This window comes from Bufo bufo, chromosome 10 (genome assembly GCF_905171765.1).
Source record: "Bufo bufo chromosome 10, aBufBuf1.1, whole genome shotgun sequence".
In the NCBI taxonomy this organism is placed as follows: domain Eukaryota; kingdom Metazoa; phylum Chordata; class Amphibia; order Anura; family Bufonidae; genus Bufo; species Bufo bufo.
The window spans coordinates 145,788,630-145,860,718 of NC_053398.1; the positions used below are offsets into that span (position 1 = coordinate 145,788,630).

The following is a 72,089-nucleotide window of genomic DNA, read 5'->3' on the forward strand; positions in this document are numbered from 1 at the left end:
TTCCATGTTTGTCATATTTTATTTGTTCTTGTATCAATGACTTTATTTCTTTTGATATGGATATATGCATATTATTTTTCAAAAATGTAAAGAAATGTTTTCATTTATTCATTTGGAGTGATGTAACTCCACAGGTTATATTTTTGAAATACCTTTAAAATAAAAAAGTTTACATATAACACACTACTTGGATGATTTCCTATTTGTGTCCCTGGGCAATACAAACCAATGCCTCCTTAACACATTCCGCTTCTTTATGTCTAAGTTCGGTGTGCCCCTATCGGAAGAGAAAACTTGCGGCCCCGCTACTACTATTACATTCCTAGGTATTGAAATTGATACTATCTCCATGGTTTTTCGCCTCCCTCAGGATAAATTACAAAAACTAGTCAGGTTAATTCAAGGTTTCGGCTCAACTAAATCAGCCACGTTGCGACAAATGCAGTCCCTGTTAGGACTACTAGTTTTTGCGTGCAGAAATATGCCCATGGGTCGAGTTTTTTTCCCGCTCGTTTATCCCTGTCTACCCGCGGTGTCGCCAAACCAGATCACCACATCCGCTTGACAAAACAAATGAAAGTGGATTTGCAGGTGTGGAATACATTTTTGGATTCATATAACGGCCACACGCGTTATTAAGGCCCCGAAATATCAACGCCTGATTTGGCATTATTCACTGATGCAGCTGGTTCTACCAGTTTTAGGGCAGTATTTGGCAGCGAGTGGTGCTCCGCTCCTTGGCCGGATGATTGGCGTTCCTCTGGTTTCTGCTCCAATATTATACTCCTCAAAGCAGTAAGCTTATGGGGACACAAATTCGCAAATCAGCGGGTATGTTTTTGGACAGATAACATGGCAGTGGTTTTTAGCATAAATAAGCTAACCTCTTCATCCCCTCCTGTACTTGCTTTACTGCAGCATTTAGTTCTCCGCTGTTTAGAGCTAAACATCTGGTTCCGTGCTCGCCATGTCCCAGGCGTACATAATTCGGCCGCCGATGCACTTTCTCCTTTCCACTGGCAGGGGTTCCGGAGTATCTTGCCGGGAGCAATCAAGGAAGGCCTTCCCTGTCCGCCGCAGCTATGGGACTTGCTGATGAACGTCTGATGTCACTGTTGAGGGCGTCAGTTACGCCATCGACTTAGTCAGGACATGGTAAGGCATGGGCTGAATGGTGTGCGCGGGCGAGTGTCACGGATGATCTTGCCGGGAGCAATCAAGGAAGGCCTTCCCTGTCCGCCGCAGCTATGGGACTTGCTGATGAACGTCTGATGTCACTGTTGAGGGCGTCAGTTACGCCATCGACTTAGTCAGGACATGGTAAGGCATGGGCTGAATGGTGTGCGCGGGCGAGTGTCACGGATGATGTTGCATATAGCTGGAAGTTATGGATAAACATCCGACTGGCTTGATCCCAAACTAAGTAGCATAAAGGTGACCCCTATAAAACCCTAAGAGCTCACCCTGACTGCTAAGCACATACAAGGGTCTCAGAGGTAAATGATTGCATGCCCTCGTACCTAGACTGTGTGACACCTGAAAACCCTATAATAGTGAGGGGACACGACCACCGTCTCCCTGCACTAAATACGGAGGGAGTCAGGGTCACCTAGAATCAAGCCAGCAAGCAAACACAATACATGAAAGGACTTATCTGAACAAGCAGTAACAGAAGTCTCCAGCAGTGCACACTTCAATCCAGGAAGTAGTATAAACCGCAAAGTGAGGCAGTATGGGAGGGAATATAAAGGGAGGCAATTAGTGTAAATAGGTGACAGCTGGGAGAAGGAAAGGAGATGACAAAGTGAAACCAAAACAAAGAACATCATGCAAGAGGTAGAGAAGAACATCTGCCAGACCTTCTCAGAGAGCTGGCGGTGACAGCGAGGAGTACTACCATAGGGACTTTGCCGGCGGTTAGTTTACAGGTGACGATCTGGTATCTATTACAGCTAAGAGATAAAGGGGTTTCTGCTGTGGCTGCACAGCGTAGGCTAGCAGGAGTGAGTTTTTACCTCAAGCTGCGGGGCTGGCCGGACGTTACAAAACATTTCTTAATCTGCCAAGCTATTAACGGCTGGCGCTAAGAGCACACGCGCCGCGAGCGCAGGCGCCCAGTATCTTACTCCCTTTGCAATGTATTGCCCGCCGTTTGCGCTTCTGCTTATGAAACCTTACTGTTCAAGGCCGCGTTCTGCTTAGCATTTTTTGCTGCACTCCGAATCGGTGAACTAGTTAGCACATCTCGCTCCCGTTTAGGCGCAGGCGATGTTTTCATCACTGAGTCTTCCTTTAGGTTTAGGGTACTCATTCGTCGCTCCAAGACGGATGTAATGGCGCATGGTTCCTTTACATAAGGTGGAGGGCCCTATATGCCCGCATGCGGTGGTTTCAATGTGGATGCGCACGCGCGCCCAAGGCCCAGCTTTCCTGCTACACACTGACAGCAGCCCACTACGAGTTAACGAGTTTTCAATTTAAAGCAATTGTCCACCGCTGTCTATTGGCGTTAGATCTCCCAGTGTCTTGAGTTTGGCACACATTCTTTCCGAATAGGCGCGGCTACAGAAGCAGCAAGGGCCGGGTTGCCGGAATCAGGAGTACAACGTATTGGCAGATGGAGGTCTGCGCGTTTTGCCTCCTATATCCGCCCGCACTTATTGATTTCATTTAATTCTCAGATTTCAGCCAGCGCACCATCTGCTTCATTGGACACTCTTATATTTTCTGGGCAGGACAAAGCGCTGAATACAGGCCTGGCGGCCGTAGCCTCGGGTTCAGGAATGTTCAGGTTGTTTGGCGAGGTCTCCGGGGGCTGCGCTGGTCACAGGTCCTTCCAGAGGCTGTCCAGTTCAGTAGGACAGTTCGCTCTCCTATTATATTGGTCATTCATGCGGGAAGGGGGGGCAATGACCTCTGCCTATTAAAAATTGCGGAGCTCATTACCCTCATCAGAGCAAATTTAGAACGTATCCCCGCTTTCTTTCATGAAGTGGTTAATGTGTGGTCGGAAATTATCCCCAAAGTCATGTGGCAAGGAGCTAGGGATTTGCAGGCAATAGAACGCGCGAGGAGAGCGGTCAGTACCAGGATTTTACAATTTCTTGGATCCAGGGCGGGGGAGGCATCGCCAGCTGGAAGGGGACAACATACGCCTAATGAGGCCGGATGGTGTACATCTGAATGATATCGGCCTAGATATATTTTTGTCAGGTTTACAGGATAGTGTAGCGCAAGCGTTATTCTTGCTGTGTGGGGGTCGGAGCACTGTGTAGCAGTACACGGGCTCCTCAGCAGAGGTCGGGGCAAATTAAAGGAGATGGAGAAGAAGGCGGACTTGCCCACGGAGGGATTCCGTGGGGCATACTGCTTCACCTTTACCACTGGAGAGCTGGACTGTGTTCTATCTAGCTGCCTGTGCACTGCCTGCCCTGTTATTAAACTCGAGAAGAGTGATTTGTGTCCGAAAACACACGATAGGGTACCTCTTTGGCGCACAGGGACGACCACAGTTTCAGGTTTTTAGGTATAAATACTATTTATTGTTCAGTTGATAACGCGTTTCGGAGTTTATAACTCCTTTTTTCAAGTCTAAAGTGAAACAACAAAGAAAAAGAGGGGAAGAATTGCCGAAGCTAAAAGAAATAACAAAAAATCCACAGAAAGGGCCCCCACACGGTTGGGGGGAGGATATATATATATAAAAAAATAAATAAAAATTTCATACATATGTGCGCATAAAATTCAGTTATAGTGAATAAATCAATTGATTAAAATTACAGCATATAAAAATATATATATATGTATAAAAAGTATATTACACGTTGAATTTAATATATTCAATTTTTTTATATATATATACACTCACCTAAAGAATTATTAGGAACACCTGTTCTATTTCTCATTGATGCAATTATCTAGTCAACCAATCACATGGCAGTTGCTTCGATGCATTTAGGGGGGTGCTCCTGGTCAAGACAATCTCCTGAACTCCAAACTGAATGTCAGAATGGGAGAGAAAGGTGATTTAAGCAATTTTGAGCGTGGCATGGTTGTTGGTGCCAGACGGGCCGATATGAGTATTTCACAATCTGCTCAGTTACTGGGATTTTCACGCACAACCATTTCTAGGGTTTACAAAGAATGGTGTGAAAAGGGAAAAACATCCAGTATGCGGCTGTCCTGTGGGTGAAAATGCCTTGTGGATGCTGGAGGTCAGAGGAGAATGGGCCGACTGATTCAAGCTGATAGAAGAGCAACGTTGGCTGAAATAACCACTCGTTACAACCGAGGTCTGCAGCAAAGCATTTGTGAAGCCACAACACGCACAACCTTGAGGCGGAGGGGCTACAACAGCAGAAGACCCCACCGGGTACCACTCATCTCCACTACAAATAAGAAAAAGAGGCTACAATTTGCACGAGCTCACCAAAATTGGGCTGTTGAAGACTGGAAAAATGTTGCCTGGTCTGATGAGTCTCGATTTCTGTTGAGACATTCAAATGGTAGAGTCTGAATTTGGCGTAAACAGAATGAGAACATGTATCCATCCTCTGATGGCTACTTCCAGCAGGATAATGCACCACGTCACAAAGCTCCAATCATTTCACATTGGTTTCTTGAACATGACAATGAGTTCACTGCACTAAAATGGCCCCACAGTCACCAGATCTCAACCCAATAGAGCATCTTTGGGATGTGGTGGAACGGGAGCTTCGTGCCCTGGATGTGCATCCCTCAAATCTCCATCACCTGCAAGATGCTATCCTATCAATATGGGCCAACATTTCTAAAGAATGCTATCAGCACCTTGTGGAATCAATGCCACGTAGAATTAAGGCAGTTCTGAAGGCAAAAGGGGGTCCAACACCGTATTAGTATGGGGGCACTAATAATTCTTTAGGTGAGTGTATATCCTCCCCCCAACCGTGTGGGGGCCCTTTCTGTGGATTTTTGGGTTATTTCTTTTAGCTTCGGCAATTCTTCCCCTCTTTTTCTTTGTTGTTTCACTTTAGACTTGAAAAAGGAGTTATAAACTCCGAAACGCGTTGTCAACTGAACAATAAATAGTATTTATACCTAAAAACCTGAAACTGTGGTCGTCCCTGTGCGCCAAAGAGGTACCCTATCGTGTGTTTTCGGACACAAATCACTCTTCTCGCCCTTAACAATCCCTAGGAGTTTTTGGCAACTCCATCCAAAGGGACTGAACGGGTACCGGCAGCACGGACCTCACTCACCCTCCCAACCTATTGTGTGTCTAAACCTGTTGTGCGCTTACACCTGCACAACACCCAAAGGTGAGCACATTCTATCCATCACGTTTATCTGCGTATCATCGCTTACTACCCTATGAGCGCCTCTCCCTTTTCTCTTTTGCCATAATTGCTGTTATTAAAATGGCATTGTGCAACCTGAACATGGGCCAACGAGTGGGGGGGAGGGGGCGATGATCACCCGGAACATGAGGAGAGGTGCTGTGCTATGGAAATACACAATGACATGCTCCAAGTATAGGGAGGGGGATGGGGGAGTTTTGGGGGGACATCCTGATAACTGTGTGGGGCACAGTCTGTTAACTGGGGGTGGGGGGCGCATCCTGATAACTGTGGTGGGAGCATTCAAATAATCGCTGGGGCGACAGACTGATGAGTAACTGCTGAGCTGTGTCCCCCTGTATCTCTGCGTCCCTCTCTGTGTACCCTTTTATTTGTGTATGCTTCTATCTTTGCTTATCCCTATATCTCTGTGTACCCCTGTATCTCTGAATCCCCCGGTATCCTTGTGTACCCCTGTATGTGTCTCTGTCAGACCGGTCTGTAGGTCTTCATGGTGCAGGGGCAGCAGACTGAGTCCTGGCCCCGGCTTCACACCAGATCCCCCGACAGCATGTGTATGAGGACCTGCAGCCAGCAGAAGAGAACATACCCAGTCCCTTTGTTTTTGGGACATAACTTGGGGACAGAGGGGTCTGGAGATACAGACGTGTCTCTGTACGGGGGTCTTGGATTTCTGCCACGGAATACATGTTTTATTTTTCTGGAGTGTGTTTTTGGCCACGCGGTCATACCCTCAGGCTGTTTTCACATTTGTGGCCGCATCGCCTGGTTTTGATGACAAGAATAACTCTGCACGCAAGAGGTGTCGGCGTCTGCGGCATCAGAGACCAGGCGGCAAATACGGACCTTAATTTAATGGCAAATCAGATGATCAGTCTCTGGTACAATGGTGGTTGGCTGCTGTGAGACTACAACTCCCAGCATAGACAGATCTAGCTGTGCAGAACAGCGGCGTCCCTGCTCTCCACATTACACAATTTATAGAGAGTAATGTACAATAACCCCAGCAATTATACTCCAGAGCTGCACCCTCTAATCTGGAGCCTCAGAGCTGAAATCTCACTGCATTCCCTTCTGGTTCAGTGTGATCTTTTCAGCTGGCTCTGTGCCCCCCTGCATTACAGGAATTCAGCCAAGTTGTTAGGAGATTTCTGTTTGCCAGCTTGCTGACTGTTGTGATTTAGTATAAGTAACGTCCATTCATTCTATATATTGGGGTTCAGAAGGTGCTCTGTACCCTCTGTGGGGGCGCATGTGGCTGACACGTAAGATCTCTCCGCAGGGCGGTCTTACAGCTGGCTTTGGTATAGGAGTCAGTGTCCTCATCGTGGACTTCTGGCCAAATGGTTGTTCTCTTAGAAAATAAACATTGGAGGTGAGGGGTGACCCCCCTTACTGCCACACCCGTGGTTTGTGGGGACATATCGGGGCACAGTCCTTCCTCCCGGATGTCGTCTTTGGAGACGTTTACAGCTCTGTGCGCTCTGCCTTTTCCTCCGCCATCTTTTGAGGAAGGTCTTTGGTCCAGAATTCGTACTTTGCTGCCTTCAGTTGCTTGGAAGCTTTCTGCTCCAGGTCAATCTCCAGGAAGTCTTCATCGTGGTCGTACTGTGGCCAGTGGACCAGGCCCGGCCCATTGGGATCACTGTGGAAGAGGAGAAATGGATCAGCATCATCCAGACCAAGGAGAATGTACAGTGATCGATGACTGATGCTCGAGGAGTCTGGGGGTGAACGGACTACAGCATGGGGCGTTGTGCGTCAGGAACAGTGTGGACCCACCACTACAGCCGATACACCACATATAGGATCTGCCCGTCACCCACACACGCCATCTGACACAGCTCCAGTCTCATACCCAGTGCGGGCAAAGTTGGCCCAGTATCTCATGAAGGTCCTGCTCAGATCCTCCTCTTCCTTTGTGAAGGCTCCTGTGAATAAAACCAGAAAGTCAGACCAAACAACGTGGTGGATAAGTGTACAAGACACCGGAGCTGACAACCGCACAGGGCACGGCGTGGAGTCAGAACATTATAATAACAGGCACAATAAAGGGGGAACCGACTCTGTGTCATGACGCCGCGTCATTGTGGAAAATAAGGACAAAACATGGAGGAAAGTACAAACTGCATGAGGGTTCATAATAAAGAAGACCCCCGACCATTCTTCACCTGTGAACAAAATGTCGCCCTTCAAAAATGGACCTCCTATCACAAAGAACAGCTCTTCCCCGTGATCGGCCTTCACAAAGTCCGGCTTAGAGTCTGCAAACAAAGATGGACGGTGCTGGAACTCGTAAAAGTAGGTGGGATGGCCAGAATCTATAATGAGAGAAGGTTAGTGTCACAGGAGCGATGCTCTGCACGGGGCATTAAAAAGGGTGAAATGCCCTGAGACCAGTGTACCAGGGACACAGTATACACGAGGAGGTCATTCTTGTGCCACATACCTCTGTGATACTTGGCCATTCTCAGCGCCGGGATGACAAAGATGAGGTCTCCAACCAGATCTACGAAGCGTTTCCGGATTTCAGCAGGGTCAGTCTCATCTCCGACATACTCGTCTAGCAGGAGACTAATGGCGCCAGAGAATATACCCTGAAATATATGAAGACGTTCTCAGAATGTTACTACAAGTAGTTCCCGATCCTCAATTGAGTCCCCACATGGATAAACTCCAGCCATTGCCCACAGTAGAGCCTCACTCCACTCCGCCAAACCGTCCTCCAATAATTCATATAAAGGGCAATTCTCCAATGGAAATCCAGTCCGTAAGGTACAAAAAGTGCCGTCTTTGTTATCGTCTTCATAGACACATATTCACAGTCTTATCCACAAGTATAATAAGAACGCTGACTTTCCATACCCCATACCCCCGCGGTCACCTACCATAATTGGGAAGTTCTTCAGGATTTCGTGCACCATTCCTTCTCTTATTCCTGTGATGTTCATAGTCTGGGAATGAAAGAAGTAGAACTCTCATCATTGTGGAGATCATTAGGATTATCCAAGGATGTCCTCCTGTGTCATTCTTACCGATGGGAGGTTCCATCCAAACTCCTGGTTGTTGACTCCAGTCATAAATGGCACAGGGTTCACCTCTTTATCAGCCAGAATCTGTTCCACAGGTTTAGGGAAGAACGCCCCATCGATGCTCGCAGGCAGAGGCATGAAGTGCTGGAGGTAGAGAAAAGTGACTGGTGAGCAGTGGACCCCATGAAAGCTACCCATAAGCCTGTGCGCATGTGAGAATACACCCCCAAAGCGGCAGTCAAGGTGTGGGCGGCGATTTGGATCCCTGTGACAAGGATGAACTGCCAGAGCAGAGGACAGGCAGTGTGGTCATGGGGACACTGGAGCAGAGGACAGGCAGTGTGGTCATGGGGACACTGGAGCAGAGGACAGGCATTGTGGTCATGGGGACACTGGAGCAGAAGACAGGCATTGTGGTCATGGGGACACTGGAGCAGAGGACAGGCATTGTGGTCATGGGGACACTGGAGCAGAGGACATGCAGTGTGGTCATGGGGACACTGGAGCAGAGGACAGACAGTGTAGTCATGGGGACACTGGAGCAGAGGATAGGCAGTGTGGTCATGGGGACACTGGAGCAGAGGACAGGCTGTGTGGTCATGGGGACACTGGAGCAGAGGACAGGCAGTGTGGTCATGGGGGCACTGGAGCAGAGGACAGGCAATGTGGTCATGGGGACACTGGAGCAGAGGACAGGCAGTGTGGTCATGGGGACACTGGAGCAGAGGATAGGCAGTGTGGTCATGGGGACACTGGAGCAGAGGACAGGCAGTGTGGTCATGGGGACACTGGAGCAGAGGACAGGCAATGTGGTCATGGGGACACTGGAGCAGAGGATAGACATTGTGGTCATGGGGACACTGGAGCAGAGGACAGGCAATGTGGTCATGGGGACACTGGAGCAGAGGACAGGTAGTGTGGTCATGGGGACACTGGAGCAGAGGACAGGCAGTGTGGTCATGGGGACACTGGAGCAGAGGACAGGCAGTGTGGTCATGGGGACACTGGAGCAGAGGACAGGTCATGGGGACACTGGAGCAGAGGACAGGCAGTGTGGTCATGGGGACACTGGAGCAGAGGACAGGCAGTGTGGTCATGGGGACACTGGAGCAGAGGACAGGTCATGGGGACACTGGAGCAGAGGACAGGCAGTGTGGTCATGGGGACACTGGAGCAGAGGACAGGCAGTGTGGTCATGGGGACATTGGAGCAGAGTACAGGCAATGTGGTCATGGGGACACTAGAGCAGAGGACAGGTAGTGTGGTCATGGGGACACTGGAGCAGAGGACAGGCAGTGTGGTCATGGGGACACTGGAGCAGAGGACAGGCAGTGTGGTCATGGGGACACTGGAGCAGAGGACAGGCATTGTGGTCATGGGGACACTGGAGCAGAGGACAGGCATTGTGGTCATGGGGACACTGGAGCAGAGGACAGGCAGTGTGGTCATGGGGACACTGGAGCAGAGGACAGGCAGTGTGGTCATGGGGACACTGGAGCAGAGGACAGGCAGTGTGGTCAGGGGGACACTGGAGCAGAGGACAGGCAGTGTGGTCATGGGGACACTGGAGCAGAGGACAGGCAGTGTGGTCATGGGGACACTGGAGCAGAGGATAGGCAGTGTGTCGACAGGGGGCTGTGCGATGGCCTCCAGCTCCAGAAGCCTATTAGGCCCTGCCAGAAGCATGATACTCAGCAGTACAGGAGTATCACAGTCTGTTATACCCACGATCAGTAGTCTCTGGTCGGTCTAAAATAAAACATCTAAGAAGTTTTACATAAAAAGTATGTGGATCATGGAGGGGTCTGCTGTGTGACAGACAGTGTACAGACAGGCCATACACCGGCCTCACCTTTCTCCTCATCTGACTGCCCTGATGTCTCCTCATCTGACTGCCCTGATGTCTCCTCATCTGACTGCCCTGATGTCTCCTCATCGCTTTTGTTTCTTGCAGCTACAATCAGGGGATTTAACCCTCACTCCCCCTTTCTGAAGAGATTCTGGTTGCATTAGCTGTAGGGAAGCATTGATACGGTTAAATCCCATTATACCTAAAATAGACAGGTTTGTCATGAGGAGACCCGAGAAGCAGCAGGAAGGTGAACCAAACAACACAGAAGGTTATTTTCTCTATGCAGTGCCGTCCCCTTCTTTCTGATGCCCTAGGCACGTGCCCTTATGTGCCTTGTAAATACCGCCCTGCTGGTCGTACCATAGAAGCTCCGATAGACAGGATCTCTTCCTCAGACTTCACCTTCAGACACGTGTAGAAAAGAAGATGGCTTCGGCAGCATTCCGCAATATCAAAAATACTTTAATCGTACCTCCAGACACAGATGGCAACGAACGTTTCGACTGTGTAACAGTCTTTGTCAAGCCTAATGACACAAAATCTGATAGGCATATATATACCCCCCTCATATAAAATACACACCCCGTTACATCATTAGTGCAGATCACTACACAATAGGATACACATGTTCATACTTTAACTCACAGCTAACGACATGTCCAACGAACTCGTGTAGTTCTCCTCGGCGTTCCCTTATCTGTAATGCGCAGTCGCGTCTCAACCCATCTAAAACCCGGAAGTATCATACGTCGCCATGGCGCCCAGAGGCGCACGTGTCTCTAGCCAATGAGCTGCCAGAGGGCCTCACTGACGTCACAGACTGCGCGTCAACCTCGTAACACTCACCCAAGAGCGCACATCCGTGCGTCGATGGCGTGGGTCACATGAGGTACGCAGCCAGTAACAACATCGCGCAGGTACCGGCGCCATGACAACGAAGACGCCACGATCCACGCTGCTTACTGTGGAGTAAATATGTGCTATCCGTATCCAAAATGAACTGGTTTGTGCAACATATAGACAACACAGATAATAGCCCGATTACAGAGGGACATCAAGCCGGACTGTACATATTCATGATCATAACAGGTATAGGGCAAAAACATATCATAGCAAGTACAGATAGCAATACAAACAGTGTATCCCATGTATACTTCACATATGGATCATCATCATAGCACTTTGACATATAAATTTGGGGACCAATCCCCCGGTGGATGCGCTACATATAGGTTAAAATCATAATGTCCCTATACTAAGAGGACAAAACAATGACACACATCAATCGATGGATGAGACATTGAACTCTAGATTCAAACCAAAGGGTTGAAGGGACCTAAGGGTATGGATCCATTTAAGTTCCTTTTTCCTCAGGATTCCCTTCCTGTCCCCACCCCTTCTCAAATATCCCACGCTATCAATAGCCCGAAATCTCAATTGATTGATAGAATGTTTGCAATCAATGAAGTGTTTGGCAACCGGTTTGTCGAGTGCACCTGTTCTTATTGTACTTTTATGTTTATTAATTCTTTCCCTCAATTCCATCGTAGTCTCACCCACATAGATCAAGCTACATGGGCACTGTATCATGTAAACCACATCTGTGGACTTACATGTATAGTGACCCTTGATTTTGAACCGTTTACCACTATAGGGATGTGTAAAACCGTCGCCTTTCATGATGCCACCACAGTTGCAACAGGAAAGGCAAGGGAAATTACCATTCCTCATTGGTGCTAGTCTTTTCTGTCTTTCGATGTCCTTACCCCCTATATCCGCTTTCACCAATCTATCCCGTAGGTTGGGGCTCCGTTTGTATGCCATCATTGGGGGAACTGAAAATTCAGTGACTGTAGGCAATCCTTTCTGCAGGATCTGCCATTCCTGACGTAGGATGGTGGCTATATTGCCGCTATCACTCCCAAAGATGGATACAAATGGAATTCGGGGGGTCTCATGTTTCTGTGGTTTCTTTACCAAAGTGGAACAACGTTCCATAGATGTAATCCTATGCTTGGTACGGTTAATCAATTTGGTGGGATAACCTCTCTTACTAAACTTATCGCACATCTCATCAACTCTGAATTCAAAGAGGGTGTCATCTGATACGATGCGACGTACTCTAAGTAATTGACTCCACGGAAGGGAGCTTACCATATTCTGAGGGTGACTACTGTCATACATTAACAAGGTGTTCTTGTCTGTAGGTTTTTGGAAGAGATCAGTACAGATCCTTCCATTGAGCACCTGAACTCGGACGTCAAGGAACTGCAGCTCACGGGCAGAATGCATCACGGTGAACTGCAGGTCCCGGACCCCAGAGTTCAGGTGCGCATGGAACTCATCCAACTCAGGCACAGTCCCCGTCCAAATCAAGAAAATGTCGTCGATGTAGCGCCACCAGCACAGGACTCTCTCAAAAAATGTGGAGTGATACACCAGCCGATCCTCCACCTCCGCCATGAAGATGTTTGCGTAGGTGGGGGCCACATTGGACCCCATCGCCACACCCCGCTTTTGCTGGTAGAAGGTGTCCCCGAAGAGAAAATAATTCCTCCTCAGGACCACCTCCAGGAGGGCGAGGATCAGCCGGCGCGCCCCAGGAGAGAGCCCTGTGCCGGCCAGGGCCACATCGACGACATTTAGACCATAAGAGTGATCAATGGATGTATACAGGGATACAACATCAAAACTCACAAGCAAAAACTCCGCCGGCAAATCAAGTGAATTCAGCTTTGTCAAGAAATGGCCAGTATCACTGATATAGGAGGGAGCCGTGGTCGCGTGGATCCGCAACACTTTGTCCAAAAAGATGGATACAGGATTAAAGATGGAACCCCTGCCCGACACTATAGGTCGGCCAGGGGGATCCACAAGACTCTTGTGGATCTTTGGTAATACATATATCACAGGGGTGATCGGATGGCTCACCCGCAGAAAGCTGTTTAGTTCATCGTCAATGACTCCTTGACTAAGAGCCTCATCCAATAACACCCCTATGATATCTGCTATGTCCCACCTCGGATCCTTGCCCAACATCTCATAGACATTAATATCTCCTACCTGTCTTTTGATCTCATCAATATATTTACAGGTGTCCATCACGACCACGGCGCCCCCCTTGTCAGCTGGCTTGATCGTCAATTGCTTGTTGTGTTCCAGTTCAAGAACAGCCCGCCTCTCATCTTGAGATAGGTTGTGTTTGAACTGGTGGGTTCCCTCCACCCTCAATTGCTCGATCCGTTTCCTGACAAAGCTGATGTAGGTTTCAATCACATGGTTGTTTTGCGGTGGAGTAAAGTGACTTTTATTGCGTAAATCGAAGTTTTTGCACATTAAGGTATCAGTGGAAACATCAAGTTGACTAATAGGTACATCAATATTTCTAACTGAAAAAAAAGCCTTCAGTCTCAAGCGTCTAAAGAACTTTTGTAAGTCGAGCTCAAACTCGAACCAGTCCCTTGATGTTGTAGGGCAGAATGTTAGGCCACGGCTTAGCACACTAATTTGTGCTTTGTCAAGCTGGAAGGAAGAGATGTTCACGACCAGGTTCATCATTTCCGCTGTCCGCGTCTCGTTACTCTCCCCTGGATATGGGTGGGGGCCTCTATCGATATTGGGGGAAGGGTTCTTGTTGGATCGGTGGTGTTTCCTACCACCCCTTCTATATCGCCCTCCCCTCTTTTTCTGCTTGGGCCTAAAAAATTAGACGCACCTGATTCGTCAGCGGAATCAGATTCCCCAGTGCTGAAGCCAAATCTGCCTTGATCAAAGCGTTTACCCCGTCTACGCCTATTAAACCTTTGTGGCTGAGATGACTGCCAGTTGTATATTTTGCCAGACTGGTAATCATCTAAGTCTCTATGCCACTTATCTCTCTTGACGTGTTCCACTTCCAACTTATGTCGTGCAATATGTTGTGTGGTCTTGTCTTTGTATACTGTAAAATCCTCAGCACTCATGAGGTCCTGGATCTGGACTTCCAACTCGGCTGTGGTTTTCCTCAGGTTGTCAACCTCTTTCTGCAAAAAGTCTATGTTTAATAACATTAATTCAAAAGAATATTGATTGTTGATAGCTTCAAAGGCTTTACAAAAATCACCATTCGTCGGGAATAAATTGGGGCGAAGATTAGATCTAAGTCCCCTAGGTATCCTCTGTTGCTTGTAATATTCCCTTAAGGTAATCAAATGTAATTCCATAGTATTCAATCTCTTGAGGTCCTGCTCTACTTTACGTTTCAGGATATCAACAGAGGGGGAGCTTAAAAATGTCACATCACATCCATCTACATTGATAAGTCGCTGTATGTCCTCATCAGTATATACATACATGTGTCTTGGCGAGGTATCCATATTCTTACTTGGACCTGGGGGACCCTCCATGATGTGTATCACCACTGCGTCCAACTCCCCAGTGCACGCCTCTCGGATCAAATGTAGAGACAAATAGTAGTGTAGAAGCAGCACTGTGCGGTCTCAGGATAATGCGTCTATGTCAATGCAGCAGCCTAACCGTAGGCCCTTGATCCATCAGGCCAAATCGTATACGTGTAGAAAAGAAGATGGCTTCGGCAGCATTCCGCAATATCAAAAATACTTTAATCGTACCTCCAGACACAGATGGCAACGAACGTTTCGACTGTGTAACAGTCTTTGTCAAGCCTAATGACACAAAATCTGATAGGCATATATATACCCCCCTCATATAAAATACACACCCCGTTACATCATTAGTGCAGATCACTACACAATAGGATACACATGTTCATACTTTAACTCACAGCTAACGACATGTCCAACGAACTCGTGTAGTTCTCCTCGGCGTTCCCTTATCTGTAATGCGCAGTCGCGTCTCAACCCATCTAAAACCCGGAAGTATCATACGTCGCCATGGCGCCCAGAGGCGCACGTGTCTCTAGCCAATGAGCTGCCAGAGGGCCTCACTGACGTCACAGACTGCGCGTCAACCTCGTAACACTCACCCAAGAGCGCACATCCGTGCGTCGATGGCGTGGGTCACATGAGGTACGCAGCCAGTAACAACATCGCGCAGGTACCGGCGCCATGACAACGAAGACGCCACGATCCACGCTGCTTACTGTGGAGTAAATATGTGCTATCCGTATCCAAAATGAACTGGTTTGTGCAACATATAGACAACACAGATAATAGCCCGATTACAGAGGGACATCAAGCCGGACTGTACATATTCATGATCATAACAGGTATAGGGCAAAAACATATCATAGCAAGTACAGATAGCAATACAAACAGTGTATCCCATGTATACTTCACATATGGATCATCATCATAGCACTTTGACATATAAATTTGGGGACCAATCCCCCGGTGGATGCGCTACATATAGGTTAAAATCATAATGTCCCTATACTAAGAGGACAAAACAATGACACACATCAATCGATGGATGAGACATTGAACTCTAGATTCAAACCAAAGGGTTGAAGGGACCTAAGGGTATGGATCCATTTAAGTTCCTTTTTCCTCAGGATTCCCTTCCTGTCCCCACCCCTTCTCAAATATCCCACGCTATCAATAGCCCGAAATCTCAATTGATTGATAGAATGTTTGCAATCAATGAAGTGTTTGGCAACCGGTTTGTCGAGTGCACCTGTTCTTATTGTACTTTTATGTTTATTAATTCTTTCCCTCAATTCCATCGTAGTCTCACCCACATAGATCAAGCTACATGGGCACTGTATCATGTAAACCACATCTGTGGACTTACATGTATAGTGACCCTTGATTTTGAACCGTTTACCACTATAGGGATGTGTAAAACCGTCGCCTTTCATGATGCCACCACAGTTGCAACAGGAAAGGCAAGGGAAATTACCATTCCTCATTGGTGCTAGTCTTTTCTGTCTTTCGATGTCCTTACCCCCTATATCCGCTTTCACCAATCTATCCCGTAGGTTGGGGCTCCGTTTGTATGCCATCATTGGGGGAACTGAAAATTCAGTGACTGTAGGCAATCCTTTCTGCAGGATCTGCCATTCCTGACGTAGGATGGTGGCTATATTGCCGCTATCACTCCCAAAGATGGATACAAATGGAATTCGGGGGGTCTCATGTTTCTGTGGTTTCTTTACCAAAGTGGAACAACGTTCCATAGATGTAATCCTATGCTTGGTACGGTTAATCAATTTGGTGGGATAACCTCTCTTACTAAACTTATCGCACATCTCATCAACTCTGAATTCAAAGAGGGTGTCATCTGATACGATGCGACGTACTCTAAGTAATTGACTCCACGGAAGGGAGCTTACCATATTCTGAGGGTGACTACTGTCATACATTAACAAGGTGTTCTTGTCTGTAGGTTTTTGGAAGAGATCAGTACAGATCCTTCCATTGAGCACCTGAACTCGGACGTCAAGGAACCGCAGCTCACGGGCAGAATGCATCACGGTGAACTGCAGGTCCCGGACCCCAGAGTTCAGGTGCGCATGGAACTCATCCAACTCAGGCACAGTCCCCGTCCAAATCAAGAAAATGTCGTCGATGTAGCGCCACCAGCACAGGACTCTCTCAAAAAATGTGGAGTGATACACCAGCCGATCCTCCACCTCCGCCATGAAGATGTTTGCGTAGGTGGGGGCCACATTGGACCCCATCGCCACACCCCGCTTTTGCTGGTAGAAGGTGTCCCCGAAGAGAAAATAATTCCTCCTCAGGACCACCTCCAGGAGGGCGAGGATCAGCCGGCGCGCCCCAGGAGAGAGCCCTGTGCCGGCCAGGGCCACATCGACGACATTTAGACCATAAGAGTGATCAATGGATGTATACAGGGATACAACATCAAAACTCACAAGCAAAAACTCCGCCGGCAAATCAAGTGAATTCAGCTTTGTCAAGAAATGGCCAGTATCACTGATATAGGAGGGAGCCGTGGTCGCGTGGATCCGCAACACTTTGTCCAAAAAGATGGATACAGGATTAAAGATGGAACCCCTGCCCGACACTATAGGTCGGCCAGGGGGATCCACAAGACTCTTGTGGATCTTTGGTAATACATATATCACAGGGGTGATCGGATGGCTCACCCGCAGAAAGCTGTTTAGTTCATCGTCAATGACTCCTTGACTAAGAGCCTCATCCAATAACACCCCTATGATATCTGCTATGTCCCACCTCGGATCCTTGCCCAACATCTCATAGACATTAATATCTCCTACCTGTCTTTTGATCTCATCAATATATTTACAGGTGTCCATCACGACCACGGCGCCCCCCTTGTCAGCTGGCTTGATCGTCAATTGCTTGTTGTGTTCCAGTTCAAGAACAGCCCGCCTCTCATCTTGAGATAGGTTGTGTTTGAACTGGTGGGTTCCCTCCACCCTCAATTGCTCGATCCGTTTCCTGACAAAGCTGATGTAGGTTTCAATCACATGGTTGTTTTGCGGTGGAGTAAAGTGACTTTTATTGCGTAAATCGAAGTTTTTGCACATTAAGGTATCAGTGGAAACATCAAGTTGACTAATAGGTACATCAATATTTCTAACTGAAAAAAAAGCCTTCAGTCTCAAGCGTCTAAAGAACTTTTGTAAGTCGAGCTCAAACTCGAACCAGTCCCTTGATGTTGTAGGGCAGAATGTTAGGCCACGGCTTAGCACACTAATTTGTGCTTTGTCAAGCTGGAAGGAAGAGATGTTCACGACCAGGTTCATCATTTCCGCTGTCCGCGTCTCGTTACTCTCCCCTGGATATGGGTGGGGGCCTCTATCGATATTGGGGGAAGGGTTCTTGTTGGATCGGTGGTGTTTCCTACCACCCCTTCTATATCGCCCTCCCCTCTTTTTCTGCTTGGGCCTAAAAAATTAGACGCACCTGATTCGTCAGCGGAATCAGATTCCCCAGTGCTGAAGCCAAATCTGCCTTGATCAAAGCGTTTACCCCGTCTACGCCTATTAAACCTTTGTGGCTGAGATGACTGCCAGTTGTATATTTTGCCAGACTGGTAATCATCTAAGTCTCTATGCCACTTATCTCTCTTGACGTGTTCCACTTCCAACTTATGTCGTGCAATATGTTGTGTGGTCTTGTCTTTGTATACTGTAAAATCCTCAGCACTCATGAGGTCCTGGATCTGGACTTCCAACTCGGCTGTGGTTTTCCTCAGGTTGTCAACCTCTTTCTGCAAAAAGTCTATGTTTAATAACATTAATTCAAAAGAATATTGATTGTTGATAGCTTCAAAGGCTTTACAAAAATCACCATTCGTCGGGAATAAATTGGGGCGAAGATTAGATCTAAGTCCCCTAGGTATCCTCTGTTGCTTGTAATATTCCCTTAAGGTAATCAAATGTAATTCCATAGTATTCAATCTCTTGAGGTCCTGCTCTACTTTACGTTTCAGGATATCAACAGAGGGGGAGCTTAAAAATGTCACATCACATCCATCTACATTGATAAGTCGCTGTATGTCCTCATCAGTATATACATACATGTGTCTTGGCGAGGTATCCATATTCTTACTTGGACCTGGGGGACCCTCCATGATGTGTATCACCACTGCGTCCAACTCCCCAGTGCACGCCTCTCGGATCAAATGTAGAGACAAATAGTAGTGTAGAAGCAGCACTGTGCGGTCTCAGGATAATGCGTCTATGTCAATGCAGCAGCCTAACCGTAGGCCCTTGATCCATCAGGCCAAATCGTATACGTGTAGAAAAGAAGATGGCTTCGGCAGCATTCCGCAATATCAAAAATACTTTAATCGTACCTCCAGACACAGATGGCAACGAACGTTTCGACTGTGTAACAGTCTTTGTCAAGCCTAATGACACAAAATCTGATAGGCATATATATACCCCCCTCATATAAAATACACACCCCGTTACATCATTAGTGCAGATCACTACACAATAGGATACACATGTTCATACTTTAACTCACAGCTAACGACATGTCCAACGAACTCGTGTAGTTCTCCTCGGCGTTCCCTTATCTGTAATGCGCAGTCGCGTCTCAACCCATCTAAAACCCGGAAGTATCATACGTCGCCATGGCGCCCAGAGGCGCACGTGTCTCTAGCCAATGAGCTGCCAGAGGGCCTCACTGACGTCACAGACTGCGCGTCAACCTCGTAACACTCACCCAAGAGCGCACATCCGTGCGTCGATGGCGTGGGTCACATGAGGTACGCAGCCAGTAACAACATCGCGCAGGTACCGGCGCCATGACAACGAAGACGCCACGATCCACGCTGCTTACTGTGGAGTAAATATGTGCTATCCGTATCCAAAATGAACTGGTTTGTGCAACATATAGACAACACAGATAATAGCCCGATTACAGAGGGACATCAAGCCGGACTGTACATATTCATGATCATAACAGGTATAGGGCAAAAACATATCATAGCAAGTACAGATAGCAATACAAACAGTGTATCCCATGTATACTTCACATATGGATCATCATCATAGCACTTTGACATATAAATTTGGGGACCAATCCCCCGGTGGATGCGCTACATATAGGTTAAAATCATAATGTCCCTATACTAAGAGGACAAAACAATGACACACATCAATCGATGGATGAGACATTGAACTCTAGATTCAAACCAAAGGGTTGAAGGGACCTAAGGGTATGGATCCATTTAAGTTCCTTTTTCCTCAGGATTCCCTTCCTGTCCCCACCCCTTCTCAAATATCCCACGCTATCAATAGCCCGAAATCTCAATTGATTGATAGAATGTTTGCAATCAATGAAGTGTTTGGCAACCGGTTTGTCGAGTGCACCTGTTCTTATTGTACTTTTATGTTTATTAATTCTTTCCCTCAATTCCATCGTAGTCTCACCCACATAGATCAAGCTACATGGGCACTGTATCATGTAAACCACATCTGTGGACTTACATGTATAGTGACCCTTGATTTTGAACCGTTTACCACTATAGGGATGTGTAAAACCGTCGCCTTTCATGATGCCACCACAGTTGCAACAGGAAAGGCAAGGGAAATTACCATTCCTCATTGGTGCTAGTCTTTTCTGTCTTTCGATGTCCTTACCCCCTATATCCGCTTTCACCAATCTATCCCGTAGGTTGGGGCTCCGTTTGTATGCCATCATTGGGGGAACTGAAAATTCAGTGACTGTAGGCAACCCTTTCTGCAGGATCTGCCATTCCTGACGTAGGGTGGTGGCTATATTGCCGCTATCACTCCCAAAGATGGATACAAATGGAATTCGGGGGGTCTCATGTTTCTGTGGTTTCTTTACCAAAGTGGAACAACGTTCCATAGATGTAATCCTATGCTTGGTACGGTTAATCAATTTGGTGGGATAACCTCTCTTACTAAACTTATCGCACATCTCATCAACTCTGAATTCAAAGAGGGTGTCATCTGATACGATGCGACGTACTCTAAGTAATTGACTCCACGGAAGGGAGCTTACCATATTCTGAGGGTGACTACTGTCATACATTAACAAGGTGTTCTTGTCTGTAGGTTTTTGGAAGAGATCAGTACAGATCCTTCCATTGAGCACCTGAACTCGGACGTCAAGGAACCGCAGCTCACGGACATCTCTTCCTTCCAGCTTGACAAAGCACAAATTAGTGTGCTAAGCCGTGGCCTAACATTCTGCCCTACAACATCAAGGGACTGGTTCGAGTTTGAGCTCGACTTACAAAAGTTCTTTAGACGCTTGAGACTGAAGGCTTTTTTTTCAGTTAGAAATATTGATGTACCTATTAGTCAACTTGATGTTTCCACTGATACCTTAATGTGCAAAAACTTCGATTTACGCAATAAAAGTCACTTTACTCCACCGCAAAACAACCATGTGATTGAAACCTACATCAGCTTTGTCAGGAAACGGATCGAGCAATTGAGGGTGGAGGGAACCCACCAGTTCAAACACAACCTATCTCAAGATGAGAGGCGGGCTGTTCTTGAACTGGAACACAACAAGCAATTGACGATCAAGCCAGCTGACAAGGGGGGCGCCGTGGTCGTGATGGACACCTGTAAATATATTGATGAGATCAAAAGACAGGTAGGAGATATTAATGTCTATGAGATGTTGGGCAAGGATCCGAGGTGGGACATAGCAGATATCATAGGGGTGTTATTGGATGAGGCTCTTAGTCAAGGAGTCATTGACGATGAACTAAACAGCTTTCTGCGGGTGAGCCATCCGATCACCCCTGTGATATATGTATTACCAAAGATCCACAAGAGTCTTGTGGATCCCCCTGGCCGACCTATAGTGTCGGGCAGGGGTTCCATCTTTAATCCTGTATCCATCTTTTTGGACAAAGTGTTGCGGATCCACGCGACCACGGCTCCCTCCTATATCAGTGATACTGGCCATTTCTTGACAAAGCTGAATTCACTTGATTTGCCGGCGGAGTTTTTGCTTGTGAGTTTTGATGTTGTATCCCTGTATACATCCATTGATCACTCTTATGGTCTAAATGTCGTCGATGTGGCCCTGGCCGGCACAGGGCTCTCTCCTGGGGCGCGCCGGCTGATCCTCGCCCTCCTGGAGGTGGTCCTGAGGAGGAATTATTTTCTCTTCGGGGACACCTTCTACCAGCAAAAGCGGGGTGTGGCGATGGGGTCCAATGTGGCCCCCACCTACGCAAACATCTTCATGGCGGAGGTGGAGGATCGGCTGGTGTATCACTCCACATTTTTTGAGAGAGTCCTGTGCTGGTGGCGCTACATCGACGACATTTTCTTGATTTGGACGGGGACTGTGCCTGAGTTGGATGAGTTCCATGCGCACCTGAACTCTGGGGTCCGGGACCTGCAGTTCACCGTGATGCATTCTGCCCGTGAGCTGCGGTTCCTTGACGTCCGAGTTCAGGTGCTCAATGGAAGGATCTGTACTGATCTCTTCCAAAAACCTACAGACAAGAACACCTTGTTAATGTATGACAGTAGTCACCCTCAGAATATGGTAAGCTCCCTTCCGTGGAGTCAATTACTTAGAGTACGTCGCATCGTATCAGATGACACCCTCTTTGAATTCAGAGTTGATGAGATGTGCGATAAGTTTAGTAAGAGAGGTTATCCCACCAAATTGATTAACCGTACCAAGCATAGGATTACATCTATGGAACGTTGTTCCACTTTGGTAAAGAAACCACAGAAACATGAGACCCCCCGAATTCCATTTGTATCCATCTTTGGGAGTGATAGCGGCAATATAGCCACCATCCTACGTCAGGAATGGCAGATCCTGCAGAAAGGATTGCCTACAGTCACTGAATTTTCAGTTCCCCCAATGATGGCATACAAACGGAGCCCCAACCTACGGGATAGATTGGTGAAAGCGGATATAGGGGGTAAGGACATCGAAAGACAGAAAAGACTAGCACCAATGAGGAATGGTAATTTCCCTTGCCTTTCCTGTTGCAACTGTGGTGGCATCATGAAAGGCGACGGTTTTACACATCCCTATAGTGGTAAACGGTTCAAAATCAAGGGTCACTATACATGTAAGTCCACAGATGTGGTTTACATGATACAGTGCCCATGTAGCTTGATCTATGTGGGTGAGACTACGATGGAATTGAGGGAAAGAATTAATAAACATAAAAGTACAATAAGAACAGGTGCACTCGACAAACCGGTTGCCAAACACTTCATTGATTGCAAACATTCTATCAATCAATTGAGATTTCGGGCTATTGATAGCGTGGGATATTTGAGAAGGGGTGGGGACAGGAAGGGAATCCTGAGGAAAAAGGAACTTAAATGGATCCATACCCTTAGGTCCCTTCAACCCTTTGGTTTGAATCTAGAGTTCAATGTCTCATCCATCGATTGATGTGTGTCATTGTTTTGTCCTCTTAGTATAGGGACATTATGATTTTAACCTATATGTAGCGCATCCACCGGGGGATTGGTCCCCAAATTTATATGTCAAAGTGCTATGATGATGATCCATATGTGAAGTATACATGGGATACACTGTTTGTATTGCTATCTGTACTTGCTATGATATGTTTTTGCCCTATACCTGTTATGATCATGAATATGTACAGTCCGGCTTGATGTCCCTCTGTAATCGGGCTATTATCTGTGTTGTCTATATGTTGCACAAACCAGTTCATTTTGGATACGGATAGCACATATTTACTCCACAGTAAGCAGCGTGGATCGTGGCGTCTTCGTTGTCATGGCGCCGGTACCTGCGCGATGTTGTTACTGGCTGCGTACCTCATGTGACCCACGCCATCGACGCACGGATGTGCGCTCTTGGGTGAGTGTTACGAGGTTGACGCGCAGTCTGTGACGTCAGTGAGGCCCTCTGGCAGCTCATTGGCTAGAGACACGTGCGCCTCTGGGCGCCATGGCGACGTATGATACTTCCGGGTTTTAGATGGGTTGAGACGCGACTGCGCATTACAGATAAGGGAACGCCGAGGAGAACTACACGAGTTCGTTGGACATGTCGTTAGCTGTGAGTTAAAGTATGAACATGTGTATCCTATTGTGTAGTGATCTGCACTAATGATGTAACGGGGTGTGTATTTTATATGAGGGGGGTATATATATGCCTATCAGATTTTGTGTCATTAGGCTTGACAAAGACTGTTACACAGTCGAAACGTTCGTTGCCATCTGTGTCTGGAGGTACGATTAAAGTATTTTTGATATTGCGGAATGCTGCCGAAGCCATCTTCTTTTCTACACGTATACGATTTGGCCTGATGGATCAAGGGCCTACGGTTAGGCTGCTGCATTGACATAGACGCATTATCCTGAGACCGCACAGTGCTGCTTCTACACTACTATTTGTCTCTACATTTGATCCGAGAGGCGTGCACTGGGGAGTTGGACGCAGTGGTGATACACATCATGGAGGGTCCCCCAGGTCCAAGTAAGAATATGGATACCTCGCCAAGACACATGTATGTATATACTGATGAGGACATACAGCGACTTATCAATGTAGATGGATGTGATGTGACATTTTTAAGCTCCCCCTCTGTTGATATCCTGAAACGTAAAGTAGAGCAGGACCTCAAGAGATTGAATACTATGGAATTACATTTGATTACCTTAAGGGAATATTACAAGCAACAGAGGATACCTAGGGGACTTAGATCTAATCTTCGCCCCAATTTATTCCCGACGAATGGTGATTTTTGTAAAGCCTTTGAAGCTATCAACAATCAATATTCTTTTGAATTAATGTTATTAAACATAGACTTTTTGCAGAAAGAGGTTGACAACCTGAGGAAAACCACAGCCGAGTTGGAAGTCCAGATCCAGGACCTCATGAGTGCTGAGGATTTTACAGTATACAAAGACAAGACCACACAACATATTGCACGACATAAGTTGGAAGTGGAACACGTCAAGAGAGATAAGTGGCATAGAGACTTAGATGATTACCAGTCTGGCAAAATATACAACTGGCAGTCATCTCAGCCACAAAGGTTTAATAGGCGTAGACGGGGTAAACGCTTTGATCAAGGCAGATTTGGCTTCAGCACTGGGGAATCTGATTCCGCTGACGAATCAGGTGCGTCTAATTTTTTAGGCCCAAGCAGAAAAAGAGGGGAGGGCGATATAGAAGGGGTGGTAGGAAACACCACCGATCCAACAAGAACCCTTCCCCCAATATCGATAGAGGCCCCCACCCATATCCAGGGGAGAGTAACGAGACGCGGACAGCGGAAATGATGAACCTGGTCGTGAACATCTCTTCCTTCCAGCTTGACAAAGCACAAATTAGTGTGCTAAGCCGTGGCCTAACATTCTGCCCTACAACATCAAGGGACTGGTTCGAGTTTGAGCTCGACTTACAAAAGTTCTTTAGACGCTTGAGACTGAAGGCTTTTTTTTCAGTTAGAAATATTGATGTACCTATTAGTCAACTTGATGTTTCCACTGATACCTTAATGTGCAAAAACTTCGATTTACGCAATAAAAGTCACTTTACTCCACCGCAAAACAACCATGTGATTGAAACCTACATCAGCTTTGTCAGGAAACGGATCGAGCAATTGAGGGTGGAGGGAACCCACCAGTTCAAACACAACCTATCTCAAGATGAGAGGCGGGCTGTTCTTGAACTGGAACACAACAAGCAATTGACGATCAAGCCAGCTGACAAGGGGGGCGCCGTGGTCGTGATGGACACCTGTAAATATATTGATGAGATCAAAAGACAGGTAGGAGATATTAATGTCTATGAGATGTTGGGCAAGGATCCGAGGTGGGACATAGCAGATATCATAGGGGTGTTATTGGATGAGGCTCTTAGTCAAGGAGTCATTGACGATGAACTAAACAGCTTTCTGCGGGTGAGCCATCCGATCACCCCTGTGATATATGTATTACCAAAGATCCACAAGAGTCTTGTGGATCCCCCTGGCCGACCTATAGTGTCGGGCAGGGGTTCCATCTTTAATCCTGTATCCATCTTTTTGGACAAAGTGTTGCGGATCCACGCGACCACGGCTCCCTCCTATATCAGTGATACTGGCCATTTCTTGACAAAGCTGAATTCACTTGATTTGCCGGCGGAGTTTTTGCTTGTGAGTTTTGATGTTGTATCCCTGTATACATCCATTGATCACTCTTATGTTCTAAATGTCGTCGATGTGGCCCTGGCCGGCACAGGGCTCTCTCCTGGGGCGCGCCGGCTGATCCTCGCCCTCCTGGAGGTGGTCCTGAGGAGGAATTATTTTCTCTTCGGGGACACCTTCTACCAGCAAAAGCGGGGTGTGGCGATGGGGTCCAATGTGGCCCCCACCTACGCAAACATCTTCATGGCGGAGGTGGAGGATCGGCTGGTGTATCACTCCACATTTTTTGAGAGAGTCCTGTGCTGGTGGCGCTACATCGACGACATTTTCTTGATTTGGACGGGGACTGTGCCTGAGTTGGATGAGTTCCATGCGCACCTGAACTCTGGGGTCCGGGACCTGCAGTTCACCGTGATGCATTCTGCCCGTGAGCTGCAGTTCCTTGACGTCCGAGTTCAGGTGCTCAATGGAAGGATCTGTACTGATCTCTTCCAAAAACCTACAGACAAGAACACCTTGTTAATGTATGACAGTAGTCACCCTCAGAATATGGTAAGCTCCCTTCCGTGGAGTCAATTACTTAGAGTACGTCGCATCGTATCAGATGACACCCTCTTTGAATTCAGAGTTGATGAGATGTGCGATAAGTTTAGTAAGAGAGGTTATCCCACCAAATTGATTAACCGTACCAAGCATAGGATTACATCTATGGAACGTTGTTCCACTTTGGTAAAGAAACCACAGAAACATGAGACCCCCCGAATTCCATTTGTATCCATCTTTGGGAGTGATAGCGGCAATATAGCCACCATCCTACGTCAGGAATGGCAGATCCTGCAGAAAGGATTGCCTACAGTCACTGAATTTTCAGTTCCCCCAATGATGGCATACAAACGGAGCCCCAACCTACGGGATAGATTGGTGAAAGCGGATATAGGGGGTAAGGACATCGAAAGACAGAAAAGACTAGCACCAATGAGGAATGGTAATTTCCCTTGCCTTTCCTGTTGCAACTGTGGTGGCATCATGAAAGGCGACGGTTTTACACATCCCTATAGTGGTAAACGGTTCAAAATCAAGGGTCACTATACATGTAAGTCCACAGATGTGGTTTACATGATACAGTGCCCATGTAGCTTGATCTATGTGGGTGAGACTACGATGGAATTGAGGGAAAGAATTAATAAACATAAAAGTACAATAAGAACAGGTGCACTCGACAAACCGGTTGCCAAACACTTCATTGATTGCAAACATTCTATCAATCAATTGAGATTTCGGGCTATTGATAGCGTGGGATATTTGAGAAGGGGTGGGGACAGGAAGGGAATCCTGAGGAAAAAGGAACTTAAATGGATCCATACCCTTAGGTCCCTTCAACCCTTTGGTTTGAATCTAGAGTTCAATGTCTCATCCATCGATTGATGTGTGTCATTGTTTTGTCCTCTTAGTATAGGGACATTATGATTTTAACCTATATGTAGCGCATCCACCGGGGGATTGGTCCCCAAATTTATATGTCAAAGTGCTATGATGATGATCCATATGTGAAGTATACATGGGATACACTGTTTGTATTGCTATCTGTACTTGCTATGATATGTTTTTGCCCTATACCTGTTATGATCATGAATATGTACAGTCCGGCTTGATGTCCCTCTGTAATCGGGCTATTATCTGTGTTGTCTATATGTTGCACAAACCAGTTCATTTTGGATACGGATAGCACATATTTACTCCACAGTAAGCAGCGTGGATCGTGGCGTCTTCGTTGTCATGGCGCCGGTACCTGCGCGATGTTGTTACTGGCTGCGTACCTCATGTGACCCACGCCATCGACGCACGGATGTGCGCTCTTGGGTGAGTGTTACGAGGTTGACGCGCAGTCTGTGACGTCAGTGAGGCCCTCTGGCAGCTCATTGGCTAGAGACACGTGCGCCTCTGGGCGCCATGGCGACGTATGATACTTCCGGGTTTTAGATGGGTTGAGACGCGACTGCGCATTACAGATAAGGGAACGCCGAGGAGAACTACACGAGTTCGTTGGACATGTCGTTAGCTGTGAGTTAAAGTATGAACATGTGTATCCTATTGTGTAGTGATCTGCACTAATGATGTAACGGGGTGTGTATTTTATATGAGGGGGGTATATATATGCCTATCAGATTTTGTGTCATTAGGCTTGACAAAGACTGTTACACAGTCGAAACGTTCGTTGCCATCTGTGTCTGGAGGTACGATTAAAGTATTTTTGATATTGCGGAATGCTGCCGAAGCCATCTTCTTTTCTACACGTATACGATTTGGCCTGATGGATCAAGGGCCTACGGTTAGGCTGCTGCATTGACATAGACGCATTATCCTGAGACCGCACAGTGCTGCTTCTACACTACTATTTGTCTCTTCACCTTCAGACAGTCCAACAGTGTGTCCACACCGCAGCCCGACATATTGGCCACAATCTGCAAAGGTGAAGCATAAAATCTGATTATGGGAGGAACTCCGGATATTCAGCTATATGTGCACACAAAATACACTGGGCTGTAGGAAATGTTGTCTAGCCACACAAGCAGCACAGAGTGTTTCAGGAGAGTAGTGCGATGATCCTGTCCCTGCCCCCCCCCCCCCCCCCCCCCCATGTAATCATGTTGTGGGGCTATGTCTGGAAGCACTCGCGGGGGTCAGCACAAGCCAAAAGCACCATCTCTGCCAAAGCTCCATATTGCCTAAGCGCTTGGCAGTTAATCATGGCAGTTGGACAGGAGACGGAGACGCTGTGCACTACTCAGACCCAGTTACACACAGCACAGGTCTGCTACAATATTGTCTCACTCAGGCTCTGGCTGCTCTTCTCATCACTATGGCTTCTACTTTCACATTCATCCACACCATCCCCCCTCTGTCCCTTCTCTCCACATCAGTCCCTCCTTCCCTCACCCTTGTTCAGTTCCCATACACTTTACACCCTCATACTTTACACTGACCCATCTTCCTCCATGATGCAGCATACAAAACACCAATGTAAATCTCTCACCCACTTGCTGCCTCTTTCTGTTCTCCTGCTACTAGCTGCAGGGGATATTTCACCAAACCCTGGCCCTTCCTCTGTTGCTAACTTCTCCTCTGCCACACACAGAAACCCCAACAATCGGATTAATGTTCACTGCACGTCCTCTCCAGTCTCTTTTAACTGCGCACTCTGGAACGCACGGTCGGTTCGTAACAAACTCCCCACAATCCATGATTTCTTCCTCTCTCGCTCTCTGAACTCGCTAGCCCTTACAGAAACCTGGCTTCACCCCTCGGACACTGCATCCCCTGCTGCCCTATCCTATGGTGGACTTCACTTCTCCCATACCCCCAGACCTGATGACAGGCACGGTGGAGGAGCAGGCATACTACTTTCTCCACAGTGCACATTTCAGGTCATTCCCCCTGTACCCTCTCTCACATTCCCCTCTTTTGAGGTTCACACTATCAGACTCTTCCATCCATTCCCCCTGAGAGTTGCAGTTGTCCATCGTCCCCCAGGCTCCCCCCACCAATTTCTGGATCACTTTGCAGCTTGGCTTCCTCACTTCCTCTCTTCTGAATCACCAACTCTTATTATGGGTGATTTTAATATCCCCATTGATGATCCCATCTCCCCATCAGTCGCTCACTTTCTTTCTTTTACCTCCTCTCTTGGCCTATCACAACTCACTTCCTCTAATACGCATGAACAGGGCAGTATACTTGATCTGGTCTTCTTCCGTCACGGCTCAGTCTCAAACTTTAGTAACTTATCCTTCCCACTTTCTGACCACAATCTTCTTTCATTTACCATAAAGACCTCTCACTTTTCTCATGACAATCCTACTTTTCACACTTACAGAAACCTACACACCATTAACTGCCAGCAACTTATTAACACCCTGCAACTAGCTCTTACCCCAATCACTTCCCTCCCCTGTCCAGACTTGGCTGCCAATCATTACAACCAGACCCTCAAAACCACCCTAGATGAAGTTGCTCCAATATCAATCCGACCCTCTCGACACAGAACACGGCAGCCCTGGCACACACCTGAAACACGCTTTCTCCAGCGCTGCTCCAGATGTGCAGAACGCTTATGGACAAAGTCGTGAATACCAGCAGACTTCCTCCATTATAAATTTATGCCCAAAACATACAATTCGGCTCTCAACATTGCCAAACAAAAGTACTTCACCTCTCATCTCCTCACTCTCAAATAACCCAAAACGACTTTTTGACACTTTTCACTCCCTTCTAAGCTCTAAAGTTCCTGAACCTGTCACTGACCTCTGCTCTGATGGCATGGCCACTTACTTCAGAGACAAGATTGGCAGTATCCGGCAGGAAATAATCTCCCAGTCCCCAAATAATTTCAATCCTCCTCCCTCCAATTCCTCCACATGCTCTCTCTCCTTTTTTGACCCTATAACAGAGGAAGAAGTTTCCAGGCTTCTTTCTTCTTCTCAACCCACGACCTGTAGCAGTGATCCTATTCCATCTCACCTCCTCCAGTCCCTCTCTCTGGCTGTCATCACTCACCTAACTACAATGTTTAACCTCTCTCTCTCTCTCTTCTGGTATCTTTCCCTCCTCTTTCAAACACTCTATTATAACTCCACTACTAAAGAAACCATCTCTTGACACGACCTGTGTCACCTAAACTTGATATCTCAATTTCAGTCTGCAGCACTATCATAACTCCTGTGCAACATGCCCGCTGTCTTGGATCCACATTTGACTCCGATCTCTTCTTTGTTCCCCATATTCAATCACTTACATGCTCTTGTCATCTGCACCTCAAGAATATTGCCAGAATCCGCCCTTTTCTTACGGTGGAAACGGCAAAAACTCTTGTTGTTGCCTAGATTCATTCTCATCTTGACTACTGCAATGCACTACTAATCGGTCTCCCTCTCACTAAACTCTCCCCCCTTCAGTCTGTTCTAAATGTTGCAGCCAGGCTCATCTATCCATCCAACCGGTACACTGATGCCACTTATCTGTGCCAGTCACTTCACTGGTTGCCCATCCACCACAGAATACAGTTCAAACTTCTCACCCTCACCCACAAAGCTCTCCACAGTGCTGCACCTCCATACATCTCCTCCCTCATCTCCATCTACCACCCTACTCCTGCTCTCCACAGTGCTGCACCTCCATACATCTCCTCCCTCATCTCCATCTACCACCCTACTCCTGCTCTCCACAGTGCTGCACCTCCATACATCTCCTCCCTCATCTCCATCTACCACCCTACTCCTGCTCTCCACAGTGCTGCCCCTCCATACATCTCCTCCCTCATCTCCATCTACCACCCTACTCTTGCTCTCCACAGTGCTGCACCTCCATACATCTCCTCCCTCATCTCCATCTACCACCCTACTCCTGCTCTCCACAGTGCTGCACCTCCATACATCTCCTCCCTCATCTCCATCTACCACCCTACTCCTGCTCTCCACAGTGCTGCACCTCTATACATCTCCTCCCTCATCTCCATCTACCCCCCTACTCCTGCTCTCCACAGTGCTGCACCTCCATACATCTCCTCCCTCATCTCCATCTACCACTCTACTCTTGCTCTCCACAGTGCTGCACCTCCATACATCTCCTCCCTCATCTCCATCTACCACCCTACTCATGCTCTCCGGTCTGTTAGTGACCTAAGATTAATAACCTCCATAATTCGTACCTCTCACTCCCGTCTTCAAGACTTTTCTCGAGCTGCACCTACTCTCTGGAATTCTCTGTCCCGGAATACTAGGTCAATCCACAACTTTTCCACCTTCAAACGTGCCTTAAAAACACATCTTTTCAGGCAGGCTTATCAAGCTACCTAAACTGACTATTCCCCGACTAAACCTCCCCCCACCAACTCCTCTGGCCTAAACTCTATCCTCTAGTAGTCCCAAAGCAGATTGGCCGGCACCACTCCTGTCAGTTCAATAATTGCTCAAATCCTACTTATCACAAACAACTACCTTATGTGTCACCCCCAATTCCTCATAGATTGTAAGCTCTTGCGAGCAGGGCCCTGACTCCTAGTGTTTCAGTTGCATACTATCCAGTTATTTTTGTTTTGTACATGAAACCTATGAACTTGTAAAGCGCTGCGGAATATTGTGGCGCTATATAAATACATTTTATTATTATGATTATTATTATGTCTGTGTATTAACCCTCTTGTGTTCTGCCCATATTCTGCGGTCCACGGCCTCACTCTCTCACTTACATTTCTGATGAACACAACTTCTTCAGTAGACGTGGCCACCAAACCCGGCATTATGGCTACCCCACTCTCGGCAATAGCTCTGTGGAATAAGCCCTTTGCCAAGGGAGACGCCACCTGGATATAGCAGATACACAGCAGGAGATTAGGAGTGCACTTATCCAATATCAGGACCCAAATATCAGCCTCACCACAACTCACCAGTGCAGAGACGCTGAGTCCCCCCGCAGACTCCCCAAATATAGTCACAGAGTTGGGGTCACCTCCGAAATCTGCAATGTTCTCCTGAACCCACCGAAGAGCTTGAACCTGGTCCAAGAAGCCATAGTTCCCAGGAGCTTTATCATCTCCAGTGCTAGGATGAAGAAACACGTAATTCATGTTACCTTTACTGGGGTGATGTGATATATTGGGGCGTCATTCATAGCAGATGTGGTGCAAAAAGACCTCAAACCTGGACTCTGAGTCGAGCATTGTGCAAAGCAGGTGTCAGCATGTGGCCTTGTATGTACAAGCATGAGAGTCACAGAAACCGTATTGATTACCTCATGAAGCCGAGCAGCCCCAGCCGGTACTGGATGGATACAACTACAACGTTTTCATAGGCGCTTAATACAGAACCCTCAAACATCATGGATCCCCCCATTATCAGACCTCCTCCATGTATGGACACCATGACCTGCACAAGGAGAGAAAGCGTCTATTACTCGTCAGAAAAAATGGAATGACTGTGTCCTAAAACTAACATCAACACCATAAGGGAACTGCCATGGGCACGGTGTCAACCCCACAACCATGAGGTCTGAATTCACCGTTTTATATGCAGGTAAGTACACAAAACACTCACAGGCAGCATCTTCTCCTTCACTCGATCTTCTGGGGTGAAGATGTTCAGATATAGGCAGTCCTCAGACGCTGGAGGTATGGTGATCTTTGCTTTAAATGCCTTTGCTAACTGCTCCAATATGTCAACATTCTGTAGACATCTGTAATATATAAAATACGTGCACTTCACGTGACGATACAGTATGAATGTGTGCTGAGCACTGCCACCAACCTCCATGTCCACTTACATTGGAGCATAGTCTGAGGCCTCCCTCACTGAGCTCCATGCTGTGGGGGGTTCTGGGGCGGCAAATCTCAATGAACCAACTGGAGGTTTGGCGAAGGGGACTCCATAGAAGGTGTGGACAGTCCTGTCTGTTCCCTTTGCAGACGTGGTCTTCCCCCGCAATTTGCCGTACCGTGTTTCCACTTGAGGTTGGTCATCCGCCTGCGCTAAAGTCACAGAAAGCAGTAGATTACTGCATGCAGAAAAGTGCCTGCCTTATAGTACAAGCTTCCGGCATCCCCTGCTCATTCAGCCTCTGCTCACTGCTGGCTCTGGTGATTTGGCATTATAGGAGCTGAGTTTTGGGGGGTAGGTGTTCTGGCTTACTGACTGTTTCCAATAACAGCACCCCCGGCTGTACATTATCAGCCTGACACCCTCCGCTCTACAGGCCTTTATATGTGTATAGTGAAAAGTAGAGGAGTCCAGCTTCTGATAAAAGGATATCCTTTATTCGATGCAGTAAAATCCATACAAAACAAGACAGATGCTAAATTGTATCGTTTCGTATTTCAAGTTAACGATCCTTACTCGTGATATAAAGTGCCGTCTGTGACTCTCCCATATAAATACACATCCTCCAATCACATGTATAGAAACAACATCACATGATGATCAGGTGTGGGCGAATCACAAAACACGGAATGACAAATCCAACATGTGCAGAAAAACAAAAAACCGTTACATATTCATTGATACTGTGAAATCAAGTCATGTTTATTGTTTATTCCTGTGGGGAAGTAACTACCAAGTTCTGAACTGTAAAACTTTTTGTATTACCCTTCTGTACAACGGGATAAGTGCAAAGTGGCAGAAGAAACATTGCGTGTTGGATAGTGAGGTATGTCAGATAAATGTCTCCGGATTCTGGATTTAATCTGTTTGGTGGTACATCCTATATATTGCATAGAGCATTCAACACATGTGATTAAATAAACCGCAAACTCAGCGTTGCAGTTATTTAATTGTTTTATTCTGTGACTTCTGCCATTCACTGTGGACGTGACTGTTTGACTAAAGGACATATGTTCACATCATGTGCATTTTCTGTGGCCGCATTTATAGCTACCCTGATATGAAAGCCACACTGGTTTGGCTTTTGGGCGGTCACAAAAAAAGGCTGGGACTGATCCTATGACCCAAAGTAGGTGCGGGGCAGGGAAGAGGACTATCAGAGGCCGGTGCAGGTGACACTGGTGACGTCATCGCGCCGCCTGAGCCGTACAGAGCGGGACACAGGCCGGAAGAGGCCTGCATCACATCGCAGTGTCATGGAGGTAAGTATAAGTGTTTAGTGTTTTAATTATTTTTAGTACAGTATGGCAAGAAGGGGGGTGGGGCCCTATGTACTGGCACATTATTGGGGGGAGCACTATGGGGCATCTAATGGGGGCCCTATATACTGGCACATTATGGGGGGGTGCTCTATGGAGAAGGGGGGGAAAGATCACTATGGGGGCATTATATAGGGGCATTTAATACTGGCACTCATTTTGGTGCCACTATGGGGAAGGGGGGAGAGAAGCATTATGAGGGCATCTATGTGGGGCAGTCTATAGGGGCATTGTATACTGCCACATTATGAAGGGCACTATGGGGAAGGTGGAGAAGCACTATGGGGGCATCTTCTGGGGGCACTATGGGGACGGGGGAGGAGCACTATGGGGGCATTTTCTGGGGGCACTATATAGGACAAGGAGGAGCACTATAGAGGCATCTTCTGGGGGCACTATATAGGAGTATTTTATACTGGCAGAAATCATAGGGGCACTATGGGCACCTTAGCAACCTTAGCAACTAAGTGCACTCTGGCACAGAATTTTTACTATTGGTGGGATTTTGGGGAGCACTATTACTGTGGGGGCACCTTGGCACCGTATCAGCTTAGCACAGTTATTTTTGGGGGACATTATGGTTAACCTATTAGTGTCAGGGGCACTATTTGCTGGGTGCAGTTATTTTTTAGAGCATTGGGTTCCAATAATTATTGAAGGGGGGGCTATCTGTGTGTAACTAGTATTTTCAGGGGGTTTATCTGTTTCTGCAGTATAGTTTTGGGGGGCACAGCGTCTCAGTATTGGGGGTGCATGATGGGATGTTGAGAAGGTGGGAGGAAAAGTAGGAAACTAAGATGTTTGTCAAACTCTGCAGAGATGAGAGATGGCTGAAAAAAATCATCATGGTGGTCTGGTCTGAATGGAGAAGATGAGGACAGAGAACATCTACATCAAAGGAGACGTCACTGGATGTAAGAGGTATGAGCGCGATATATGGGTGGGGCTGTGTGGGTGTGGCTTGATGGTGGGCGGGGACACAGGGGCCCCATAATCTCCTATTGCCCGGGAAGTGCCTCTCCCAAGACCAGACTCTGGATCCGCCACTGGGCCCTGTGTGGTAAAAGTAACGGATTTCATTTTTTCTTGGGTATTTGTTTCGGTAACAGGTTCTCCAGTCTATTTCTATCTGATGTTAACGCCGATTGTCCGGCTTTCCTAATGGACGGTGTAGTGTATAGCCTGGAGTGTAACCTAGAGCTGATAGCAGCCGCCTCTTCAGCGAGAGATTGGGTGGTGGAGCGATTACGTCGCGCTCTCACCATTTCTCCTTTTGGTATATTTTTCGTTACATGTGTAGGATGACATTTGCTAGCAGTGTGGGGATCCCCGCGGTTTCTTTTCTGTAAGTAACAGAGGAATCCTTTGTTTTTGCACCATCTACATATAAACGCAGATCCAAAAATGCAATTGTAAATGGATCAGGGTGTAGAATTAATCCAAGTTGCCATCAAGATAATCTCCAAAAAGTGGTGTCCGCTGTATCATCTGACCATACACAGAGCAGGTCATCGATATAATGTCCATAACACCTTATGTTAGGAAAGAAGGGATTATTAATAATATCAAACAAAAATCTTCTCTATGGACGGGGAAAATTTCGCCCCATAGAAACACCGGAGACCTGGAGAAAATAACTGCAATCAAACATAATTTTTTTAAATTTAATTTAAAATTGACTGAAATACAGATGGAATCTTGCAGCTCTACCGTATAGTTGCTATAACTTCCCAAAAAACCATTTGAGGGCAGAGATCGCCAAATTATGAGGAATATTCGTATATAATGAGACCACATCAGCTGTAATCCATGTGAAAGCATCGCACCATTCAAAATTATGAAAAGATTGCAAAACTGTCCCGGCCATATCCGTGCCTCCGATACGTTACGCAGGTGAGCGCTGCAATTTGACTTTCTATATCTACCGTCCTTTATATGGTCTCAGCTCCCCGTAGATCATTTACAGAAGGAGCGACGTTATCCTGTATGGGATCCGAGAACAGGTCTGTGCACCCAGTGGCCTCAGTCGTGACCAGCCAGAATACAATGTAGTATGCTCCACCTCACTATACAATCACCCAACGCCTCTGCGACACAGGAGGAAGACCACCTGACTACGACCCCCCCAATAAGACCCCAAAGACCCCGCAGGTGGTGGCTGAGCTCACCTTATAAAATCTGTTAAGGTGGACGGGGATATTAGCAAGAGATCTGGGCTGTGGCAGGGAAGGGGTTAAGTAATTTGTCATCAGTAAAGATTACATTCTCTTCAGTGGATACAATGTAACAAGCTCTAAAATTAAATATACACAGAAGGGGGTTTTGTGAGATTTCCGAACAATGCGAGACCGTTCATCACATGAGAAATCCTCATCCAAAGTCCATGGACTTGAGGGGTGACCTGGAGCGGGAGACATCACTGCTGAACCCTCATCAACCTTTATAAGCAGTGTCAGCAGCCTGTCACCAAGGGCCCCGGGGACAATGTTACACCTCTAGTTAGATAGCACTAACATAGTCCATAGAGCTGTACAGCCAGAGTCACCAACATCTGATCGTACTGCAAAAGATGGGAAAACCTTACTGACCCTTGGAGCTTACACTCTACAGGAAAGAGGACCACACTGACCATAAGAGCTTACACTCTACAGGAAAGAGGACCACACTGACCATAAGAGTTTACACTCTACAGGAGAGAGAGGACGCTGACCATAAGAGCTTACACTCTACAGGAGAGAGAGGACGCTGACCATAAGAGCTTACACTCTACAGGAGAGACCATAAGAGCTTACACTCTACAGTAGAGAGAGGACCCCGCTGACCACAAAAGCTTATACTCTACAGGACAGAGAGGACCCTACTGACCACAAGAGCTTACACTCTACAGGACAGAGAGGACCCCGCTGACCATAAGAGCTTACACTCTACAGGAGAGAGAGGACCCTAACAACCACTTCTGCCGCTCTTCCTGCTCTCATTGTAATGTGTCATTATGAAACAATTAACCGTCTGTGTTCTCTCCGGTGTAATGTTCCTGCACCCTCAGTGCCCCCTCATTGTAATGTCTCCTCACCTGATGCCAGGACCCCCAGAGTTAGGATGCACAGCACAACTACCCTCATCAGAGCCTCCATCGGTGTAGAATGTGCAGAGCTCTGAATAAAGCCGTTACCTGGGATGAGTGCTTTGAGGAGGGGCAGAGCCAGCCCTAGTCTTGTGATTGGCTGCTGGGGGTGTCAATCACGGTGGGATGGACCAGCCTGTATCCGTAGGTGCGGAGAAGTATCATCTATGAGAACAGGATCGTGCCGCGACTTTGGTCTGACAACATGAAATTACATATAAGTGTCCTGACGAGGTGTGTGACTTGCTGCTGACGTCACATAATTATTTTAGGGTACAGTACGGCTGGGATCTGTAGTGCATACGACTTACACTGAACTGTATGCAATTTGTGACCAAATATCTGGTGGGTACTGGATTTTTTTCGGGACTGTTGTGGACTCTTGTAGCGGTGGCATCTTGCCACGTAGTACCCAAACCACGTTCCAATCAGTACTTGACCTGTGATTTTGGTGCCACAGATAGCCCTAGTGTTACACAGGTTTGTGTGTCAGTGTAACTGTAGTACAGGTGTTTTATTCACGAGCCAGATACCATGGACTCCCTGCGCGTGTTGTAAAATAAACTACATGGATGCCCCAGCGTGTTGTAGTAACGTTGCGCTGCGCTGACCTGTGCTCTCTGACATTTCTTATGGTCACAGCAGCTTCACGACCTTACCCACTCCTCCAGGAGGGCGTATCGTCACGCCTTGGTAACCAGTGACCATACCGGGTCTCGCTGACTCTACGTATTTGGCATCCGACGTCAGTTGGGGTACGGTATTTGTCAATACAAATATTGAGTGCGGAAAATCATTTAGGAGCAGCAATACAGGAAAAACATATATTATCAGGGATCTGATAAACTGTAAAACTACGGGGGTTGTCTATAAAATGACATGTACCTGTAACAAGTAAAATGTTGCCAAAACAAAAAGGGAGCTGAGAAGGAGAATTGGCGAGCATATAAATGATGTCCACAATAGTAGGGACCCCGCAGTCTCACGCCATGTACGTGTTGATCACGGCGGGGACCCAAGGTGCCTCTCCTTTATGGGAATCGAAAAAGTGAAGCCACCTTTAAGAGGCGGCGATTGGGATAAGAGAATCCTCCAATGTGAGGCGAGGTGGATTTTCTATTTGAAGACACTATATCCCAACGGCCTTAATGAACAACAGAGTTACACACGTTTCATTTGAATGGTCAGCGACCGTGATGGCCGTAACACTAGAATGATCTGATGTAAACTTGGCTGTGTGATTTAATTGACAAAGAACTAATATGTGTGGGAATATACCCCTTTGCCCCATATATTGGATGATACAACTGTTAAAGATCAAATAGTGTAGGAACGCTGCCTTGAGCCCTATACATCTGATGATAGAAATATGACATAATTGATAACTTTGGTACTGGTGGAGGAACACATTTTGGTGTCCTACATATCCTTCCTATCTGCACCGCATGAGTAATTGCATGTGGGAATAAGTATGGATGAGAACCTGCCAGAGAAATCCATCTTCAAATGATTGTATTATATAAAGTTACCGTCCGGCATCTGAGATGGCTTATCAGCGCGCAGCGCCTGCGCGTCATCCGGTTGCTTGGCGACGGGTGACGCTCAGACACATTTGCATGGAACTTCCGACAGCCCGGGCGATCATGTGACACCAACTTCCGGTGGAATGGAGCTCATGGGAACAGCGTGCGTTCCACCGTAGGAGGGGGGAGCAGGAGGGCGGAAACAGCTGGAGGCGCTGATTTTAAAAGGCGATGCAGTGGAATAAGCTATGTTCCCACACTGCCGGCATCTAGCAGTGAGGTGAGGCGAGGGTATCGTTGGGGACACTTCCCCATACCCCGGCAGGGATGTGTACCACTGACCGTCCAAACCGCTTTGTATTTACAAAGAGAAACTCTCTACTGAAATAGTAAGTTAATGCTGTTTAAATGTATATCAAAATAGGCACATTATAGTGACCACGTTTTGTGTGTATCTTCTTCTGTGTGTTTTTTATAGAAACCTTATGATTTCAATGAGCCCCTGATGAGCTCCATTTTTAATGGAACGAAACATGGCATGTAGGGCCATACAGTAAGGGACTTACAGGGAATAGGCCCCATTTTGGGACAGGTTCCGTATGGGGTCGCCCCTGTCGGGGCGAGTGCTCCGTGTCGTTGAGGCAGGTCTATGAGAATAGCCCCCGACCATCCATATAGGGAGGGCTCTAGACCAGGGCATTACAGGAGTATCCAGATTGCCATACCAACATAGCAATTGGACACGAGTGCCTGTTACCACACTGGAGCATTGACGCCACCCACCATCCTTTGGTCGTATATCTACAGGACGGGGTAAGACCCACCCACTATTACCTTACCGCGGCTCTAGATGGTGAAAAAATATATGTGTTTATATGTATGTATGTTATTTTGTCTTTGTCTCACTGCTACCACCAATGCTTTTTAAGTGAAATTATAGTAAAAGTTATATTTTATATTTATATATACTCCGTCCACATGTGGTAAATAAGTTAATAAGAGGTGTGACATATCTCTGCACACATGCACCTGGTGCATAGAGATAATTTTTTGTATATAAGTGTTGACTAATTTATGGATATGGCAGGTTTCCTAAGTACTGGGTGCAATGCAGATAATTGGCTGACAGAGGCCAGGGAGGTGTTTTCTGAAAAAAAATTTCTACAGAAAAAAATATACCCCTTCGTACAGTGCGGCTTTTAGAGAGTTAGAAAAAACTTATAGGGAGCAAATTGTGTCCTGGTGGGAGGTCCAGAGCTTGGAGCACTACCTGGAACACAATATTGTACCGAGGGGTCTTAGGATTACATTACTACCAGCCAATAGATGCAGGAATGCATCACTAATGACTAAGGACTCTTTCACACTTGCGTTGTCTGGATCCGGCGTGTACTCCATTTGCCGGAGGTGCCCGCCGGATCCGTAACAACGCAAGTGAACTGAGAGCATTTGAAGACGGATCTGTTTTCAAAATGCGTTCAGCGTTACTATGGCAGCCAGGACGCTATTAAAGTCCTGGTTGCCATAGTAGTAGTGGGGAGCGGGGGAGCAGTATACTTACAGTCCGTGCGGCTCCCGGGGCGCTCCAGAATGACGTCACTCTGAAGCGCCCCGGGAGCCGCATGGACGGTAAGTATACTGCTCCCCCGCTCCCCACTACACTTTACCATGGCAAACAGGACTTTAGCGTCCTGGAAGCCATGGTAACCATTCAGAAAAAGCTAAACGTCGGATCCGGTAATGCGCCAAAACGACGTTTAGCTTAAGGCCGGATCCGGATTAATGCCTTTCAATGGGCATTAATTCCGGATCCGGCCTTGCGGCAAGTGTTCAGGATTTTTGGCTGGAGCAAAAAGCGCAGCATGCTGCAGTATTTTCTCCGGCCAAAAAACGTTCCGTTCCGGAACTGAAGACATCCTGATGCATCCTGAACGGATTTCTCTCCATTCAGAATGCATTGGGATAATCCTGATCAGGATTCTTCCGGCATAGAGCCCCGACGACGGAACTCTATGCCGGAAGAAAAGAACGCAAGTGTGAAAGAGCCCTAAGTGGGAGCAGGAAGCAACTGCCAGCTCCTTGCGTCTCATGAAAATTCTAGTAGAATAGGAGCACCTCACACTAGAAAGTGCAAATAAGAAGTTGAAGGATCAGATTGAGGTCACTCTGACATTCGCACAAGAAACTGACTTTGGAATTAAAGAAAAACAGCTCCAGGCAGCCTTGGAAAAATTCCAATATCATTTAAAAGAGAGAAAACATAAGCAATTTACACGTGACTTATCAGACTTTAAAGAAAATAAAGCTTATATACTTTTGAATGAGAAAGGGAGAATAGAAAGGGACACTGATCTGTCCTCAACGGAAACTGACCAATCTGAGTCTGACAAGGAGCAATCGGGCAGTAGAAGGAATGTGGCTAAAGGGAGGGGGCGTGGGAGAAGAAATTATAAAGGTAACTCCTATAATAAAAATAATCAAGGTTTTTTAGCTCAGAACCCATCCTACCCACTAAGAAACCGGTCACAGCAACAACCGATGGCAACACAGGCCCAAAAATAATTAAACGGAAAATGCAGTTGTGCTGACCCAACCCCTTATTTTTTTCCAAAAATAATTAATTTGTCCTCCTACTGCTTAACTGAACCTGAAAACAGTATCTTGGAAAAGGGGCTCTCGTTTGTACCAACACCTAGGTTCAACCTCTTTAGGACAATAGTTGATCTTAACTTATTTGTTAGAAAATTAAGGTGGTTTAAACATTTCCGTAATATAGAAAAGAAACAGAGTTTGGAATTAGGGGTCCCAACCAACATGGTGGCAGATGTAAGACTCTTACAGAGTCTAGCGACTCCTTTAGAAACGTCACTGGGGGGGGGGGGGGGGGGCCGTTTACACCATTAAAGAACAAGAGTACCAGAACGGCACCAACCACTGATACAAATTCTATTGATGTTTTCCTAAATTTAGTGAGTACTGAACTCGAGTCAACACACTTACATCTAACCCCTCAAAACTGTACACAGGAGGAATCACGGGCATTAGAGAGCCTAGCACAAAATAAGAACATAACCGTTAAACCTTCTGACAAGGGAGGAAACACTGTCATTATGGACACAGGCGGCTATAAAATAATGTGTGAAAAACTTCTGGCCTCACGTGACTGTTATGAGATTTTGGAGGGAGACCCCACGACCAAATACAAACATGAATTTAAGAGTATATTAGACACAGCAAAAAATGACAAATTAATTAGTCCGACCGAATATGAGTTTCTTCTCCCACAGCACCCACAGATAGCGACATTCTATTGTCTGCCGAAAGTGCATAAAGGGTGTGACCCACTCAAAGGTCGCCCAATAGTTTCGGGAATAAATAGTTTAAGCCAAAATGTAGGAATTTACATAGACAAAATTTTATCACCCTTCGTGCAATCGCTTCCCTCATACGTTAGGGACACAGGAGACCTCTTGAAACAGCTAGAGGGTATACATCTAGAGGATGGGTGCATATTAGGGAGCATTGATGTGGAGGCCCTATATTCATCCATCCCGCATAAATGGGGCCTACACGCAGTGGCACATTTCTTGGGCACACGTGGATGTCAATTTGCGACACATAACAGCTTTGTCCTTCAACTATTGGAGTTTGTACTATGTAGGAACTATTTTCTTTTCAATGGCAGGTTCTACCACCAGCTCAGGGGCACCGTGATGGGGTGTTCATGTGCCCCATCGTACGCAAATCTGCTCCTGGGCTGGTGGGAGGATACTTTGGTCTTTTGTGACGAGACCATTTGTGAGGTCCAAAATGTCTAGATATGGGCACGTTATATAGATGACGTGCTGGTTGTCTGGAAGGGTGGCTCCAAGTCCTTCTCAGAATGGGCATTAGGCCTAAACAAGAACCAGATTGGCTTACGCTTCACGTCAGAGTGTGACGAGAAGCGGTTGCCATTCCTGGATATTCTTATCATCAAAAATCAGGACGGCTGTCTTGAAACAACCATCTTTCGTAAACCAACCTCAACGAATTCCCTCCTGAGGTGGGACAGTTGTCACCCTTTCCCCCTCAGGAGGGGAATTCCTCGAGGCCAATAACTGAGAATAAGGAGAAACTGTTCCAAGGAGGCAGAATTTCAGAGACAGGCAAATAATCTGAAAAAACGGTTCATGGATCGAGGTTATCCCATTGGCACATTAACACCAGCCTATAAGGCCGCAAAAGCCCGCACCCGCAGCTCCCTTCTTACCCCTAATAAGATTTACAGTACTGATAGTGTGTCCCCAACAGGGATCCAGGAGACGCGCCTAATTAGTACTGATGAGGCCTCCGCCGGCATCAGAGAAATAATTGCCAAACACTGGCATGTACTCAGGATGGACCCTGACCTCTGTGCTACCATAAAAGAACACCCAAGTATAACATATAGGAGGGGAAAGAGTGTACGGGATTGGACGGTGAATAGTCATTTCTCCCCTAAACCGGCACAAAAAACCTGGCTGGAAAAAGGTGTTCATGGTAATTACAGATGTGGGGGGTGCATAGCCTGTAAGTACATGCAGTGCGGAAAATCATTTAGGAGCAGCAATACAGGAAAAACATATATTATCAGGGATCTGATAAACTGTAAAACTACGGGGGTTGTCTATAAAATGACATGCACCTGTAACAAGGAATATGTGGGCAAAACAAAAAGGGAGCTGAGAAGGAGAATTGGCGAGCATATAAATGATGTCCACAATAGTAGGGACACCGCAGTCTCGCGCCATGTACGTGTTTTGCGTCTGCTCCCATTCTGGTGCAGCCCGATGTGTCTCAGCCATTTGTGGTGGAGGTTGATACATCAGAGGTGGGGGTTGGAGCAGTGCTGTCTCAGGGTTCATCTCCTGGCAAATGGGTTTTGTGTGCTTTTTTTTCCAAGAAACTCTCGGTCGCCGAGAGGAATTATGATGTAGGAGATAGAGAATTGCTGGCCATCAAATTGGCCTTTGAGGAATGGCATCACTGGTTGGAGGGGGCGTCTCACCCCGTTACTGTATATACAGATCATAAGAATTTGGCTTACCTGCAATCTGCCAAGCGTCTGAACCCTAGACAGGCCAGATGGTCACTATTTTTTACCAGGTTCAATTTTGTAGTTACTTTTCGCCCTGGGGTTAAAATCATTAAGGCAGATGCGTTGTCTCTCAGTTTTCCTGGGGAATGTGATTCAGAGGATCCTGCTCCGAATTTGGCCGATGGGGTGGTGGTCTCTTCTCTGTATCCCGAATTGGAGATGGAGGTGTTGGGAGCCCAGGAGGGGGCTCCTGGTTCTTGTTGTTCTGTCCCCACATGAAGGCGAATGAAGGTGTAACTGATAATGACTGTGTGACTGTCCTACCTTCGTATCCAAGCAGTGGAGCAGACCGGACCGGCAGATGCTCAGGTTAGATGGATCCAGACTTAGACACGAGGACGCAATCAAACGTGGGTTTATTTGATCCAAAGCAGCAACATACGATGATGCAAAACAGGAATGCAGTAGCAGAGTAGATGCTGTCATGTGGATGTCTTTCCTGAGGCTAACTGCTGGTCAAAAACTGATGCCTTCACAAGCCAAGGTGTGTGTCTCCAGTCACAAAGGAATGCAGCACTGAAAAATGGCTACAGGAAGTGACAAGGACCAAGGCTGCTAAAACCACGCCCAGCAGAGAAAAACTTTAATAACAAGAGCAAGGTGTGCAGCATACGAATTCCGGACAGCAGATGGCAGCAGAGAACAATACATTGAAACAACATAGTAAAAGAAGAGATAATAATACAGTGTATGAATTAAATTTGAAAGAACAGCACACTCCTCATCTGAAATTCACTTAGGGGATTTCACTACGACGAATGTCCATAAAATATAAAACAACCTGTAAAAGAACATGTTAGAATGCAAACATAGATTAGTCCTGTTTTCCAACTTGGAATGGAAAAGATCTGCGAAGCTAGATACAGTCCTGTTCACCCAGCAGGGACGTTCTCGATGGGTAATATTAAAATGAGTTTGTTAATTGGTCTTGAGAACGTTTTAAGCTCGCCTTTCCTGAAGATCTTCAACTCCACCTTCCTGACCTTACCATCCTTGCTAGGGCAAACCTTTGAAATTAGTCCGATAGGCCAGTCAATCCTTTCGGTTTGTTGCTCTTTCATCAATACAAGGTCTCCTTCCTTCAAGTTTGGTTTGTGGTATTGCCACTTTCTTCTTCCTTGAAGAACACTGAGGTACTCTTTTCGCCACCTGTTCCAGAAGTAATCTGCTAGGTATTGTACACGTTTCCAGTGTTTTTGGTAGATGTTAGCATGAGTAAATTCTCCACTAGGTATTAGCGTATTCTCAGTTTTTTGGGTAAGTAGAATAGCCGGAGTCAGTATGGCTGGTGTATCAGGATCCATAGACACTGGCACAAGGGGTCTTGAATTGATAATGGCCGAAACTTCAGCGAGAAGGGTGACTAGAGTCTCATGTGTGAGTCTAGACGAGTTTACATCCATCAACATAGAATTTAAGATGTTGAATGAGATGCTGATCATTCTCTCCCAGGAGCCCCCCATGTGGGAACTATGAGGAGGATTGAAAATCCAGGTGCATCCTTTATCCGCCAACTGATCTTGAATGGACTTGGTGTCGATGTTAAGTTCTCTACAGGCTCCGATGAAGTTGCTTTCCTGGTCAGACCTCAATTGTTTTACTGGTCCTCTGATTGCGAAGAACCGTTTTAAGGCATTAATAAAGCTGGATGTGTCCATAGATTCTATCACCTCTATGTGAACTGCTCGCACGCTCATGCAAGTGAATAGTACAGCCCAACGCTTACTTTTTGCGTGACCGCCGCGGGTCCTGCGTGCGGACACCATCCATGGCCCAAAGACATCTAGGCCAACATAGGTGAAAGGCGGCTCTGTACATAGTCTATCCGCAGGCAAGTCGGCCATTTTGTTGGTGTAGTTGTTTTCCTCTTGCTTTACGACACACTGATGCAGTACTTGGGACACACGTTTTTTCATACCTATAATCCAACGGCCTGCAGACCGTAATTTGCCCTCAGTAATTTGCCTGCCTTGGTGTTCGGCCCTTTCGTGGTAGTGTCGGATTAGCAAGACGGTGATATGATGTTTGCTGGGGATGATGAGAGGATTTTGTTCTGCAATTCCTAGGTGGGCTTGATTCAAACGACCACCAACTCTCAGTAAGCCAAAACTGTTGGTAACTGGATTTAAGTTGGCAAGAGGACTTTTTAAAGGAATCTGCTGTTTGTTGTACAAGCACTTCCATTCTGTGTTGAAATTTTCCTGCTGGACGTGACGTATTATGAGGTACTCACTATGAGATATGTTCTCAGCAGAGAAGGGTTTATGACAGGCATGCCAACCATGACAATCTTTATCTTGGTGAGTATTATGATAACATCTTGCAATGTGCACTAACCTTGCAATAGTTCTGACGAGTCTCATCCAACTGGAGAAACGCTCAAAGCGCTGACAACCAAAGCTGGAGGTTTGCTTTGTTCCAGTGACTAATGCACTAACTTCAGCACGGATTTCTGGATCATTATCCTGATCCTGGATGCTGAAAACTTCCTGTACACATTCGTCCACCTCTCCAAGCAGAAACTCTGGACCTGTAAGCCAAGTAGAGTTAGTAAAGGAACCTATAGACATAGGCCTAGTGGCATGATCTGCTGGATTAAGTTCGGATGGTACATAGTGCCATTGTTCAGGTTTGGAGGACCTCCTGATTCTCTCTATGCGGTTACTAACGTACACGTAAAATCGCTTTGTCTGCTTGTGGATGTAACTTAAAACGACCTTACTGTCGGTGTAATACTGGACTGCAGCTATGTCGACACCCAGTTCTTGTTGTATGAAATCCGCAATCTCCACTGCCAACACAGTCCCACAAAGTTCTAGTCTGGGAATAGTATGATCGGGCTTGGGGGCTAACTTAGCCTTACCAAAGACGAATCCAACGTGATTTTGGTTGTTGGGTTCTGTCACTTTCAGATAGGCAACCGCTGCGATGGCCTTCGTGGAGGCGTCCGAGAACACGAGGAGTTCTTTCTTTATGCAAGAGCAAAGTGAGGTTTTAATATAGCATCTCGGGATGTGGATCTCATCCAAGGCACACAAGGATCGCTTCCAGGCTTCCCATTTTTGCTCTTTCTCGGAGGGAAGTGGGGTATCCCAATCCTTGACTGTTTCAGAAAACTGTCTCAGTAGAGATTTACCTTGTATGGTAATGGGCGCTACAAATCCCAGCGGATCAAATAGGCTGTTTACCACTGATAGGACACCTCGTTTTGTGAATGGCTTGTCTGCACAACTTATCTGAAAACCGAAGGAGTCAACCGAGAGATCCCATCTGAGGCCCAAGCTCCTCTGCACAGGTGGACTGTCCAGTCCCAAGTAATGTCCTTGAATCCTGGTGCATGATCGCCTGATTCGAAGGCCCTCATAACGGCCAGGCTGTTTGAAGCAATTTTGTGTAGTCTAAGTTTAGCTTGGTACAACATACTTTGAGTCCTTTTGAGCAGATCGATAGCCGCTTCTTCAGTCGGTAGTGATTTGAGTCCATCGTCTACGTAGAAGTCCGTTTCTACAAAGTCTCTGGTGTCTTTACCGTACTCGGATTCTCCCTCTAATGCAGTTCGCCGAAGGCCGTAAGTTGCCACGGCAGGTGAAGGGCTGTTTCCAAATACGTGTACCCTCATTCGATATTCTGCCATCTCTGCGTTGGTGTCGTTATTCTTGTACCACAGAAACCTGAGGAAATTCCTGTGGTCCTCTCTGACTACGAAACAGTGGAACATCTGTTCAATGTCGGCGGTGATGGCAACGAGCTCTTTTCTGAACCTCATCAGTAGAGTTGAGCGAACACCTGGATGTTCGGGTTCGAGAAGTTCGGCCAAACTTCCCGGAAATGTTCGGGTTCGGGATCCGAACCCGACCCGAACTTCGTCCCTAACCCGAACCCCATTGAAGTCAATGGGGACCCGAACTTTTCGGCATTAAAAAGGCTGTAAAACAGCCCAGGAAAGAGCTAGAGGGCTGCAAAAGGCAGCAACATGTAGGTAAATCCCCTGCAAACAAATGTGGATAGGGAAATGAATTAAAATAAAAATAAAATAAATAAAAATTAACCAATATCAATTGGAGAGAGGTCCCATAGCAGAGAATCTGGCTTCACGTCAGCAGAGAATCAGTCTCTTCATGCCATAGCAGAGAATCTGACTTCACGTCACCCACCACTGTAACAGTCCATTGTCATATATTTAGGCCACAGCACCCAGGCAGAGGAGAGAGGTCCCGTAACAGAGAATCTGGCTTCATGTCAGCAGAGAATCAGTCTGCATGTCATAGCAGAGAATCATGCTTTACGTCACCCAACACTGGAACAGTCTATTGTCAGATATTTAGGCCCAGGCACCCAGGCAGAGGAGAGAGGTCCCGTAACAGAGAATCTGGCTTCATGTTAGCAGAGAATCAGTCTGCATGTCATAGCAGAGAATCAGGCTTTACGTCACCCAACACTGGAACAGTCCATTGTCAGATATTTAGGCCCAGGCACCCAGGCAGAGGAGAGAGGTCCCGTAACAGAGAATCTGGCTTCATGTCAGCAGAGAATCAGTCTGCATGTCATAGCAGAGAATCAGGCTTTACGTCACCCAACACTGGAACAGTCCATTGTCAGATATTTAGGCCCAGGCACCCAGGCAGAGGAGAGAGGTCCCGTAACAGAGAATCTGGCTTCATGTCAGCAGAGAATCAGTCTGCATGTCCTAGCAGAGAATCATGCTTTACGTCACCCAACACTGGAACAGTCCATTGTCAGATATTTAGGCCCAGGCAGAGGAGAGAGGTCCCGTAACAGAGAATCTGGCTTCATGTCAGCAGAGAATCAGTCTTCATGTCATAGCAGAGAATCAGGCTTCACGTCACCCACCACTGGAACAGGCCACTGTCAGATATTTTTAGGCCCCGGCACCCAGACAGAGGAGAGAGGTCCCATAACAGAGATTCAGGCTTCATGTCAGCAGAGAATCAGTCTGCATGTCATAGCAGAGAATCATGCTTTACGTCACCCAACACTGGAACAGTCCATTGTCAGATATTTAGGCCCAGGCACCCAGGCAGAGGAGAGAGGTCCCGTAACAGAGAATCTGGCTTCATGTCAGCAGAGAATCAGTCTGCATGTCCTAGCAGAGAATCATGCTTTACGTCACCCACCACTGGAACAGTCCATTGTCAGATATTTAGGCCCAGGCACCCAGGCAGAGGAGAGAGGTCCCGTAACAGAGAATCTGGCTTCATGTCAGCAGAGAATCAGTCTTCATGTCATAGCAGAGAATCAGTCTTCATGTCATAGCAGAGAATCAGGCTTCACGTCACCCACCACTGAAACAGTCCATTGTCACATATTTAGGCCCAGGCACCCAGGCAGAGGAGAGAGGTCCCATAACAGAGATCCAGGCTTCATGTCAGAAGATAATCAGTCTTCATGTCATAGCAGAGAATCAGGCTTCACGTCACCCACCACTGGAACTGGCCACTGTCACATATTTAGGCCCAGGCACCCAGGCAGAGGAGAGAGGTCCCATAACAGAGATTCAGGCTTCATGTCAGCAGAGAATCAGGCTTCATGTCATAGCAGAGAATCAGGCTTCATGTCATCCACCACTGGAACAGGCCACTGTCAGATATTTTTAGGCCCCGGCACCCAGACAGAGGAGAGGTTCATTCATTTTTGGGTTGCCCCGCAATATAATGGTAAAATGAAAATAAAAATAGGATTGAATGAGGAAGTGCCCTGGAGTACAATAATATATTGTTAAGGGGAGGTAGTTAATGTCTGATCTGCACAAGGGATGGACAGGTCCTGTGGGATCCATGCCTGGTTCATTTTTATGAACGTCAGCTTGTCCACATTAGCTGTAGACAGGCGGCTGCGTTTGTCTGTAATGACGCCCCCTGCCGTGCTGAATACACGTTCAGACAAAACGCTGGCCGCCGGGCAGGCCAGCACCTCCAAGGCATAAAAGGCTAGCTCTGGCCACGTGGACAATTTGGAGACCCAGAAGTTGAATGGGGCCGAACCATCAGTCAGTACGTAGAGGGGTGTGCACAGGTACTGTTCCACCATGTTATTGAAATGTTGCCTCCTGCTAACACGTTCCGTATCAGGTGGTGGTGCAGTTAGCTGTGGCGTGGTGACAAAACTTTTCCACATCTCTGCCATGCTAACCCTGCCCTCAGAGGAGCTAGCCGTGACACAGCTGCGTTGGCGACCTCTTGCTCCTCCTCTGCCTTCGCCTTGGGCTTCCACTGGTTCCCCTGTGACATTTGGGAATGCTCTCAGTAGCGTGTCTACCAACGTGTGCTTGTACTCGCGCATCTTCCTATCACGCTCCAGTGCATGAAGTAAGGTGGGCACATTGTCTTTGTACCGTGGATCCAGCAGGGTGGCAACCCAGTAGTCCGCACACGTTAAAATGTGGGCAACTCTGCTGTCGTTGCGCAGGCACTGCAGCATGTAGTCGCTCATGTGTGCCAGGCTGCCCAGAGGTAAGGACAAGCTGTCCTCTGTGGGAGGCGTATCGTCATCGTCCTGCGTTTCCCCCCAGCCACGCACCAGTGATGGGCCCGAGCTGCGTTGGGTGCCAGCCCGCTGTGAACCTGCTTCATCCTCATCCTCCTCCACCTCATCCTTGTCCTCCAGTAGTGGGCCCTGTCTGGCCACATTTGTACCTGGCCTCTGCTGTTGCAAAAAACCTCCCTCTGAGTCACTTCGAAGAGACTGGCCTGAAAGTGCTAAAAATGACCCCTCTTCCTCCTCCTCCTCCTGGGCCACCTCCTCTTCCATCATCGCCCTAAGTGTTTTCTCAAGGAGACATAGAAGTGGTATTGTAACGCTGATAACGGCGTCATCGCCACTGGCCATTTTGGTGGAGTACTCGAAACAGCGCAACAGGGCACACAGGTCTCGCATGGAGGCCCAGTCATTGGTGGTGAAGTGGGGCTGTTCCGCAGTGCGACTGACCCGTGCGTGCTGCAGCTGAAACTCCACTATGGCCTGCTGCTGCTCGCACAGTCTGTCCAGCATGTGCAAGGTGGAGTTCCACCTGGTGGGCACGTCGCATATGAGGTGGTGAGCGGGAAGGCCAAAGTTACGCTGTAGCGCAGACAGGCGAGCAGCGGCAGGGTGTGAACGCCGGAAGCGCGAACAGACGGCCCGCACTTTATGCAGCAGCTCTGACATGTCGGGGTAGTTGTGAATGAACTTCTGCACCACCAAATTCAGCACATGCGCCAGGCAAGGGATGTGGGTCAAACCGGCTAGTCCCAGAGATGCAACGAGATTTCGCCCATTATCGCACATCACCAGGCCGGGCTTGAGGCTCACCGGCAGCAACCACTCGTCGGTCTGTTGTTCTATACCCCGCCACAACTCCTGTGCGGTGTGAGGCCTGTCCCCCAAACATATGAGTTTCAGAACGGCCTGCTGACGTTTACCCCGGGCTGTGCTGAAGTTGGTGGTGAAGGTGTGTGGCTGACTGGATGAGCAGGTGGAAGAAGAGGAGGAGGAAGCTGAGTAGGAGGAGGAGGAGACAGGAGGCAAAGAATGTTGCCCTGCGATCCTTGGCGGCGGAAGGACATGCGCCAAACAGCTCTCCGCCTGGGGCCCAGCCGCCACTACATTTACCCAGTGTGCAGTTAGGGAGATATAGCGTCCCTGGCCGTGCTTACTGGTCCACGTATCTGTGGTTAGGTGGACCTTGCCACAGATGGCGTTGCGCAGTGCACACTTGATTTTATCGGATACTTGGTTGTGCAGGGAAGGCACGGCTCTCTTGGAGAAGTAGTGGCGGCTGGGAACAACATACTGTGGTACAGCAAGTGACATGAGCTGTTTGAAGCTGTCTGTGTCCACCAGCCTAAATGCCAGCATTTCATAGGCCAGTAGTTTAGAAATGCTGGCATTCAGGGCCAGGGATCGAGGGTGGCTAGGTGGGAATTTACGCTTTCTCTCAAATGTTTGTGAGATGGAGAGCTGAACGCTGCCGTGTGACATGGTTGAGATGCTTGGTGACGCAGGTGGTGGTGTTGGTGGTACATCCCATGTTTGCTGGGCGGCAGGTGCCAACGTTCCTCCAGAGGCGGAGGAAGAGGCCAAGGCGGCGGCAGCAGCAGAAGAGGCCGAGGCGGCAGCAGCAGAAGAGGTAGCAGGGGGAGCCTGAGTGAGTTCCTTGTTTTTAAGATGTTTACTCCACTGCAGTTCATGCTTTGCATGCAGGTGCCTGGTCATGCAGGTTGTGCTAAGGTTCAGAACGTTAATGCCTCGCTTCAGGCTCTGATGGCACAGCGTGCAAACCACTCGGGTCTTGTCGTCAGCACATTGTTTGAAGAAGTGCCATGCCAGGGAACTCCTTGAAGCTGCCTTTGGGGTGCTCGGTCCCAGATGGCGGCGGTCAGTAGCAGGCGGAGTCTCTTGACTGCGGGTGTTCTGCTTTTGCCCACTGCTCCCTCTTTGTCTTTTGCTATGCTGTTCGCTCGGTCTCACCACTGCCTCTTCCTCCAAACTGTGAAAGTCAGTGGCACGACCTTCATTCCATGTGGGGTCTAGGACCTCATCGTCCCCTGAATCGTCTTCCACCCAGTCTTGATCCCTGACCTCCTGTTCAGTCTGCACACTGCAGAAAGACGCAGCAGTTGGCACCTGTGTTTCGTCATCATCAGAGACGTGCTGAGGTGGTATTCCCATGTCCTCATCATCAGGAAACATAAGTGGTTGTGCGTTAGTGCATTCTATCTCTTCCCCCCCTGGGGAAGGGCTAGGTGGATGCCCTTGGGAAACCCTGCCAGCAGAGTCTTCAAACAGCATAAGAGACTGCTGCATACCTTGAGGCTCAGACAGTTTCCCTGATATGCATGGGGGTGATGTGACAGACCGATGGGCTTGGTTTTCATGCGCCATCTGTGCGCTTTCTGCAGAAGATTGGGTGGGAGATAATGTGAATGTGCTGGATGCACTGTCGGCCACCCAATTGACTAATGCCTGTACCTGCTCAGGCCTTACCATCCTTAGAACGGCATTGGGCCCCACCAAATATCCCTGTAAATTCTGGCGGCTACTGGGACCTGAGGTAGTTGGTACACTGGGATGTGTGGCTGTGGCAGAACGGCCACTTCCTCTCCCAGCACCAGAGGGTCCACTAACACCACCACGACCATGTCCGCGTCCCTTACTAGATGTTTTCCTCATTGTTACCGTTCACCACAATAAGAAAAATATTATTTGGCCCAATGTATTGAATTCAAAATCAGGCCTTTTTTTACAGACACCTAACACTATCTGGCTATCTATTTAGGTACCGTATTACACTAATACAGGCACAGCAGTAACCACAGATTTAGCTGAATACAAATTTGAGGCCTATTATTTAGGCGCTGGGTGACAGGTATAGGTTTACGGACAGAATTAGACTTGGATCTGCACTGTAGCGTGTGTGTGAAGTTCTTGAGAATGACCCTATCAGCACCTTGAATCTAATATACCCTTTTAGGGATAGATTTAAAGTAGGCCTGATACAGCAGAAACCACTAATTTTGAGAATTGCAAAATTGGGAATTGTTTTTCAACCCAGAACAAAAACTGTGCTTTGTTGGACATTAAATAACTTGACCAGCTAAAACAGTAATGACAGATTTGGATGAATATAAATGTGAGGCCTATTTTTTAGCCGCTGGGTGACAGGCTCAACTTGCCCCTGATGTAGTATATGGCCAAAAAATAACCACACTATTGATGGTTAAATGCACTTGATGAAAGCTTGACCCTGATGTAGGATATAGCAAAAAATAACCACACTATTGATGGTTAAATGCACTTGGGGGACAGGCTCAACTTGCCCCTGATGTAGTATATGGCCAAAAAATAACCACACTATTGATGGTTAAATGCACTTGATGACAGCTTGACCCTGATGTAGGATATAGCAAAAAATAACCACACTATTGATGGTTAAATGCACTTGGTGGCAGCTTGTCCTGGCGCACCACAAGCCACAAAATGGCCGCCGATCACCCCAGAAAAAAGTGACTGAAAAACGCTCCGGGCAGCCTAAAAACACTGAGCAATTGAATAGCAGCAGTTCAATGATCCACAGCTGTAGATCGATCACTGAATGAAGTCTTTTGGAGGAGTTAATCTGCCTAATTTCGCCCTAACGTCGCAGCTGCAACCTCTCCCTACACTTGAATCAGCAGAGTGACGTGCAGCGCTACGTGACCCAAGCTTATATAGAGGCTGGGTCACATGCTGCACTGGCCAATCACAGCCATGCCAATAGTAGGCAAGGCTGTGATGGCCTCTTGGGGCAAGTAGTATGATGCTTGTTGATTGGCTGCTTTGCAGCCTTTCAAAAAGCGCCAAGAAAGCGCCGAACACCGAACTCGAACCCGGACTTTTATGAAAATGTTCGGGTTCGGGTCCGTGTCACGGACACCCCAAAATTCGGTACGAACCCGAACTATACAGTTCGGGTTTGCTCATCCCTACTCATCAGCACTCCAACTAGGTTATTCGTCAGATTAGGACCTGTGAGAAGGACATCATTAAGAGATACACCTCGATGTTTGGCGCTTGAGTCGAAAACAGCCCTAATTTGATTAGGTTTCCGTGGGTGATACACTCCATATGAAGGCAAGTACCAGCACTCGTCGTTCTTCCCTAAGGATGGAGCTGGTTCTGCATGGTTGTTGCAGAATATTTTATCAATAAAGGCAACAATGTGTTCTTTCATCTCAGGCTTACTGTTCATGGTACGCTGAAGAGAGTTAAATCTAGACAGAGCTTGTTCCCTATTGTTCGGGAGTCTCACCCTGGTAGCTCAGAAGGGTAATGGAGAAACCCAGTGATTGGTTTCGTCTTTAAGGAACTCATTGTCCATTGTCCTCATTGTCGTATGGTGCATAGTCGGGACCATTACACTGTTGATGCACCTTGTGTACCCTTAGATTGTCTCTGCCAAGCAGGAGTAGAATCTCGGCATTGTTGTCCATAGGTGGGATAACGTTGCCTAGGTGCCTTAGGTGTGGTTGGTGAAATGCAGCTTCCGGGGTAGGAATTTCATCCCTATGGTTAATTATTTGATCGCATTCGATCAGCGTCGGTAGAGGTATTTCCGTATTCCCACTGACGGAAAAAGCAATGAATCCTTGTGCCCTCCTGCCGCTAGTCTCTATGTGACCCGAGCAGGTGTTTAAGATGTAAGGTTCTGACGGTCCCTTTATACCAAAGGCTTCAAAGAATTTAGGTCCTGCTAGGGAGCGGCTGCTTTGGTCGTCAATTATGGCATACATTTTTACTGCCTTTTCTGGTAGCCCCTGCGGGTAGACCTTGATTAGGCATATGCGGGCACAACATTTCTCACTCTGGCCCTCCCCACATACGTCCAAGCATGAGCAGAAAACAGCGGTGGCTGTGTTAGCGTGGTTCTGGGGCTCCCCGCCATGACTTGGAGCAGGACTGGTGGTGACAGCAGCAGGTGAATCCCTTGTGAGTGGAGTTGGGTGCATAGCTGAGGCATGTTTTTCACTAGGACACTCCTCACACTTGATGATGGATTTACAGTCCTTAGCCATGTGCTCCAATGAAGCGCAGCACCTGAAGCATACCCCAAGCTCGGTGACGACTTTCTTGCGCTCCTGTATGGTTTTGGATCTAAATCCTCTGCATTTGTTCAGTGAGTGTGGTTTTTTATGAATGGGACATTCACGATTGAAGACCTTGTCTCCTTATGAGGTAATGTACTGTTCACCAGTGGGTACTGCGGATGATGGTAGTTTAGTTTTTCTAACATTCACGCTGCTCTTAAAATCTCTGTGTTTATGCACAATACTTTCATACCTTGATGATGGTGTCACTGAGGCTGTAGGCTGTAGTATTGAACTCCAGTAAGTCGAGGCTGGGACTGTTCCTCGATGAACCTACAGAAATGAATAAATGGGGGAAAAGTGACGTCATGCACTCTTTTGTACCTTGAGACTGATGCCGCCCACTTCTCTTGCAGGCTGTATGGTAACTTCACGACAATTGGGTTCACCCCATGGGCTGTATCCAGGTAGCAGAACCCGGACAGACGAGAGTCTCTTTTGGCGAGCTCCAGTTCCATGAGCAAATCACCTAAATCCTGAAGCTTATGGACATCCTTGAGATTGATCTTGGGGACGTTCTGCAGTCTCCTGAATAGTGCCTTCTCTATTGCTTCTGCACTGCCAAAGGTGGGTTCGAGTCTCTGCCAGGCTGCAGCGAGACCTGCTTCTGCTTGTCCCACATAGACAGTTCTAAGGCTCTTGATGCGATTTGTGGAGCCTGGGCCCAGCCAGTTGATCAAGAGGTCGAGCTCCTGCTCTGCGGTTAGGTTGAGGTTGGAGATGGCGGCTTTGAAGGTTGCCTTCCAGGCTCTGTAGCTCTCCGCACGGTCATCAAATTTTGAGAGACTGGTGTTAATTAGCTCTCTGCTCACCATAAACCTGGAAAACTCAGACATATCTGATTTCTCACTGCTTGTTGCCATGACAACTTGTGATGCCCCTAGGGCGTATAGGCTGCGTGGCGTGAAAGGGTGAGATGCTTCCGGGTAGAATGATGTTGCTGCAGGGTTGAGCTGTGGTCAAGCCTCTGTAGATTCTGATGACTGCTGCTTGAGCTGTGGAGGTAGGCCAGGAAACACCTGGTAGCCATCTCGCTGTAATAACTGCCCTTGAGAGGGCGCGTCTGGGCAACTGTTATTGGATTGCTCGGGTGCTGTGGGTGTCGCTGGCACTGCGGGTAGAGCTGACTTGGAGGTTTCAGTGTTGTTGGCTTGGACAGTACTGCAAACTGGGGGTGGTGCAGATAACTGTTTCAGTACGTAGTCGCTGGTGCGATCAGCTGGATCGTCTATCTCCTCTGGTGGCAAGCAGACTGAATCAAGGCCTTGGCTCAATGCTTGCTCAAGTAGTCTTACTTTTGCTAATGCAATTTCCTCTTCCCTCTCTGATTCAAGGATCTTTATTCGAGCCTCTGCTTCTGCTCTCTTGGTGTAATGACCGGCGTCACGCACAGGGAGGAAAAAGGGAAAGCCCTGCCCAAGGGAGAGGGAAAGGTGGTGACCCCTAACTCACCTTGCGGCTGGCACCTGACTGCCCTGACGTCCCTAGACGGGTTCCTCACCCGTGCGGCGATCACGTGCCTAAACCCTGGCTTTCCCTAAAATGAGCCCTAGATAGTGAACGGGCCGGTGGGATCGCTAGTCCGCACCACTGTCACTAAGAGGGAAACACCAGGGAGAGAACAGACCAACACATACACCCAGGTGGGCGACCACAATAGACCACAAAGGTCCAACAGGGATCTGGAGGGTAGCGTTCTGGACCAACTACCAGAGAACGCAGCAACACAGCTCCAGAGGGTCAGAATAGATGTCCAGGCAGGAAGCTCTATATCTGGCAACCAGAGAAGTGTGAGAGGGGAATTTAAGGAGGTTTGGGAGTGCTGGACAAGGAACAGCTGAGGAGAAGGAGCTGCGGATCCCTGAGTGAGCCAAAAGGGTTTGCAAAGCAAACCCAGAAAGCTACCATAAGGAAACAGCCCTATCTTACATAGAGCGTGCAGCCAACCGCTGCGACTCAGAACGGAGTCAGGCGTGGTTCTTGACACCCTCGTGACAGTACCCCCCTCTCTACGAGGGGCCTCCGGACACTCAGGACCAGGTCTCTCAGGATGAGAGGCATGAAAAACCCGAACTAGCCTGTCGGCGTTTACCTCAGACGCAGGAACCCACATTCTTTCCTCGGGACCGTAACCTCTCCAATGCACCAGATATTGAAGAGAGCGGCGGACCCGACGAGAATTAACAATTTTGGATATCTGAAATTCTAGATTACCATCCACGACAACAGGAGGGGGTGGCAGCGGTGACGGTTCTAGAGGTGGAACATATTTTTTGAGTAACGACTTATGAAAAACATTATGGATTTTAAAAGTCTGAGGTAACTCCAGACGAAAAGCCACGGGGTTGATGATGGCTACAATTTTGTAAGGGCCAATAAACCTAGGACCCAGTTTCCAAGAGGGAACCTTCAATTTAATATTCCTAGTAGACAACCACACATAGTCATTCACTCCTAGGTCCGGACCTGGCGACCGTCTCTTATCAGCCATGCATTTGTATTTACCTCCCATATTTTTCAAGTTAGCTTGCACCTTCTGCCACACCGATGAAAGAGATGACGAAAACCGTTCCTCTTCGGGAACCCCAGAAGACCCCCCCTCTTTGAAAGTACAGAATTGGGGATGAAAACCATATGCACCAAGAAATGGTGACTTGCCAGTGGATTCCTGACGACGATTATTTATGGCAAACTCAGCTAACGGTAAATATGATGACCACAACTCTTGGTTTTCAGACACAAAACATCTTAGATATGTCTCAAGGTTTTGGTTGGTACGCTCAGTCTGTCCATTCGACTGAGGATGGAAAGCTGAGGAAAAGGACAAGTGTACCCCCAAACGGGAACAAAAAGCTTTCCAAAATTTAGAAATAAACTGGGTACCCCGATCCGAAACAACATCGGAGGGGACCCCGTGAAGCTTCACGATTTCACTGACGAATACCTGAGCAAGAGTCTTAGCATTAGGTAGTGCGGGTAACGCAATGAAGTGTACCATTTTGCTAAACCTGTCCACTACTACCAAAATAACTGTTTTACCCGCAGACAAAGTTAAGTCAGTGATAAAATCCATTGACAGATGTGTCCACGGTGTATTGGGAATGATGAGTGGTAATAGAGACCCTGCAGGACGTGTATGTGAAACTTTTGCGCGCGCACAGGTAGAACAAGAAGACACAAAATCCAATACATCCTGACGCAACCTTGGCCACCAAAAATGACGAGACAATAGCTCCAAGGTTGCTTTACTACCCGGGTGCCCAGCAAGTGCCGAATTATGATGTTCCTTTAATAATTCGAAACGTAGGTTCAACGGTACAAAAATTTCTCTGAGGTGCAAGAGACCGGGGCGTCCCCCTGGGCCTCTAACACCTTCCCCTCCAGAACAGAGTGTACCGCAGAAACAACCACTCCTCTTTGAAGAATGGGTACCGGATCACTCACATTACCCCCTCTAGGGAAACGAGATAGTGCATCTGCCTTGGTATTCTTTGCCCCAGGACGATAGGTAATCACAAAGTTAAACCTGGTAAAAAATAGCGACCACCTAGCCTGTCTAGGGGTGAGACGCTTAGCTGATTCGAGGTACAGAAGATTTTTGTGGTCCGTAATTACAGTGACGGGGTGGACTGCCCCCTCTAAAAAGTGACGCTACTCCTCAAACGCAAGTTTAATAGCTAATAGTTCCCTATTGCCAATATCGTAGTTCTTTTCTGCTGCAGATAGTTTTTTAGAAAAGAAAGCACAAGGACGCCATTTGCCAGGAGACGGACCCTGAGACAGCACCGCCCCCACTCCCACGTCTGACGCATCGACTTCAACAATAAAAGGCTGAGAGACATCAGGTTGGACTAGTACAGGTGCTGAGGTAAACCTCTCTTTTAGAGAGGAAAAAGCAACTTTAGCGGCGTCAGACCATTTAGAAAAATCAGTCCCCTTCCTATTCATGTCAGTAAGGGGATTTACAATAAGTGAATAATTTTTAATGAATTTCCTATAGAAATTCGCGAAGCCCATGAACCGTTGTAGTGCTTTGAGGTTCTCAGGAAGATCCCAATCTAAAATTGCCTGGACCTTCCTAGGATCCATACGGAAACCTGAAGCAGATAAAAAATAACCTAGGAATTTTATCTCCTGAACGGCGAAGACACATTTTTCAATTTTAGCATATAATTTATTCGTCCGTAGGACCTGCAGTACTTGTCTGACATGCACCTCATGTGTTCTCAGATCAGACGAATAAATTAAAATATCATCTAGGTATATCACCACAAACCTGCCGATTAGATGACTAAAAATGTCATTAACGAAATGTTGAAAGACGGCAGGAGCATTGGTCAGACCGAAAGGCATAACTAGATTTTCATAATGCCCCTCAGGGGTGTTAAAAGCTGTCTTCCACTCATCCCCCTCCTTAATACGAATCGGATTGTAGGCCCCCCTAAGATCAAATTTGGAGAACCACCTAGCACCCGCAATCTGGTTAAACAGGTCAGGAATGAGAGGAAGAGGGTATGGGTCTCGGATGGTTATCCGATTTAATTCGCGAAAATCTAGGCAAGGACGCAGGCCCCCATCTTTCTTTTTTTTTTTTTTTTTTTTTTGTCCAATCTTTATTTTGTTTTTTAAAGCTCATACATATCAAATGTTATGACATTTGTAGATAAATACAAACAACAGTAAACTAAACATAGAAATATCAATACTCCATATCTTGAATTGTCACGCTTGGTCAAGTATTATTTCTGACATGTGCAGTTGTGTTCTTTCTCTTATGAAAAGAATGACACATTCTGTGGTTTTTATAACGAGATCTTCTTTAGCATCCCTCAATGTCACTTCTTTAAGAACTGTCGCTAACCTATCTTCCGTTTCTCAGCCTATAATTATATGCATCTAGATTTTGAGCTAAGAACCATCTTATCTAAGTGTGATATAAACATTAATGATTTCATATTAGCCATCCTTTCATCTTACTAGCTGAACATATTAAACACTTGTTCTTGTGGTGAACTCCTTATACCACTCAGTCCATTTGTCCCAAGTTAATAAAAATTTATCATGAGATAATGTCTCCCAACTCGTGAGCTCTTCCATCTGATAAATCTCTTGTACTTTAAACACCCACTCTTTCAGACTCGGAACCTGCTTGGATAGCCAATATTTCGGTATAAGAAGCTTCGCTGCAGCTATCAATAGCGCTAGTAGCGAATTATTGGTCAGCTTGTAATGGCTATCTGGTAAGTTGAGTAGTACTACTTGTGGTGTAAGAGATGCTGTTATCCTACAGATCTTTTGGATTTCCTTTGAAATCAGGTCCCAATATCTAGTGATTTGTGGGCATGTCCACCATATATGATGCATGTTGCCTACAGCCCCCCCACATCTCCAGCAATCCGCAGGTACTTCGGGTGAAATAGAGTGTAACTTATCTGGCGTTTTGTACCATCTCGTTACTATCTTAAAGGCGTTTTCTTGGATCTTAATACACCTGGAGTAACCATGTGAGTGTGCAAGTACTCTTCCAACTGTGCTATCATCTAGTGATTGCCCTATCTCTTCTTCCCATTTTGTAACAAATGGTGGTCTGAGATCTGCTCCTATCTCTAGTATTTTATTATATATACGTGAGACAGTACCCTTTATACCTGTCGGTTGATTACTTAACGTGTCATACCAGGAAGGGACATAATTGCTCGTAGTACCCATCAAATACTGAGAGCATATTTTGTTAAATTGTGAGTATTGGGTTGAAGTCCATGGAATGCGTTTGAACCTGTCTTTTAGACTGTGAATAGATGGGACCTTTCTGTTTTCTAGTATGTCTCCAACCGCTACTTCTCCCATAGCTGCCCAAATACCCATATCGTCCTGAAAATCCGCTTGTAACAGATAGGGGAGATAGCTGATAGGCGTAAAAGGTGATAATTTCTTAATGGGATGTATATGTTTCGATAGCTTAAACCAATTATCATAAACTCCTCTCAGGGAACTGGGTACATTATCTCTACTGGAAGGCTTTCTACTCGTGTCCCATAGTAGAGCTACATTCCTCTGCCCTAATATCTTCCTAGCAATTTGGCATCCTAGTTTAGTAACTCGGGTATTTGTCAATTCTGAGTGTAATCTCATTTGAATTGCTCCATAATATCCCCTAATATCAGGTAACCCAAACCCTCCTTTGTATTTAGGTAGGGTTAGCCTCTTATATGCTAATCTGGGTTTAGTCTGATTCCATACAAAGTTGGAAAAGGTCTTTCTTACCTGATTCAGATAACACAGTGGCAAAGGCACAGGCACCGTCTGCATCAGGTATAAGAATTTGGGAAGTATGTACGTATTCAACACGTTTTTCCTACCTAACCATGTCAAGAAGGGGATTTTCAGCTCATTTAGCTGATTTTTAATATCTGTTAATAGTTTGGGATAGTTTTGTAAAAATAGCTGGTCAGGATCTCTGGTTATGCAGACTCCTAAGTAATTTATATTGTCCTCTTGCCATTGAAAGGGATAATTGTTCTTGAGGTGGGCTATAGTTGTTCGGGAAGTGTTTATCCCTAATGCTACACACTTTGATAAGTTGATTTTAAAATTAGATAGATCTCCAAATTCATCCAATTGCCTCAGTAATGCTGGGAACGCTTCTAAAGGTTTGGGGAGCAGAAGGAGCATATCGTCCGCGAATGCTGCTACCTTGTGAATCTGTGGGCCTATCTTGAGTCCTTGAATTCTGTCATCCTGTCTGATGGCTTGCATGAGGGTCTCTAAACACAAAATGAACAGGGTTGGTGATAACGGGCAGCCTTGACGGGTTCCGTTTTTAATTTCAAAGTGGGAAGTAAGATTACCATTTACCCTTATCCTTGCCGTGGGTGAGGAGTACAGAGACAGCACAGCGGTCACAAACTGAGCAGGAAAGCCAAACCTCAGTAAGGTAGCCTCCATAAACTGCCAGTCTACCCTATCAAAAGCCTTTTCGGCATCAGTACTCAGGAATGTGAGCCCCTCTCCTCTTGACATAGCATACTGTTGAGCCTGTATTACCCGAAATGTGCTGTCCCTGCACTCCCTCCCTCCCACAAACCCTGACTGCTCGGGCGAGATTAGATTTTTGAGCCAGGGTGCGACCCTGTGGGCTAGTATTTTGGCCCATAGTTTGATATCTGCATTAAGCAGTGATATTGGCCTATAGCTAGCCGGTACTGCCGGGTCTTTACCCGGTTTGGGCAGCACTGTAATATGGGCTTCAAGTGACTGTTTGGGCAAAGGTACTCCTTGTAATAGGGCATTAAAAAGAGAAACCAAATGAGGGCCTAGTGTAGGGAAAAATTTCCTATAATAAGCAACCGTTAAGCCATCTGGCCCCGGACTTTTGCCTTTGGGAATACTTTTTAGAACTTTCTCTATCTCATCAATAGTTACAGGGGCTGTCAGTGATTCAGTATCCCCCCTTAACAGTTCCGGTAGGTTGAGATTTTTTAAGTAAACCTTTATCCTGTCCCTTCTTGCCTGGCATTCCCCTATGGGTTCATTTTTCCTTATATTATATAGTTCATGATAATATGTTACAAACACCTCCGATATATCCTCATTTTTTGTAGTCATTGAACCATCTGTTTTTCTCATTTGTTTAATAAATGCCTGTTCTGTTCTCTTTTTAATCATTGCAGATAGGATTTTACTCCCTCTGTTCCCGTGTATATAATGTTTTTGTTTAACCCTTAGGTACGCTTTTGCGGACTTAACGTTTAGGAGCGTTTTCAATTCTTGCCTAAGGGTGACTAGCGATTCAAAATCTTTTACCGCTAGAGATTTTTTGTGTATCCTCTCCTTTTGAGAAATTCTCTCCAGTAATTCTGTCAACCTTTTTGTGCGTTCCCTCTTGAGATGAGATCCTAAGGCTATAAATTCTCCTCTTATAACTGCCTTGTGCGCTTCCCATATTATGGTTGGCGATGTGACTGAGGGCTTATTTATTTCAAAATAGTCTTTTAGTTTCTTAGAGATACCTTCAACATGTTTTTGTGTGTCCAGTAACGTGTGATTTAGTCTCCACGACCACTCCTTCCCTGATATCTCTGGGAACGTAATGGTACTATACATCATTGCATGGTCTGAAGTTGTTATGCTATCTATTTCAGCTGACTTGACTAACGTTAAATATTGTTCTGGGATTAGGAGGTAATCTAGCCTCTGATATGACTTGTGTGGGTTTGAATAGAAGGTATAATCCCTTCTATCCCCATGCATTGATCTCCATATATCAATTACATGGAGGTCTCTCAGTCGTGTTTTCAGGGATTTAAGTGCTTTGAAGGAGATAGCTGATCTCTGGGAGGAGGAATCTAGTAAAGGATTTAACGTTAAATTAAAATCGCCTCCTATTAGTAACCTTCCAGTAGAAAATGCAGTTATCTTGTCTAAAATTTCCATCAACCAGTTTACTGGTTTAACATTTGGGGCATATAAGTTACACAGAGTAAGTTTTGTGTGACCTATCTCACAGTTTATCAGTAAAAACCTGCCTTCTGGGTCAATTAGTTGGGATTGTAGAGTGAAAGGTATCCCTCTTTTCAACCCGATACTAACCCCTTTAGAGGCTGATCTGTCTGAACAGGCATGAAACCAATTGTGAAATGAGGTACTTCCCAAGTTGGGTACATTTCGAGAAGTAAAGTGAGTTTCCTGCAGCATTATTATATCTATAGCTGTTTTCTTTATTATACTAAATATACGGCTTCTTTTAACAGGGCCTATACAACCATGGACATTAAAGGTTGCTATTTTGAGTGTCAGTGGTGCCATCTATGTGTCATGTTAAGAGTAGCACGTGTACCGTAAGACCAAGGTGACCAGACCAGGAGGTTTAATAACAATAACAAATGGAGTGTAATCCAACGATCAACCAAATAGGAACCATATGAACTAACATACAACTGCATTATCAGTTTGAAATTCCTTTTGGCCGTTAGGAGGGGGGGGGGGGTGATCAGTTTTCAACAGTACACCCTGATCGGCCTAGAACCTTCTCAGCCCACCAGTGTGGTTACCAATTGCAACTAAGCACCCGTTTGTGATCTATTAATCCGATAATATATTGGTTAGAATGTTTAACTACTTAGGAACCTCTTTTTAAGTCCTAGGAGGAACTTTAAATCTATTACTAGGTAAATTATGTCCCGAACAGATGTTATAAGCAACATGAGATAACAATAACATATCAGCCTACGTTTAGGGACATGGCAAATTGGCAGTGAAGTTTATCAGATAAAACTCTTTCACCAGTTTAACGGGTATTCAAGTGTCCATTGCTCTATTCGCTGCTTTCTTATTTCGTCCCGTCTTCTGTTGCTTTGGTTTAGCCCAAGGTGAGACTTTTGGCAGCGGTGGCAGTTCTTCCTCCATAGCTACCGGCATCCACGATGTAATTTCAACGGGGGTTATGTCCGTCATTTCCCAGAACGGTTTCAAATCGTCTGGGGTGCGTATTGTGAAGCGACGATTCCCTGCTGAGACCAGGAGGCCAAAGGGAAACAGCCATCTATAAGGAATCTTTGCAGAGCGCAATGTGTCAGTCAGCGGTTTTAATAGCCTTCTCTTTTGAAGTGTGGAGGCTGCTAGATCTTGGTATATTTGCACACTCTTGCCTTGTACTGAAATCTCCTTTTTTTCTCTTGCCTTTTGCAGAATGTCTTCTGTGTCTCTGTAACTCAACAATCCGCATATTATATCTCTGGGATTTTCAGATGACCCTGGTTTGGGTCTAAGTGCTCTGTGTACCCTTTCAATTGTGATGCCCTTAGCTCTGTCTGGGCCCAGCAGGAATATAAAAAGTGAGTCCATCACTATAAGTAAATCTTCACTGGTCTCAGCTTCAGGAAACCCTCTGACTCTTATATTGCGTCTTCTATTTCTATTTTCCTGATCCTCCATTTGAAGTAGTAAGCTATTCATGGCTCTGTTATGTAAGCCTAACGAGCTTTTAACCGCAGTATTGAAGGTTATTATGGCGTCTTGTGTTTGCTCCAGCGCCTCCACTCTGTCTCCAATATGGTGGACCTCTGCTTTTATGGTGGATAAGTCGGCTGCTAACGGAGCTAACGCCCTTTGCAGAGCACATTCTAAAAAGTCCCTGTTAAGAGCTGCCGGGTCTCCCCCTGTATGCGTTCTGCTCACCTCCGTTAGAGCTTCACACATCGCTGCATCGCCAGCGTCATCTGCTCCTTCTTCCTCCTCACCTCGTTTCGGCGCCATCTTGCTAGGCCGTGAGTTTGACTGAGGTGCCGGCTTTTGTAAGTATTTGTCCATGTCGGACTGCTGTGGGGGATCCCTCTTTTGTTTCGCTATGATTCTGATCGATTCCTTCGATTGAATCTTCATTCCTCAGGACGGGTGGTGCTTAGACTGGTGCTGAGATAGAATCTAGTGGCAGGAGCTCTGGTCTCAAGCTGCCGCCATCGAGCTCGGTCAGGCCACGCCCCCCCCATCTTTCTTTTTAACGAAGAAAAACCCTGCAGCCACGGGTGAAGAAGAGGGTCTGATGTGTCCCTTAGCCAAGCTCTCGGAGATATAATCTTTCATGGCTTGTCTCTCTTGACCCGAAAGATTATATAACCTGGTCTTGGGTAATTTTGCGCCGGGAATAAGGTTAACCGGGCAATCATAAGGACGATGAGGTGGTAACTTCTGACAACCCTTTTCAGAAAAAACATCCTCAAAATCCAAAATAAATGTAGGTAGGGTAACTATGGAGGCGACTAAGCAATTGCTATTTAAGCAATTTTCTCTGCACTGCTCACTCCACTCCAATATCTCCCTGGCCTGCCAATCCACCACTGGATTGTGCGCTACCAACCAGGGAAGACCCAGCACTACCGGAGTGGGAAGCCCCTCCAGAACATAACATGAAAGCATCTCGTTATGGTGGTCCCCTACCCGAAGGTGTAAATTATGAACAATGTGGGTGAGGTTTCTCTGAGACAGAGGAGCAGAATCAATAGCGAATATGGGAATAGGTCTCTGTAACGTACAGAGAGACAAACCCATAGTGCGGGCAAAATAGGCATCTATCAAATTTACCCCTGCTTCACTGTCTAGAAAGAAAGAAATAGTCTCCGTCTTATCACCAAAAACAATAACCGCTGGCAACACAAATTGCGATGTACGTATGGAGGAAACGTATACCCCCCGGCTGACATCCTCCACACAGCCTGGGGTTAGTAGTTTTCCGACGGTCTTTTGTTTCTGAGGAAAGAAGGACAGACATCAATGAAATGACCCCTCTCCCCACAAAAAAACCAAACCCCACGCCTACGGCGAGCCTCAGGAGGACGGACCTGTCGAGTAGTTCCTCCTAGCTGCATAGGCTCGTCTAAGTCCGTACAGACTAACTGCTGCTTGGGAGGGGTTACCAATGGCTCCGGTTTTTTCAACCTGTCCCTAAGGCGTCTATCTATTCGGATAGAAAGGGACATAACCGCATCAAGGGAAAAGGGGGTCTCATATAATGCAAGCGCATCCTTAACCCTTTCGGATAACCCAGAGCAGAACTGACTCCTGAGAGCCGGGTCGTTCCATTGGGTATCTGTAGCCCACCTACGGAATTCAGAGCAATACTCCTTTACCGGCCGCTCTCCTTGTAAGAGTCTCCGTAATCTTGATTCAGCCAGTGCGACTCGGTCAGGGTCGTCATATATGAGACCGAAGGCCCCGAAAAACTCATCCACTGACCGAAGAGCCTGGGAATCAGTAGGTAAAGAGAACGCCCAGGACTGCGGGTCCCCCTGCAGCAGGGAAATAACAACCCCCACCCGCTGTTCTTCATTACCAGAGGAGTAAGGGCGCAGTTTAAAATATAATTTACAGGCCTCACGGAATGTCAAAAACTTGTCCCTTCCCCCAGAAAATCTGTCAGGGAGAGGGACCTTGGGTTCCGCAATAACCTGGTTACCAGTAGCAACCGCTGGGCTTGCGGTCAGTTGTAATTGCTGCTGTTGCTGGAGGACCGACGCCTTCAATCCTGCCACCTCCAAAGACAGGCCATGAAATTGTCTGGACAGAGCAGCAATTTGATCCATACTGGATTCTAAGTAGGTAAAAATTATTATTTTTTTTTATTTTTTTTACCTACACAAAATAAGGGCCAGATATAATGTAATGACCGGCGTCACGCACAGGGAGGAAAAAGGGAAAGCCCTGCCCAAGGGAGAGGGAAAGGTGGTGACCCCTAACTCACCTTGCGGCTGGCACCTGACTGCCCTGACGTCCCTAGACGGGTTCCTCACCCGTGCGGCGATCACGTGCCTAAACCCTGGCTTTCCCTAAAATGAGCCCTAGATAGTGAACGGGCCGGTGGGATCGCTAGTCCGCACCACTGTCACTAAGAGGGAAACACCAGGGGGAGGACAGACAAAACAGACAAACACATACACCCAGGTGGGCGACCACAGCAGACCACAAAGGTCCAACAGGGATCCGGAGGGCAGCGTTCTGGACCAACAACCAGAGAACGCAGCAACACAGCTCCAGAGGGTCAGAATAGATGTCCAGGCAGGAAGCTCTATATCTGGCAACCAGAGAAGTGTGAGAGGGGAATATAAGGAGGTTGGGAGTGCTGGACAAGGAACAGCTGAGGAGAAGGAGCTACGGATCCCTGAGTGAGCCAAAAGGGTTTGCAAAGCAAACCCAGAAAGCTACCATAAGGAAACAGCCCTATCTTACATAGAGCGTGCAGCCAACCGCTGCGACTTCCTGACCCCGGGTATAACGGAGTCAGGCGTGGTTCTTGACACCCTCGTGACACTTGGCTTCTGCCTCTGCTTCTGCCCTCTTGGCTTCTGCCTCTGCTTCTGCCCTCTTGGCTTCTGCCTCCGCTTCTGCCCTCTTGGCTTCTTCCTCCGCTTCTGCCCTCTTGCCTCTGCTTTGGCCGTCGCGTCCGCTTCAGCCCTCTTGGCCGCCGCCTCCGCTTCAGCCCTCGCAAGGACTTCCTTTTCGGTGAAGGAACGCCTCACTTTGGATTGCTCTGCCTTTATGCGGGCCTCTAGTAATCTGTCGCTCAGGGTGGAGCTTCTAGAGCATGATGATCTGTAGGACCGCGAGGAATGTTTGGATGAATGCGATCTGTGTGATCTAGTTTCTTGCAAATGAGAGATGCAGAGTTCCACTTTATCTTTAGCATCCAGCACCATGGCGTCTCTTTGTCTGTCTATTGATTCTGCCTTGCACAATTCTGACGGGGCTTCTTCAATATTAGAGTCTTTTAGAAAGGTTATATACCTTGTGGACAGTCTCTTGTATCTTTCATGGGCTGCGTTCAGCTGCCCGACGGCAACTTGTAAACTGGTGGCATCGCCTGAGGAGGACTTAAGTCCTGATATGAGGGAGGAAACTCGTTCCCATAGCTCTTCCAGGTTGTCACATAGCTCATCTTTCCTGGTGTGATAATTTTCCGTGATCTTTATAGTTGGTTTGAGAGAGCGCCTTGGTCGCGTGACTTGGTCTGCTGGAAGTGTGGGTTCTACCTCCAGCTCTTCATAATGATGAGTATCAGGTTGCATTTTCTTTATTTCATCACTGGGGAACTGTACAAGGTCCTTTTCGGTCATTTTGATTTAAGGTGCGCTGTCTCTTTAAGAAAATGAACTTTTGAATTGGGGGCTGAAAATTGCAGTGCGGCTCAGATGAGGCACCCCAATGAAGTGTTTTGAGTGAATTGCGGGGTTTTGGTTTGAGGGAGGCCCCGAGTGCGTGAATAGTTCTTATATCATGCGAGCAAGGGTTAATATAGGATGTAGAAAATGGCTTGGCGAGTAGTGGAGGACTTCCAGGCGAGAGTATATCTACTGCGGACATGCCGTGCTTCCCCTTAGGCTTATGGGACATGCACTGTTGCTGGGCAGATTTGCTGCGAGTGGGCCTGTTGCAAGGGAGGTTCCTGAGTGTGGCACTGGGCTCTGAGGGAACCTGCAGCTGGGCATTGGACATTGAGACAGATATTGACTGGGGTATAAGGCTTTAAGGCAGTTTTTGACTATTCTGTCCCCACATGAAGGCGAATGAAGGTGTAACTGATAATGACTGTGTGACTGTCCTACCTTCGTATCCAAGCAGTGGAGCAGACCGGACCGGCAGATGCTCAGGTTAGATGGATCCAGACGTAGACACGAGGATGCAATCAAACGTGGGTTTATTTGATCCAAAGCAGCGACATATGATGATGCAATACAGGAATGCAGTAGCAGAGTAGATGCTGTCATGTGGATGTCTTTCCTGAGGCTAACTGCTGGTCAAAAACTGATGCCTTCACAAGCCAAGGTGTGTGTCTCCAGGCACAAAGGAATGCAGCACTGAAAATGGCTGCAGGAAGTGACAAGGACCAAGGCTGCTAAAACCACGCCCAGCAGAGAAAAACTTTAATGACAAGAGCAAGGCGTGCAGCATACGAATTCCGGCCAGCAGATGGCAGCAGAGAACAATACATTGAAACAACATAGTAAAAGAAGAGATAATAATACAGTGTATGAATTAAATTTGAAAGAACAGCACACTTGTCCCCCAGGGAGGTTGTTTGTTCCTAACGGATTGCGATATAAGGTGTTCAAGGAACATCACGATACTGTCCTTGCTGGACATCCTGGTGCTAAGTCCACCTTTGATCTTGTGTCCCGGAGGTTCTGGTGGCCCGGGTTACGTAAGAGCGTTGAGGATTACAAGGCAGCCTGTGAAACCTGTGCACGGTCAAAGGTTGCTCATACTCGACCTGCTGGTTCACTTCTTCCTTTGTCTATTCCGTCTCGTACTTGGACGCACTTGTCTATGGACTGCCGAGTTCCTCCGGTTGTTGACCGTTTTAGTAAAATGGCTCACTTTATATCGTTAGCCAGTCTGCCCAATGCCAAGACTCTTGCGCAGATTTTTGTGGATAATATCGTGAAATTGCATGGTATTCCTTCGGATGTGGTCTCTGATAGGGGCACGCAGTTTGTCTCCAGGTTTTGGAGGGCGTTCTGCTCTCGGCTTGGCATTCAACTTTCGTTCTCTTCGGCTTTTCATCCACAGTCCAATGAGCAGACAGAGCATACTAATCAAAACCTGGAGACCTACTTGAGGTGCTTTGTGGCTGAGAATCAGGAGGACTGGTCCTCATTCTTGTCCCTAGCAGAGTTTTCTTTGAATAACCATAGGCAGGAGTCCACGGGTAAGTCGCCATTTTTTGGCGCATACGGTTTTCATCCTCAGTTTGGTACCTTTTCTGGGACTAATTCCTCTGGAATGCCAGAGGAGGAGAGATTTTCTTCTGCCTTGTCTTCTATCTGGCGGAGAATCCAAGTGAATTTGGAGAAGATGGGTGAGAGGTATAAGCGAATGGCTGACAAGAGACGTATGACTGGTCCAGACCTGTGTGTGGGTGATCTGGTGTGGTTGTCTACTAAAAATATTAAACTGAGAGTGCCATCTTGGAAACTGGGTCCAAGATTTTTTGGATCGTACAAAATATCTGCGGTGGTCAATCCAGTGGCGTTTCGTCTAGATCTTCCGCAGACTTGGAGGATCCATGATGTGTTCCACAGGTCTTTACTGAAAAAATATGTGACACCGGTGGAACCATCACCTTTGCCTCCTCCTCCTGTTCTGGTTGATGGAAATTTAGAGTTCGAGATCTCCAGGGTTCTTGACTCAAGAGTTCTTCGGGGTTCCCTTCAGTACCTGGTACACTGGAGGGGATACGGCCCTGAGGAAAGGATGTGAGTTCCGGCTCGGGATGTTAGTGCCAGCCGTCTGGTGAAGGCTTTTCACAGATCTCACCCGGATAAGGTTGGGCCAGGATGTCCGGAGGTCACCCGTAGAAGGGGGGTACTGTCATGCCCTGCTCAGGCTATTTGCGGAGGTCTGCCAGATTAGCAGCACATGTCTAGCCTTTTGTTTTGTTTTGTTTTGGAGTCAAGCTAGATCCACCTCCCTTCAGGTGCACTGGGTGGGGTCGTTGGTTTCAGTTTAAATCACACCCACTCCCAGTGTTCCCTGCGGGTTATAGCTTCTGTCTGGCTCTGTGTTTGCAAGGAAGGAAGGATTGGCTGTTCCTGCTCAAAAGATAAGTTGGTTTTTTGTTCTCTTGTGGTTTGCTGTCTAGGCTGTTAGAGAGACACCTGACCCTCCAGGTTCGGAGGGAGCAGGCTGCCTCTATTTCCCATTTCATCATTTTAGGGATTTTTAGGGTATTCTCAGCCCAGGCACGAGGACACGTTATTCCCACTTTAAGGGTCTGA

At 47.0% G+C, this 72,089-nt stretch overlaps 1 protein-coding gene across 1 annotated transcript; it reads right to left on the reverse strand.

Annotated features, from left to right (window-relative positions):
- Positions 1–6,800: 6,800 nt before the first annotated feature.
- On the reverse strand, positions 6,801–37,571 carry LOC120981078 (fatty acyl-CoA hydrolase precursor, medium chain-like). Its single transcript, XM_040410558.1, has 14 exons — positions 37,511–37,571; positions 33,066–33,270; positions 32,840–32,978; positions 32,538–32,671; positions 32,194–32,347; positions 31,996–32,109; positions 28,160–28,213; positions 10,584–10,625; positions 8,375–8,515; positions 8,228–8,293; positions 7,789–7,936; positions 7,511–7,660; positions 7,198–7,270; positions 6,801–6,984 (listed from the first exon to the last, which is right to left on the reverse strand). Exons 1-14 carry the CDS (start codon positions 37,569–37,571, stop codon positions 6,807–6,809), a joined length of 1,659 nt encoding a protein of 552 aa, XP_040266492.1. The 3' UTR covers positions 6,801–6,806.
- Between the last annotated feature and the right edge of the window lie 34,518 nt (positions 37,572–72,089).

Bases quoted from the DNA above. Each gene is read 5' to 3' on its own strand.
- LOC120981078 (XM_040410558.1), bottom strand. From the start codon at position 37,571: ATGGAGGCTCTGATGAGGGTAGTTGTGCTGTGCATCCTAACTCTGGGG. The intron at 32,110-32,193 runs GTGAGTTGTGGT...TGCTATATCCAG, and splicing joins GACTCAGCGTCTCTGCACTG to GTGGCGTCTCCCTTGGCAAA. The intron at 10,626-28,159 runs GTGAAGAGACAA...ACGTGTCTGAAG, and splicing joins CACTGTTGGACTGTCTGAAG to GTGAAGTCTGAGGAAGAGAT.